The following is a 72,089-nucleotide window of genomic DNA, read 5'->3' on the forward strand; positions in this document are numbered from 1 at the left end:
ACCATTCACAGATCATTGTCTCATCACTCAGACGAAGAAATCTGAAGCTTTGTAAAGAATAATAAGGAAAGGGAAAAACCTAAACTCACGCAGTTATGTGAAAATAAAGAAAAGGAAAACTAATTTGCTAACAAACGGCATTCATCTTCGCTTAAAAAAAAATGCAGAGGCTCAAAGCAGCAGCTCTTCCCTGTGGTTATATATAAAAGCAGAGTTGCTTAAAAATTTTCAGAGATTAGGTTTCATAGAGAAATATATTTATAGAGAAAATAGAGATGCCAAAATGGAGCCAGAGAGCTCTAGTCTGGAATCTCTGCTTCTTTTGTCAGGTAACTGCTCCATCAATTAACACACGATGTCAGGAGTCGGCAAACTGGCTCATGGGCAAAATCCGACCCCACCACCTGTTTTTGTACCACCACTCAAGGGCTAAGAATGGTTTTGACATTCGTAGATGGTTGCAAAATGTTTTTTAAAAGAATGGTATTTAGTGGCATGTGAAAATTACATAAAATTCCAAATTCAGTGTCCATAAATAAGGTTTTATTGGAACATAGCCACGCCCATGAAAACCAGATTGTCTGTGGCTGGCTTCCCCTGCTACAATGGCAGAGTTGAGTAGTTGTGAGAGACCATGTGGTCTGTAAAGCCTAAAATGTTTATTATCTGGCTTTTTATGGAAAAAGTTTAGGAACCCCTATATTATATGATTAATGACATATTTATACCCAGAAAGAAGACATGATGAAATATGTTTAGAAACAGGCTGGGACTTCATGCAACTTCATATCTGAAGAAAAAAAAAATTATCCTATGCAAATATGCCGACATGTTTACCTCCAAACACATACATATGAGGCACCTACAGATGACCTATAATGGCAGTTAGTACATTTTATGAATGCTTTTGATGGAAGGGTGAGTTCACATATCACCTGGAGGGCTACTCATGAGAGGAGATTAGCATTTGAAACAGATCCCTAGTGGCTTTTCTCTGTCCTCTTTATGACTGTGGAATAGATGGGCTGTATTTGACTGAGCTTATTTCATAACATTCTAGAACCATGCAGTAGGAAGGAAGACCAAGGTTAGGTCTTTTCAAATTTAAATATATTGAAAGTCACCAATACCAGTGAAAACCAAATTATTCTTAGAAACTTGGAGCATTAAAAAACAATTGCAGCTTCCTTGGCATCACCTCACTCCTATACCCTAGAATGCATGTTAGTTACAATAGGTTGTATGTTTTCTGAATGCTTGAGAACTTGACCAGAGAGAAAATAGGGCACGCACAACAAAATATATTCTTAAATTTCCTGGTTATGGCTTTCTTATTTTAGACAGCTCAAGTATAAATGCAATCCTGACCTTTAAACATCCACACAGTGATGTGTGAAAGATATGCAACACGAAGGCCCGGAACTAGGCAGGGACAAGGACAGCTCCTGGAACTTCCCCATCAGTTGAGAGTTCTTTGTGCTCCACAGCCTCTAGGGTCCTCTGACATTTACATTACACATACCCGGCCAAGCATTATATTTCTAATTTAGTCTGCTACTGTCTTATAGCATGCTGATTTGCTAAACATAATTTGTAGCGTGCTATTGGGCTGAAAGTCACGGCCCACAATCAGGCTGAGTAAAACTTTCTTCTAAAATGTTTTTAATAGAGAAACAAATACATTTTTAAAAATTCTACTTGTTGTATGCATGAATGATCCTGAGAATAAAAACAACTAGGACATGGATGCAACATATCAATCAGTGGATACTGTGGAAAACTAGCTATTTTGATTGGAATGTAACCTGTTGGAATATTGCAACAGCTCTGTGGGAGCCAATAACTTAAGAGGCAGAGCAAGTGAATGTGGGAAACAAGGAAGAGAAGCCTTACATCTTGTTCACGGACTGAGGAAGGAAGTTGATGCCTGCAGGGCTCTGGACAAAGTGCTCCTAGAGAGCATTTCTTCTGTCACAGACAGTGTAGTTAATTGCAAAAAAGGCCTCAAATTCCTTCCGTCTCTGTATGTGTGCCCTCTGCAATGGAACTCTGCTGCTCCGCCCATCAAGAGGTAGAAATGTCTCTCTCCCAACTGACCTCCTTGCAACAGCAGGCGAGGACTTCAACCCATGGGTTTACTTAACTTGTTTTCCTCTGTGAATTCTGTTATCTTAACAAAAGTTTGGTTTCTATACTGCATTAATACACGAATTACTCTCAGTTAATATGTATGGGTTATGTATGGGTTTGATTTTTTTTTTTGGATGGGGTAAAGCAATAAAGGAGTAAAGAAAACAACTATTTAAAATGTCACAATTGCCAGGCGCGGTGGTTCATGCCAGCACTTTGGGAGGCCAATCCCAGCACATTGGAAGTGCCAATCCCAGCACTTTGGGAGGCTGAGGCAGGCAGATCACTTGAGATCAGGAGTTCGAGACCAGCCTGGCCAACATGGTGAAACCCCGTCTCTACTGAAAATACAAAAATTAGTCAGGCATGGTGTTGCATGCCTGTAATCCCAGCTACTTGGTAGGCTGAGGTGGGAGGATTGCTTGAACCTGGGAGGTGGAAGTTGCAGTGAGCCCAGATCACACCACTACACTCCAGCCTGGATGACTGAGTGACTCCATCTTAAAGAAAAAATAAAGTCACAATTTAGCTCATGGCTGAAGGATTGTTTTAAACTGAATGCTTCCAAACTAATCCCTGTTCAAAACCCACTGATGACTTCCCATCAAATAAAATCCTCCCTCATTTCAATGACCTGAAAGTTGTGCTAGAACTGCCTTTCTCATTGGCCTCAACTCCTACCACTCTCTCCATTATTCACTCTGTTGCAGACACACTAGCTTTTCTTGCTGTTCCTGGAATATACCAAGATTGTTCTCACTTCCTGGTCTTTGCCCTGACAATTCCCTATGCTTGGAATGCTCCAGCTCTAAGTCTTCCTTTCCTTCCCCTTCCCCTTCCCTTCCCCCTTCCTTCCTTCCTTCCTTCCTTCCTTCCTTCCTTCCTTCCTTCCTTCCTTCCCTCCCTCCCTCCCTCCCTCCCTCTCTCCCTTTCTTTCTTTTTGATTGACAAGTCATAACTATGATGTTTGGACCTACGTATACATTACAGAAAGATTTAATCCAGCTAATTAACATATTCATCACCTGGCCAACTTAACATTTTTTTGTGTGGTGAGGACATTAAAAATATATTCTTTTAACAAATTTGATATATATAATACATTATTATTAACTATCGTCACCACGCAGTGCAATCAAAAACTAAAACTTATTCCTGCAGTGTAACTTTAACTTTTTTTTTTTTTTTTTTTTGAGACAGAGTTTCACTCTTGTTGCCCAGGCTGAGTGCAGTGGCACGATCTTGGCTCACTGCAACCTCCGCCTCCCAGGTTCAAGCGATTCTCCTGCCTCAGCCTCCCTAGTAGCTGGAATTATAGGCATGTGCCATCAAGCCCGGCTAATTTTGTACTTTTAGTAGAGACAGGGTTTCTCCATGTTGGTCAGGCTGGTCTCGAACTCCTGACCTCAGGTGATCCGCCCGCCTCGGCCTCCCAAATGCTGGGATTATAGGCGTGAGCCACCGCGCCTGGTCTAACTTTAACTTTGTATCAGGTCTTCTTGTGATTTACTCCTTCATTGGGAATTAGGATTTTTTCCAAATTCTCCAGGATGTTCTAACATGTGGCCAGGGTTGAAAATAACTGAACTAGAATGTCATTTAAGCTCAGATTTCTTCGAATTTTAACATGCAGATAAACTACCTGGGAATCTTATTCCAGCACAAATTTTGACTCAGGAGTGGAGTGCAGTGGCGCAACTGTAGTTCACTGCAACCTCAAACTCCTGGACTCAAGTGATCCTCCTGAGTCGCTGGGACTACAGGATCATGCCACTGTGCCTGGCTAATATTTTTTATTTTTTTGTAGAGACAGGGTCTCACTCTGTTGCCCAGGCTGCCCTCAAACTCCTGGCCTCAAGTGATCCTCCCGCCTTGGCCTCCCAAAATGCTGAGATTACAGGCGTGAGCCACCGTACCCAGCCAGATTCTTTATTATAACAAACTCCCAGATGATACTCATCTCCCATCCCAAATGTGAGTTTCTTAAGGCCAGAAAATAGACCTCAATTGGTGGTGCCAACTTCAAAAAAAGTTCCCTGTGAATGTTTGCTGACTGAAAGCTTTGCAGTTGCCACGGCTTACTTTTATGGCCTCACGCCACCACTGGTAGCTTCTGATGACCTAAAATAAAATGGTATATGTTACTTAATCAATAAGTCAGTTTCCATAACATACATATGGATGTTACAAAAGGATTTTACGTTGGGTAAATGTTTAGTATTAAATCCTTACATTTTAGAGCCATAACAATTTTATGCTGGACCAAGAATGAAGCTTTCATCTCTACTATGATAAACTGTGCTCTGGTTCTTCAAATCCCTCCCCATGGCTATTATTATCACCTGAGTCTTTCTGGGTTTGACATGGAATGAGGTAGACTTCAGCCAAGAGATTTTCTAAGGGAAAAAATGGGAAAGTAAAGATGCTGCTCTCTTTTTGGTAACCAATCTCTTCTGTATGGTCATAAATAGCACTGATTCCTGGCATCCATACCACATAACTAGATTTCCAGGTTTCAGTTCTGTCAATAACGTCATCAATTGCCTTTATAGCATTTTCTTCTGAAGTCTTCTTTGTGCCACTTTATATATCTTCTCTGCCTAGAACATCCTCACCCAAAAGATATCCCTCAGGCACCGCATTTAGTCCCTGGATAAATCCAAAATGAAGTCGCCTCTGCTCTTGCCCCACCTTACACTGGCAGAGAAGATAATCTAATTTCAAGGGATGCGTCTTCTCTCTTCCCCAGAGTACAAGAGAATAGGATTTCTTCTTAACGAGGTTAACAGGGATATTGTTGTTTTAGGGTTTGCTGACAGGCTGAAGATTTATCCTCCCCACTCTTTTTCCTGACTGAGAAGAGAATTGCAGACCTGGAATCTGCAGTACCTCTGGGTCACTTGGTAACTTAAAATTGATGACTTGGAAAGAAAATGGTGATAAAGATGCTATCCGGGGATGTGTCCTTTTATAGAGAGGTATTGTAATTTTGGGGGGCAATGTTTTCATGCACCTCTTTTGAAAAGAAATCACAATGGTTTAGGGTTGTGCCTTGATCAATCACTTAATCAGCCAAGGTCTCATGGTCACTCTTTTCTGAGCATAGAGATAAAGTTGTACAATTTACTGATTAAAAAAGGGGAGCACAAGGATGCTAATTAAACACATGCGGATACAATAGTGTCTAGTTCCATTCTGTAATGCTCAAAGTCAGAAAAAACTAATCTATGCTGTTGGCAGTCAAAGTAGAGGTTACTTTGGGGTGGGGGTTAGTGACTGGAAGGGATCATAAGGGATACTTCAAGGGTGCTGAAAATTTCCTATTTCTGGATTCTTTTACTTGGATGTGTTCACTTTGTGAAATTTCATCGACTATACATTTATGATGTGTGCACTTTTCTTTGTATTCCACACTTCATTAAAAGTTTGCCAATAAATATCCAACAAATATAAACACTCTTTTAAATCAAGTTTTCTACTTATAAATAAATCACCAGATCAAGAAATCAGTGTCTGAAAGTGTATTTGAAAATTGGCTGTGCAACTGAAGACTAGATTCCTCCCTTCTCTGAAATTAACATTTTCTAATCGGACTTTAGTGCCATGTATGTTTTAACCCTCTTCCTGATCCTAATAGCTTTGCCTTGATTGTGTTTAATGCTGGAAAAGTCATCACTTGGAAGAAGCTGCAACTTTAATAGGCTTCTTTATCTTGTTGACAAATTATATCTTGGATACATGCTTGCATTGAAATATGCAGACTTCCATTGGTTATTAGTCACTGTAACCACCACAGATCTCAGTGGCAGTGCTCACTATCAACACCTGCAGGATAAGATGGGGGACCTGTGTGATCAAGCCTAGTGTTTCCTGGATACTAATTAGGTCTCCGCACAATGAGACTGGCTTTGCTTACCAAGTGAAGGAATGAATTAAAATGTTGAGGCAGATTGTACCAGTGCCTGTTTTATTCCCTAGGAACAAAACAGATATAATAAATGAATTCTTGGGGTCTTTAAAATCTCTGTTTTAAATTTACTTTTTAATTTCTGGAATGGCTTCACATGGCTCATGAATCAAGAAGTATGAATAGAATATAGGAAATCATCTTTTTCCCACCTCTGTCTTCCATCAGCCACCCCACCAGCACTGCTGGTAGTGTCTTTGTATCTTTCCAGAGACTATTAATGTATATTCAAATAAAATGTGAAAATAACAATAATAAAGTTCTATCAGCCTCCTGTGATCACTAACAAATCCCTGTTTAAGAGCCTTGGCACTCACAGTGTGGTCCAAAGACCAGCAGCATTAGCATTACTTGGAAGTTTCTTAGAGATGCACAATCCCAGGCCTTGCCCTACATCCATGAGTCAGAATCTATGTCTTTGTTCATTTTGTGCTGCTGTAACAGAATAATAGTCTGTTTATAATGAACAGAAATTTATTGCTTCACAGTTCTGGAGGCTGAGAACTTCAATATCAAGGTGCTGGCATCTTGCAAGGGACTTCTTGCTGCATCATCACATGGCAGAAGATGAGAGGACAAGAGAGAGAGAAGGGGGCCAAACTTGCTCTTTTATAATAGTATTAATTCCACCTATGAGGGCAGAGTCCTCATGGCTTAATCACTTTATAAAGGTCCCATCTCTTAATACTGTTAAAATGGCAATAAAATTTCAACATGAGTTTTGGAGAGGATGAGCATCCAAACCATAGCATTCTGCCCCTGACCCCCCACAAACTCATGTCCTTCTCACATCCAAAATATATTTATTCCATCCCAGTAGCTCCAAAAGTCTTAACTCATTACAGCACCAACTCAAACATCTAAAGTCTAAACTCAAAAGTCTGAAGTCTAGAGTCTCATCTAAATCTGATATGGGTGAGACTCAGAACATAATTCATCCTGAGACAAATTTCCTTCCAGCTGTGAATCTGTGAAATCAAAACACATTACAGGCATAGGATAGGCAATGTCATTCCAAAAAGGAGCAACAGGAAAGAAGAAAGTGGAAACAAGTCCCAAATAAGTCCAAAACACAACAGGGAAAACAACACTAAATCTTAAAGCTAGGGAATAATCTTGACTTCATGTCCCACCATCTGCATATACTAGGCAGGGGTTGGGCCCCCAAAACCTCCAAAACCCTGGGGTGGGGGCACTCTCATGGCTTTGCTGGTTGCAGCCCATGCAGGTTCTCTCATGGGTTGAAGTTGGATGCCTGCAGCCTTCCTACACTGGCATTGCATGCTGGTGGCTCTATAGTTATGGGATCTCTAGGGTGGCCTTGCTCCCACAGCTCCACTAGGTATTGCCCTAGTGGAGACTTTCTGTGGTGGCTCTGCCCCTCTGGCAAATCTCTGCTTGGATTCCAAGGCTGTCTGTGACAACCTTTGAAATATAGATAGAGAAAACTGTGCCTCCACAGCCCTTGCATTCTGCAAGCCTGCAGAATTAGCACCACTTGGATGCCACCAAGGTTTACCGCTTGCATCCTTCGGCAGTGCGTCGAGCTTCGTTCTATCCATACTAATCTCATTAAACTGTTGGTTGGTCACACCACTGGTTTTACTGGTTTTCTTTTCCAAATATGCTTTTTTATTCTTTATGTATGAATATGCTTTTTTATTCTTTATGTGATTAGGTTGGGGATTTAAAAAAATCTTTAGCCAGGTGCGGTGGCTCACGCCTGTGATCCCAGCACTTTGGGAGGCTGAGGCAGGTGCATCACGAGGTCAGAAGATCAAGACCAGCCTGGCCAACATGGTGAAACCCCGTCTCTACTAAAAATACAAAAATTAGTTGGGTATGATGGTGCACGCCTGTAGTCCCAGATACTCAGAAGTCTGAAGCAGGAGAATTGCTTGAACCCAGGAGGTGGAGGTTGCAGTGAGCCGAGATAGCACCACTGCACTCCAGCCTGGCGACAGAGTGAGACTCTGTCTCAAAAACAAAACAAAACAAAACAAAAAACAAAACAAAACAAAACTTAACATTCTGCTTCCCTTTTAATTATAAATTTCATGTTTAAATTCTTTCTCTCTTCTCGCATTTTACTACATGAAGTTAAAAGAAGCCATACAGCACGCTGAATGCTTTTCTGCATAAAATTTACTCTGCCAGATATCTTAGCTTACTGCTCTTAAGTTTTGCCTTCCATAAAGTCCTGGAACATGGACACAATGCCACCAAATTCTTTGTAACCTTATAATGAAGATAGTCTTTTCTCCAGTTTTCAATACCTTGATCCTCATTTTCATTGAAAACATCATCAGAATGGCCTCTACTGTCCATATTTCTAACCACTAATCTCTAAGAAAATTTAGACTTTCCTTACAGCTATTCTTATCTCCTAAGCCCTATCAGAATCATCCTTAATGTTCCATTCATAGCAATGTGAGCTTTTTTCGGCATTCACTTCAAAACTATTCCTGCCTCTACTCATTACCCAGTTCCAAAGCTACTTCCACATTTTCAGGTATTTGTTATAGCAACATTCCACTTCTCTGGTACCAATTTCTTAGTCTGTTTTGTGCTGCTATGAGAGAATGCCACAGAATGAGTAATTTATAAAGAACGGAAATGCAATGGCTTACAGTTCTGGAGGGTAGGAAGTCCAATATCAAGGTGCTGACATCTGTCAAGGGCTTTCTTTCTACATTATCACATGGCAAAAGAGAGAGAAGGGGGCTGAACTTGCCCTTTTATAAAGTATTAATCCCACCTATGAGGGCAGAGTCCTCATGGCCTAATCACCTCTTAAAAGTTCCACATCTTAATACTGTTACAATGGCATTAAAATTTCTTTTTTTTTTTTTTTTTGAGGCGGAGTCTTGCTCTGTCACCCAGGCTGGAGTGCAGTGGCATGATCTCGGCTCACTGCAAGCTCTGCCTCCCGGGTTCAAGCAATTCTGCCTCAGCCTCCCAAGTAGCTGGGATTACAGGCGCACACCACCATGCCCAGCTAATTTTTGTAATTTTTTTTTTTTTTTTTTTGAGACAGAGTCTCACTCTTTTGCCCAGGCCAGACTGCAGTGGTGCTATCTGGGCTCACTGCAAGCTCCGCCTCCCGGGTTCACGCCATTCTCCTGCCTCAGCCTCCCGAGTAGCTGGGATTACAGGTGCCCGCCACTGCGCCCGGCTAATTATTTTTTTTGTATTTTTTTTTAGTAGAGACGGGGTTTCACCGTGTTAGCCAGGATGGTCTCAATCTCCTGACCTCATGATCCACCCACCTCGGCCTCCCAAAGTGCTGGGATTACAGGCGTGAGCCACCGCGCCCGGCCAATTTTTGTAATTTTTTAGTAGAGACGGGGTTTCACCATGTTGGCCAGGTAAAATTTCAACATGAGTTTTTGAGGAGACAAACATTCAAACCATAGCAATCTGCACTTTAACAAGATCCCCAAGGGATTTGTAATGCCTTAAAGTGTGAGAAACCGTTGTTTAGGGGAAAGGGACCATAGGGGTGTCAAGATCTATAGGCTATAGGGTACCCAAAGTATCCTCAAAGAGTTCTTTATTCTTTTCGGGAAAAATTAAAACTCAGTATATTTGCATTATCCTTGTCACAACGTTTCCAGATAATCTTCTGTTGTGCTTGTATGCAATGATGTGCAAGTGTCCTAGACAGACATTTATGGCCCTCTGAATGCTTGTCCCTGTCTCCTTTATCACTAGTATTTGAGGACTTGTTCCTGTGTATGTGTAGACCAGAATGTTGGGTGTCTTGGTGTTGGCTCTATTGCCTACCTAACAAACAGGAGAATATGATACATTCCTGGCTTTTGCATCATCTTTCCCCAAATATCTTCCATCTTGCTGTCCTACCCTTCCTCCTTTGCTGATCTCTACTTGCCTTCCTTTATGTCTTGGCCCAGTGCCCTCAGTTGGAGGCAGCAGCAGATTTCTTCACCATCACCAGCCACCATCCTCGTCAACTTTTGTTGATGCTCTGGGTGGTTCCTCTTAGGTTCAGTGATCCTACCCACAGCCTTCAAACACATCATCTTGTTTCAGTCTGAGGATTTGTAGTCGGAGTAATCAGCATGAGAAACAAGAGAGAGAAAAGTCATTTTAAAATTCTCAGTGGTTCTTAGAATGAAACATAATATTGTTTATGGCTTTTAGTGGAGGGAAGAAATGCCATGAGTTGGTTGTCTCTTGTGTTGCCATATGATCTTTTTGCTAGTTATGTCTATTGGAGTGAGACCTTTTTTTTTTTTTTGCATTTTTATATCCTGGTTCCTCTAAGAAAGGACACACTGAAACTTCACATATTTTCTCACTCCCTTTCCTCTATTTTTCCAAGTTCTTTCCTCAACGGATATTAGCCAGAGAACACACCTTTACACCACTTAACCATTCACCTAGATTTACTCTATTCTAGATTTCTTTCACTGCAATTTACAATTTACAAGCATTAGGCATCTATTGAAGTCTGATGCTGAGGGTTTTAAAAAAATTACTTTTATTGAATTATAATATACATACTAAAATGTGCACATGTCATAAATGTATAATTGAGTGAGGTTTCAGTAACTGATTACATCCATGAAATCAGCATCCAGATTAAAAAACAGACCACGTTTAACAACTCAGAAGCCTCTACCTCCTGTATAGTCACCACATGCCTCCATCAGTAGCCACTATCTTGACTCCTAATAGCATATTAAACTTCTGTTTTTATGCTTTATGTAAATGGCATCAAACAATATGTACTCTCTTGCATCTGGCTTCTTTCACTCAATATTATGCTCGGCAGATCCAACCATATTGTGTATAAAGTCGAAGGTCATTAATTCTCATTGCTGTATTATTTATTCATTCTACCATTGATGATTGTTTGTGTGGTTTCCAATTTGGGGCTATTATGAATAGCATTGCTATGAAAATTCTTGCACATGTCTCTTTATGAAAGTACATAAGTATTTCTACTGGGTATATACCAAAGATAAAACTTGCTGGGCGATGCTGAGTTTTAATGTATCAAGACTGATTAGTTTGTGCACATCAGTGCCAAGGAAGTAACGTATGTGATTAGGCAAGTACACATGCATTCAGACACCCAAGCATGAGACTAAGAGCCAAAATCTTTTTTCCTCCATGTGAAAAAGGAACTCTTTGCCTCCCAGCAATTTCTGAGCTCCTAGCTTATTCCAGCTTTCCAAGGATGCAGTGTTGATTGCTTTAGTTTATTTTATGATTTTAATGAGATCACCCCGCTGCTGCAATAGCTTTTCCAAGCATGACACGTCCTGGCTCCATAGTGAGAACCAAGTCAATTCTCAGCTGTGTGCCAGCAGCAGCTGAAAAATTGCTACTCATGATTTTCTGCTTTGGAATCTCCATCCTTAAGGGTAAATAGCAGAGGCAGGACAAGCCATAAGCCAAGCAGGTGGTCGTCTGCATGCTGTCATTGGAAGCTCCGACTGGCCCTTAAATAGCTCTGTCATAAATACCCCCTTTCTGGAGGGCCTAGAACCCCCACCTTTTTAGGTATCATTTTAGAGTAGAACACTAAGGCAGGAGAGATGCCTCTGGAAGGCTACTGCTGAAATTTGCTGGTTTCTTGCAGGAAGAAGGAGAGCCTTTAATTGTCTCCTAGGGGGCTAATAAGTCATAAACTCGGAAGTCAAAGAGAAGTCAGTGCTCAGGGCACAGGAACTATAAGTTTCAATGGAGGTGGCAAGGCTAGGAGACTGCAGCAGCAGAGGCTAAAGGGGTAAGAAAAGAACCTTAGGGCCAGTGATAAGAAGATCCTAGGCCTGGAGAAGACTCATTTTGAGGTCCCTTGACCACCTAGAAGGCAAGTCTGGGGTTAGGAGAACACCCAAGAGCAAAATCTTTGCTGGGAAGCCACTCGAATCTTAATGATCTGCATCTCAGATTATCTGATTTCATCTGATGAATAAAAAAATTCTGATCTTTATATTTTAAAAAAATCTCTGCTGTTTGTACTTTTCTTATTATGCTAATCTTATTTGGGTGTATTTTAACCATTTTTTGTGGGGGAGAGTAATGAGGCCATAATTTGATGCTTTATTCTCAAAGTCCAGGCTGTTTAAGACTTTTTTTGTTAAATTTATGATATTTTTCTCTGTATTCATACATATGTGTATATATATATATATATATATATATATAGTGTTTGATATCATTACTTTCTTTCATCATAGTGATTTTGAGGGAGGAAGACACATTCACCAACATTAAACAGGCTTAAAAATCTTTGTTTCTACAAAATAATGCTTCAGAAGCTCAAGTTTTATGGAAATGAAGAAAGTAGAAACTGTATAGTACTCTGTATCTGACTGTATGTTAAAGATATTGTAGGAGTTAGGGATGTCTGTTGCTTATAGTTTTTGATAATAAAGGGCAGATTTTTGGAAACAGTATTCTGATTATTTCTTATCAAATAACATTTAACACATGTATTAAATACATTCCTGGCCAGGTGAGGTGGCTCATGCCTGTAATCCCAACACTTTGGGAGGCCAAGGCAGGAGGATCGCTTGAGCAAAGGAGTTCAAGACCAGCCTGGGCAACATAGTGAGACTTTAGTTTATTTAGTCTCTACAGATAATAAAAAAATAACTGGGTGTGGTGGTGTGAGCCTGTAGTCCTAGCTACTCAGGAGGCTGAGGTGGGAGGATTGCTTCAGCCCAGGAGGGTGAGGCTGCAGTGAGCTGTGATCATACCACTGCACTCCAGTCTGGGTGACAGGGCAAGACGTCATCTCAAAAAAAAAAAAAAAAAATCCCTATAGCAAAATGTAGTGCTTGGCCATGGGATGCGGCTGGCCTTTGGAGAAATGGATCAGAACCTGATTTTCTCCCTGGCTCCTCTCTCTACCTTCAACCAAGACTTCTGAAGCAAAGAAAGAGACTGTATAATGAGACAACACTACATATGCAAAGAAACTTTAAAAAATAAGAAAATTATAATAATATTCACAAAAATACTTATATAAGAATGTTCATAAGCTTTTCTCATAGTAGCCAAAAACTGGCAATGACTCAAATTTCCATCAATAGGAGAATGGATAAACAAATTTTGGTGCATTCATACAATGGAAAATCTCTCACCAATGAAAAGTGATAGACAGGAGATAGCAACGGGACCCCATCGAAACCCACCTTCAAGCCTAAAACCGCCTGGAGGCTGAAAGACTGGACTGCTGGTTCTGGATGAAACCCGCGATCAAGAGGGAAAAATGCACTTGTTTGCCCACCCTTTCCCAACTGATTCTTTCTGAATAATGCCTACATGTGCACTGGGGAAATGGGGTAGAGTGAGCAGTAATTCACACCTTATGCAGTGAGAGGAGCCTGGCCTCTTCAGCTCTTGCGTGATGAACGGGTATTCAATCTATGAGGTGGGAGCCCATTGGCAGGACTCCCTCTTGCTTTGCTGAGTGTTTTTCTTTTTTCCTTTTTGCCCAATAAGTTCCACTGTCGTCACCCTTCAATGTGTCCACGTGCCTAATTTTTCTTGGTCATGACGCAGGAACCTGAATTTAGCTGAACTAGGAAGCCAAAATCAAAAGGAACAAGCTACTGATCATGCAACTTTATGGGTAAATCTCAAGGATGTTTTGTCAAAAGAAGCCAAAATCAAGAGTACATACTGTGTGATTCCATTTATATGAAGTTCTAAAACAGTCTAACTTAATCTGTGGTGATAGCAATTAGAACAGTGGTTGACTAGGGTGGGAATGGGGGTGGAGTTTCAGCGGAGATTGGCTGCAAGGAGAACAAGAAACTTTCTGAGATAATGGAACTGTTTCAGATCTCAAATGAGGTGCTGTTTTCATTTGTCAAAACTTGTCAATGTCCTCTTATGATCTGTGCCTTTTACTGCATATAAATCATATTTCAGGAACAATAATTTTAAAAGAATACCATAGTATGTGAGAGGTGGCATGTAGTGGATGCCTCTGTTGTCCAGGTTATGCTTTTCTATTACAGCTGCAGCTGTGGGAGACAGTACTGACTAAAGTCAGTAGTCAGGACCTTCTCCAATTCCAGGAACACAAAAAACCCATGCTAAAGCACAGCCCACAGTTCAGTGTTCCTGGGGGCCACTCTCAAGCCTTGGGGAAAAAGAGACAATGGATAAATACTCCAGCCTGTCCAACAGACAATTCTGAAAAGTCTTTTGTGGACTTTCAGTGGTCTTTGTGGAATTGAGTCCCTGTAAGTAGAATAAAGCACCCTCACACTAGCCAGTTCTCATTACCCATCTCACTTTTTCTTCTCCTTCACTCCTACATCCTGGTGTCACCAGTGGAGGGTGTCCAGATTCTTGGCATCTTGAACAAAGAATTGGACAAAACACACAAACAAAGCAAGGAAATAATGAAGCAACAAAAGCAGAGATTTTTAAAAATATACTTTAAGTTCTGGGGTACATGTGCAGAACGTGCAGGTTTGTTACATAGGTATACACGTGCCATGGTGGTTTGCTGCACCCATCAACCCGTCATCTACATTAGGTATTTCTCCTGATGCTATCCCTCCCCCAGCCCCCCACCCCGCAAAAGCAGAGATTTATTGAAAATGAAAGTACACTCCACAGAGTAGGAGCGGGCCCGGGCATAGGGGCTCGAGAGCCCAGTTACAGAATTTTCTGGGGTTTAAATACCTTCTAGAGGTTTCCATGGTTATTTGGTGTATGCCCTATGTAAATGAAGAGGATGAAGTAAAGTTACAAAGTCATTTACTCGGTGTATGCCCTGTGTAAATGGAGAGGATATTTCCTGTATAGCTGAAGTGTTTCCATTTGATTTAGTTCTAGGAAGTCCACAGGTTCCCTGCCTCACTGGGATTCCTTCCCAAATAAACAACCCGCACCACTATCTCAAGCTTTGCTTTTGGAAGAACCCAAACTACGAAAGCACCACAGTGGGCAGGAGAGGAAGTCGGTCCCTGCGCCAGCATTTTCCTGCTTCCTTATTCGTCTCTGTCTCCCCTCTCCTTTCATTTAGACATTTTCTATGACTACATTTTAGGAAAAATAGAGGGGAAGGAAGGTGCATAAGTGGAAAGTTAGTAAGAGAAATCTAGGACAGGAGAAGAAGTAAAGGAGAGATTATTATATTTATATATGTATGTGTATCCACACACACACACACACACACACACACGCGCGTGCGTATATTCCCCAAAAAAGTTGAGGGAAATGTTGAGGGAAGAATAGATTAAGAAAAGGCAATATATGAATTGGGATGTTTATCTATTACTGATGAGAATGTAAGATGATGTAGTCCCTATGGAAAACAGTTTGGCAGTTTCTCAAAAAGCTAAACACAAAATTGCCATACAACCCAGCAATTTCACACCTCTGTAAATACCTAAAAGAACTAAAAACAGGTGTTATGTTCATACAGTATTATTCACAATAGCCAAAAAGTGGAAATGACCGCAATGTCCATCAACAGATTAATGGATAAATAATATGTGGTATATTCATACAATGGAATATTATTCAGCCATAAAGGAATGAAGTTCTGATACATGCTACAACATAAATGAACCTTGAAAATAATATGCTTAGTGAAAGAAGCCCGTCATAAAATATTATATAGTGTATAATTCCATTTATATAAAATGTCCAGGATAAGCAAATCCATAGAGACAGTGAGTGGGTCAGTGATTGCCAGAGGTTGGGCAGGAGAAGGAGGCAGGGACAAGTTGTGGGGAGGGGCAGTGGCTACTAATGGGTACAAAGTTTCCTTTTGCAGTGATTAAAATGTTCTAAAATTAGATTATGGTGATTGTTGCACCACTGAATTCGTATTCTTTAAATGGGTGAACTTTATATTAAGTAAATTATCAATCAATAAAGCTGTTAAGAAAAATTAGTCCTGGCCCAGGAAAGGAAGTCAGCACTAATTTTAGGAAACAGTTCTCCCCCATTTTAAATTTGGTTGGTAAAATTCCAAGAATCTTAAACAGTAGGGAGAGAATTATATGCCTATACTCACATGATATTTTCCCCACATGTCCTATTTGCAGGATTAATGCATTAGTTCAATTATTTAACAAATATTTATGCATTAATTAGCCCTGTGTGCATTTAGAGATGCAAGGGTGAATAAGACAATCATTGTTCCTGCTTCACGGATATTCTAGTGGAAGAAACCAAAAAAGGGGTAAGAAATTACAAAAATATGTTGAAAAATGCCATAATAGTGTAAGTCTAGTTCCTAGTTAAGAAAAATAAAGCAGATTTCTTTTAAAAAAATGTGTAACAGGGCACTTTGACTTGAGAGCTGTTTTTGATGGGCAGAATTGGAGTGCCCCCACTATTCCACTATTGAGGTTCAGGAATGTAGAAACTTGTCTAATGCATGAGGGTGGTCCTTAATCAAGGCTTGTGTACTAACTATACTGTCTTCCGTTCTCTGTGCTTGATTCTCTGGCACCTGGGGCCTCATCACTGATCAGAGGGACTGCCCCTTCCAGGGTTAGCTAATTCCTATCTCAGCAAACAACCAGCCCGGGAGTGTGCCTTTTGTATGCAAACTGACCAGTCCATACTCCCCACCCCCACCCTCCACCACTTCTATCTGGCTCTTACATCCAAGCCAATATTCCCCTGCCCTAAATACCCCAGGGCCAGGTACCAGCCAACTCAGGACAGCCCCTTCATGCCAGAGCCTCAATTATTTAAACTAGCCAATCCCAAACTTGATTATCCTGTCTTGCTCATTCCTTCCTGTGGGAACCACAATAAAGAATAAGGACTCCTGGCCGGCGCGGTGGCTCACGCCTGTAATCCCAGCATTTTGGGAGGCCGAGGTAGGAAGATCACAAGGTCAGGAGTTCGAGACCAGCCTGGCCAACATGGTGAAACCCCGTCTCTACTAAAAATACAAAAAAAATTAGCTGGGCGTGGTGGCAGGCGCCTGTGGTTCCAGCTACTGGGGAGGCTGAGGCAGGAGAATGGCGTGAACCCGGGAGGCGGAGCTTGCAGTGAGCCGAGATCGTGCCACTGCACTCCAGCTTGGGTGACAGAGCGAGACTCTGTCTCAAAAAAAAAAAAAAAAAAAATTACAAAAATTTGCCAGGCATGGTGGTGTGCACTTGTAATCCCAGCTACTCGGGAGGCTGAGGCAGGAGAATTGCTTGAATCTGGGTAGCAGAGGTTGCAGTGAGCCGAGATCACGCCACTGCACTCCAGCCTGGGCGACAGAGCAAGACTCCATCTCAATTAAAAAAAATAAATAAATAAAAATAAAAAGAATAAGGACTGCTGCATCCCTCCCACCCCATCCTTACTCTACCCTCCTCTCGGTGACCCTGGTGCTTCCTGCTGGTGTGGCATGCTCCCTCCTTTTGGGAACTATGAGTAACAGTCTTTTCAATGGCAACTGTCTCCTGATCTGTTGGCTTCACCACACCTAAATAATAATAAAAATTAAATTTTAAAACAGGTCATTGTAGTTAGGACAATTCTTCACAGAGAGAATAGAGGAAGGGAACCAGGAGTCTACATAGGTGGATGCATTCTGTCCAGGGCCTAAAGCATCAGATGAGATTTGTTCTGTGTATAAAATGCAGGGACAATCAAAATGGATTCAATCATGCTGATGAGCATCCCTACAGATTCTCAGAAATATTTAGTAAAAAAACCAAAAAAACAAAAAAACAAAAAACAACTTGGACTTCTTTCTAGTTAGGTAGGTGGGGACTCCAACATCAGCTTAACATGTGATGAATTACAAGGAACTTGATAAAGAACCTTACATTTGCAAAGTTAAATAAGCGTGCATGTTTAAATACTGAGACACCACTGAGGGGATCTTTTTAAAAAGCCCTCACATTTTTCTCATTTGATTTATTGTTTTCTAGTTATAAATATAGATTTCTAGAGTAAAAAAATCCAAAAATCTACACAAAACATTCGGAGAAAGAGAGAGGGTAACACTTGAAATTTCCCTATCAAATGATTACAGTTATCATTTTAGATCCTGGCAAAAGTTGTCTCCTCCAATATTCAGTGTAACACACAGTTGCTTCTGATGAGGAGATGGGTAAATATCCACTGGGACCAAAGAATCTCCTGGCCAAAAAAGAGACTGTGATCTCTATCTCACTTCTTTTATGGTTTGAAATGGTCCAAATGATACGGCTGTGATGAGTGGAGGAACACCAGGGCTCTTGTCTTACGTCGAATTAGAAAAAATGACACGGACACACGTGGAGCAGTTTTGAGGAGCAGAGGGTTTCACAGGCAAGAAGGAAGGGAGAAGACAAAAAGAAGAAGTTCCCCCATACAGCTGGAGACGGAACCCCAAGTGCGGTGGACACCAGCCAGTTATATATGCAGAGGCTGGAGGAGGTGGTGTCTGATTTGCATAGGGCTCAGGGGATTGGTTTGACTAGGCATGTCATTTACGTAGCCCACGGAGAAAGCTGGCCCTCCCACCCTAGCCTTTTAATATGCAAATGCTGGGCTCCAGGATCTTCTACACACGTGGGGATATGTGGGGGCGGCCCTGTTGCCAGGAACCTGTCGGGCAAGGGCAAGAAGCCTGCAGGAATCCCATGTTGGGTGGACCCAGTTTCTAATGGTCTGCATTTGCATATCAAAGGTTGCCGGCCTGGCTTAAGAGCCGGGGCTTTACTGGAAATTTTCTGGAGAGGCTTTAAAAAACGAAAACTTCCAAGGACCCGTTTTCCTCTCTATTTGCTAAAATAATTTCTTAATAACTCCTACAACACTAATAGAGGTTTGTTGGAGAGAAGGACATCAAAGACCCCGAAGGGACTCACCACAAGAGAAGGGGAAGTCTTGACGGGTGATTGGAGTCTAATACCAAGCCCTATGTTGCGGATGGATGAAATTTCTGAAACAGTGCATGTGGTCCAGGCTGGAGATCTTTTCTAATTGAAGGTACTTTGGGGATGATAACTGAGTATAACTGAGTGTGTGAATGTAAACCTGGTTAGAGTTAAGTAATTGGCTAGAATGGTTTTGTCCTTCCATGAGGGATAGCTGTGGCCTGCAGAGATCTGGACTAAGGTAAGGGTCACAGTTTCCAAATAACATCTTTTGGGTGCCTTAAGGCAATACCAGCAAGAAATAGAGACCTATTAGGGATAAGACAAAAATCCTATCCCTAAAATAGGACAAAAATATCTAATAATTTCTTTCAAGTCTGAGTACATCACACGCATTTGTTTATTAACTCTTTTTACTTATTTAAGCCTCACAAAATCTAATGAAATGGTTACAATAAAGAAAAAAAATCCTCCCACTTCCAGATGAGCTGATGAGGCACAGAGTGTTAAAGTAATTCACAGAGTCACTAAAAGATTGTGCTAAATTGTACTATTCAAAAATATTCACTTTTCTCTCCACACATCTCCATAAGATAAGTGTGTTTTGCTCCGTTGATTTGGGGCTTGACCAATGGATTTCACTTATCTATTGTTACAAAACTAGCTACCCCAAAAGTTAGTGGCTTAAAACAACAATGAACCATTTATTATGATTCTGTAGGTTTTCTGGGGCACAGGCAGAGGTTCTTCTATTCGTCTTAATTGGGTTCTCTTCATCTGCATTCAACTAGGGCCTAGCTGAGGCTAAAATCTCCAGGATGTTTCATCCTTCAGGAGTTCTCTTTACATGGCTTCGAATCATTCTGTAGTCCAATCTGGAATTCCTACCAGCGTGCCAGCTGTGTCCTAAGACAGAGGAAGTGGAAGCTATCAGCTTTTAAGACTTGGGCTTGAAAGTTGCAAGATGCCACTTCTTGCCACATTCTGTTGGTCAAGGCAAATTCACGTGGCTGGCTCAGATTCACTGGGATGGGAAATAGCTCCACTTTTTGATGATCGGAGAAGCACATACATACAGGGAAAGGAGGACTTGATGGTAGTCATATATGGAGATAGAAACCATACCATGTAACTTGCTTAGTCAAAGGAATGTCAAGTCAATGGACTTGACATCCAAGGACAGGCTATAAGTGTAACCACCCAATGGGTTCACCTGGCTTGCTGCCTAGACAGAGCCAATTTATCATGACAGGGGAATTACAATAGAGAAAGAGTAACTCACGCAGAGCCAGCTTTGCAGGAGACTGGAGTTTTATTATTACTCAGATCAGTCTCCATGAAGGGGGAGCAGAGTTTTTAAGGACATTTATTGGGGGGGGGGAAGCCAGTGAGCCAGGAGTGCTGATTGGTCAGGGATGAAATCATAGGGAATTGAAGCTGTCCTCTTGTGTTGAGTCAGTTCTGGGTGGGGGCCACAAGATCAGATGAGTCAGTTTATCCATCTGGGTGGCACCAGCTGATCCATCAAGTGCAGGGTCTGCAAAATATCTCAAGTACTGATCTTAGGAGCAGTTTAGGGTGGGTCAGAGTCTTGTAGCCTCCAGCTGCATGACTTCTAAACCTTGATTTCTAATCTTGTGGCTAATTCGTTAGTCCTACAGAGGCAATCCAGTCCCCAGGCAAGAACTATGTTTGTTTTGGGAAAGGACTGTTCTCTTTTAAACTATAAACCGTAAACTAAGTTCATCCTAAAGCTAGTTCAGCCTACACCCAGGAAAGAACCAGGACAGCTTAAAGGTTAGAAGCAACATGGAGTTGGTTAGGTCAGATCTCTTTCACTGTCTCAGTCATAATTTTGCAAAGGCGGTTTCATAAGTGTGTTTGCATAGTATGGCTGAATCTCTCTTGTCTTCCACTGAAACAAACATTTCCCAGATTGAGATTGCCCCTTCAGTCAAGGAGCTATGGCACAGGCTCTACCATAACCCACAGCCAGAAGCATAGTCAAAGCAGCTTAGTTGTAGCCACTCACATATCAAATGAAGAATAAATGAATTTTTGTTGTTGTAATTTAACATTTGTTTATTAGGCAGTATAACCTAGTGCTAGCTGATGAATACAGAGGTAGAGCTAGGATTTGAACTTAGGAAATGCAGTTTGAGAATCCAGGCTCTTAGCCACTACACTATATATTTCACCTGGAAGCAGTATGTCATCTTTGGATTCAGAAGGCCTTGAGGGTTCTGAGACAAATTGGGAGTATCAGGGAGAATCAAGGAGAGACATTCTGCAGATTTGAAGAGGTAGGGCTACAGCAAAAAGTTTACCTATTACAAGATGTGATCCAATTTACATCAGAAGCTAGACAAGTGGGCTATTCAGCTTATCCAACTAATCTATGCAACACATTCCTCACCGCTACTACATCTTAACCTCCACCCCGATTAAAGAAGGCTTTAATTCCTACTTTCATTATTTACCACTTTTAAAAGTTTGAAAAAAGTATTAAAAGTAGATTATTCTGTAAGGAAGAAATATTCCTCATTTCAAGTCAACATTAAATTTTTTTTTTTTTACTAATATTAAAGATTGAGAGAGAGATCTGCTAAACATTTAATTTTAAATATCGAGAGTTTTTTGTACAACAATCCAATGGGTAAGGCTCAGTTCTTGTGTTACCCAGTCTGTCAGCATTATGAGACAGAGTTGAGTACTCTTTATGCATTAATTACACTTCTTTCCTGTGGCTTCTGAGACGCAGTACTCTTGGGTTTCCTCCTACCTCCCTGGTTGTCTCTTCTCAGTCTCTTCACCAGTACCTCTTTTTAATCCTGCTCTCCATAATGGAGTGCCCTGGAGCCCTATTGTCATTCATCTTCTCTCCTCTGTCTACACTCACTCAATTGGTGAACTCATTTGGTTTTTAAATACCTTAAATAATGTCTATATATTGATGACTCCAAATTTATCTGCATTCCAGATCTCTGTCCTTAACTTCAACTGTTTATTTGACATCCATTTAGATGTTACATAGACATCTCAAAATTACCGTTCCAAACCGAACTCCTGTTTCCCTCCCATTCCTGTCTCCAAAATTTGCTTTACTCATGGCTTTTTTTCATCCCAGTTGATGGCAACCCTATTCTTTTTTTTTTTTTTTTTTGAGATGGAGTTTCGCTGTTGTTGCCCAGGCTGGAGTGCAATGCCGCAATCGTGGCTGGCTGCAACCTCCGCCTCCCGGGTTCAAGTGATTCTCCTGCCTCAGCCTCCCGAGTAGCTGGGATTACAGGCATGCGCCACCATGCCCAGCTAATTTTGTATTTTTAGTAGAGATGGGGTTTTACCATGTTGGACAGGCTGGTCTTGAACTCCTGACCTCAGGTGATCCAATGGCAACCCTATTCTTTGGTGAGTTGCTTAGGCCCAACACCTTGGAGTCATCCATATTTCTCTCTTCAATATTCCATATTAAATCCATCAGGAAATTCTGTTGACACTACCTTTCAGATAGAGTCATGCACCACATAATGATGTTTCAGTGACGATTCACGTGTACAACAGTGGTCCCATATGATTATTAATGCCGTATTTTTACCGTACTTTTTCTACGTTTAGATACACAAATACTGACCATTGTGTCACAGTTGCCTATAGTATTCAGTACAGTCACATGCTATACAGGTTTGTAGCCTAGGAGGAACAGGCTATAGCATAGAGTCTGGGTATGTAGCAGGCTATACCATCTAGGTTTGTGTAAGTATACTCTATGATGTTTGCATAGTGACAAAAGTGCCGAATGATGAATTTTTCAGAATGTATTCCTGCCATTAAGTAATGCATGACTGTATATCCATATTCTTCTCACTTTCCATCACCTCCCTATGACCCCTGGTCTGAGTCCTTGCCATCTCTCACCTGCTTATTGCAATTGCCTCCCATGGGTGTTTTTGATTCTATCTTTGCACCCTTTTAGTCTACATGGTAAACAGACTGATCCTTTAAAATGTAAGATCACAGCACTTCTCTGCTCCAGTGATTTTCCATCTTACAGTAAAAGCCAAAGTCCTTACTTTGATTTATAAGACTGCTAGAGACTGAATGTGTGCCTTCAAAATGCATATGTTGAAATCTAAACCCTCAATGTGATAGTATTAGGAGGTGGAACCTTTGGGAGATAATTAGGTCATGAGGGTGGAACCCTCATGGATGGGATTAGTGATGCTATAAAAGAGACCCCAGAGAGCTCCCTCACCTTCTGCAGTATTAGGACAGAATGAGAAGATGGTCGTCCATGGATAGGGAAGCAGACAACAAATCTGCCAGCATCTTGATCTTGAACTACCTAGCCTCTAGAACTTCAAGAAATAAACTTCAATTGTTATCCAGTCTATGGTAGTTTACTATAGCAGTTTGAACTAAGACAGAAAACTGGTACTGAGAAATGAGGATGCCGCTGTAACAAATACTTTAGAATGTAGAAGTGGCTTAGAAACTAGGTAAGGAGAAGGGGCTGAGAGAGTTTTGAGGTGTATGCTAGAAAAAAACAGATTTTCATGAACAGACTTTTAAAGGTGATTCTAGTAAGGGATCAAGGAAAAAAAGAGAGCTGTAGAGAACGCCCCAAATTTCTTCGAGAATACATAAATGATCATGAACAAAAAGTTGGTAAAAATATGAATGGTTAAGATTGTTCTGATGAGGTCTCAGATGGAAATAAGGAGCCCATTATTGGAAACTGGAGGAAAGGACGTTTTTGCTATAAAGTGGCAAAGAGTGCAGGGGAATTGTGTTCATGTTCTACTGCTTTGTTGAAGGTAGAACTCACGAGTAATGAAATTAGGTATTTAGCTGAAGCTATTTCTAAGCAAAGTGTTGAAGGTGTGGACTGGCTTTTCCTGACTGCTTATAGTAAAATGCAAGAAGAGAGAAATGAGTTGAAGATAGAATTGTTAAGCAAAAATGAGGCAGAGTGTAAAGATTTGGAAATTTCTTGACCTATCCATATTGTAAAAAATGAAAATACTAAGGGTCTAGCCAAGTGACCATTTGATAACAGATGTGAATCACAAACGTAATCAGCAACCCCAGAAAGAAAACTGCCACGTTGAACTGAAGAGGAGGAATAAGGAGGGAAGGAAAGAAGAAAGGCTGTTGGACTTCTTGGATTTGACAGGGCAGGACCACAGAGCCATTCGGCTTTCAATGTGCTCTATTCTTCAAGACAAGGAAGAATGAGTCCAAAAGCGATTTAGAGATCATCAGGGATGCCTCTCCATTTCAAAGGTGAGTAACATGACCTTGCTTTCAGCAGGCCAGACAATCTCCTCACAGAGGTGTTGCCGGTGGGCCTGTAGCCCCAGTGAATCCAGAAGGCAGAACCTTCACCCCAGTGTGATTGGATGGCAGAGCATCAAGCCAAAGAGGATTATTCTTGAGGTTTAAGATCTCATGGAGGTTTCCTTGTTAGGTTTTGGACTTGCTTGGGATCCATCACCCCTTCCTTTTTTCCTCTTTCTCCCTTTTGGAATGAAAATGTCTATCCTATACTTGCCCCAACAATTGTATTTTGGGGAAACACGTAGCTTGTTTGGCTTCACGGTTCACAGCTGGAGATAAATTTTATCGCAGGATGAATCATACCTTGAGTCTCACCCATATCGGATTTAGATGATATTTAGATGAAATCTTAAGCTTTAGACTTTAGAGGTGATGCTGGAATGACTTAAGACTCTTGGGGCTGTTGGGAAGGAATGAATGTATGTTACATGTGAGAAGGACATACATTTTGGGGGGCTGTGGCAGAATGCTGTATACTGAATGTTTGTGTGCCTCTACAATTCATATGTTGAAACTCTACCCCCCATGTAATGGTATTAGGAGGTGAAGTCTTTGGGAGATAATTAGAATTAGATACGGTAATGAGGGTGGAGCCCTTATGAATGGAATCAGTGCCCTTATAAGAGTCACAAGCAAGCTTGCTTCCCCTCCCTGTTCTCTGCCATGTGAGGATAGAATAAGGAATCAGCACTCTGCAATCTGGAAGAGGGACCTCACCAGAACCCAGTCATGCTGGCATCCTGATCTTGGACATTTATCTCCCAAAACTGTGAGCAATACATTTCTGCTGCTTATAAGCCACCCGGTATATGGTATTTTGTTGTATCAGCCCTAGCTAACTAAAATAAAGACTCTATATGTGATCTGGTTCTCATCACTGAGGACCCCATCTTGTGTTCTAAGTGCAGACATAGATCCAGACACATTGTAGGTCTTAGGTTGGTGCAAAAGTAATTGCGGTTTTTCCCATTACTTCAATGGCAGGAACTGCAATTACTTTTGCACCAACCTAATACATAGCTATTTGATGAACAGATAAATGAATGAAGCTATAGGGAAGTTCTTTAAACCCCAAGTCCTATATAGGTTAAGAAATATTTCAAAATGGTACTGTTTCTTTTTGTTTTTAGTTGGAAGTCCAGCAAGATGTGTTCATATTTTTTTACAAAAGCTGGTAGGAAGTAAAGATGAAGAGGAATTTGGCCTACCTCACCAAATTCTTTATATTCTTCTGTTCCCAGGAATGGGTTGAATGAATTCAGCAGCCCTCAGCTACACTTTAATGGCACGTGGCCACATCTGGCTTCTCTGAGCTCACACAGCTGTTCTGTTAACTCCCCGTGGGTTTATGTCCCCTCCTCTTCTAGGAAATTGCACTGCCTATTGGCAATTAGCCCTAATGAAGCAGCAGGAGTTTCCTGAGGGGAATGCATTGCTGACAAGTATAATTACTATTAGCAGCTGTGGGGCCTCTGGCTCCATGAAAGTAACCCATCCACCTGTCAGAGTGTGCAGCAGGACTGCTAAAGCTGCACCTAGCAGCCGGTCCAGCACTCTAAGCCAGGCCACCATGTGATGAAAACAAGAGACTGGCATTTGGAAGCCAATTGAGAATATTTACTTCAAATGTTCAAATTTCTGCAACCCAGCTGCATGGGTTGTGGAGCCACAGCAAATCAGCAATTAACATTTTTCAGTTGAGTGCGATCATTGTCTTTTTCAAGCATCCATAATGCCTCCCTATACTTAGAAAGGAGTGGGTGTCCTCACAAGGATACAGGAGATTCTAATTATATTTATTTTTTGCCAAAAAATAAAGAAAATTAGTTTCGTTAATATTTAATAACTGCTTGACATTTGTTTCTTTACTGGGTCAGTGTATGAGACCTTCACATCCCACTTCTGAGAGGATTTAAAATTCTGTAGTGAGAAGGGGCTTATAGTGACTCCCATTTGTTGACATATTTCTATGGTAGATTACATATGGCTGCAAATTCTTTTCTACTTTTGAGAGGTAGATTCTAATCACCCTGCCACTTAAAGCTTGGCTGGTTTTAGTGACTTACTTGCCCAATAGAGAATGGTAGAAGTGATACTATGCCAGTTATGGGTTTAGCCTATACAAAGACTAACAGCTTTGGCATTGCCCTTTTAGAACTTTGGGGCAACCATGTTGTGAGGAAGCCCAAGCTAGCCAAATGGATGGGCTGTGTGGAGAGAGAGAGGGATGTCTAGCTAACCCCATTGCTTCATCCCCTAGATAATCAAATCATGCCAGCTGAGGCCCCAAACATTGTGGAGCAGAGATGAATTGTTTCTACTGTGCCCTGTGCAAATTCCTGACCCACAAAATTTTAATATTTAATTAGTGATAAATTATTGCCTTAAGTTCCTACGCTTTGGGATAGTTATATAACAGTAGGTAATAGATGCAATTGCATTTTTTATGAGCCTAATTGAGAAGATTTACAGATTAAGTTTAAATGAACTCTTGAAACACTGATAAAGGCCTCAAGAGATTTCTACAAAGAAACCTTAGATGGATCAAAATACCAAGACTAATACAAATAAATGGAAGAGCTGACACTTCTCCTACACTTAGAACTAAGTCTTCGTCAGTCAGTCATATTCTGAGGGAAAAATAGTGACAATCTTATCAAATGTAACTAGAGGTTATAAAAAATTGAAATTATTAAAGAAGACCATCTGAGATATTAATATACACCCACAATCATTAACAATGTACATCACCCTGAGTATATATTAGCCTTGAGATATTAGCCAATGATAACATGAAGCTATCATGATTAGCAAGGCATTGAATACTAAGTATTCAGGATATGCAGCCAAACTTCTACAATTCAATGGCAGAAGTGGTTTTTTTTTCCTTAATCATGAACAAAAATCAAAAGAATATCTAGTTTATTTTATATCATCCTCTAAAAATGTCAGCTTTTATGTGTTTTACAATTCCTATACATTAGTACAATAGTTATGTATAAAATTTACATATATATAATCATATACACAAGGGTGTGAAATGTACACATGCAAATGAAAGAATGATAAAACACACATTCGTGGACCTACCAACCAGCTTCAGAAATAAAGCATTACCCCTAACTTAGAAGCTCTCTGGAGACCTTTTCCCTGAACCCTAGGTGACCACTGTCCTGGATATTGTGTTGATAATTAGCTTCTTTGCTTCATAGGTTGTTTTTTTTTTTTTTTAAATCACATGTGAATGTATCTCTAAGCATTGTTTAGTTTTCCCTGATTTGAATGGTAGCAAACTGAATTTATACTGTATGTATTCTTCAGTGACTCGGCCCTCTCAGCTAAACTTTTTGTCTTTGACACTTGTTCATGTTAACGCATGTGGCTATAGTTCATTCATGTTCACTGTTGTATAGGATTCCAGTATATGTATATGCCTCAGTCTTATTGTCTTTTTACTGGTAATGATGAGTTGTTTTCAGCATTTTGTTCTCAGGAACAAGGCTGCTGTGAGCATTTTTTCTGTATCTCTTGGTATGTATTCAAGAAGCTCTCTAGGGTATATACCTAGAGATGAAATTAATAGGTCATAGATATGTGTATGTTCAACTTCACTTTTTAAAATCTGATGGGCTTTTGCCAACAGTAGGCGAAAGTACATGTTGTTTTTCCATTTTTGACAATCCTTGATATTATCTGACTTTTAAATTTTGCCAATTCGGTGTGTGGAAAATGGTATCTTATGGTTTTAATTTGCATTTTCCTGAATATCAATAAGGTTCAGCATCTTTTCAAATGTTTATGGTAATTTTTATTTCCTCTTTGGTGAAATGTATGTATCCCTTTGTCAATAGCATAGTCTTAAATATTGTAGCCATTAAATAAGCCTTGATATTTCATAGGGCAAGTCTCCCTACCTTATCTTTCTTCTTCAGGAGTGTTTTTGCTGTTCTTGATCCAATTCTCTTCTATATAAATTGGGAATCAGCTTCTCAAATTCCACACTTAACCCTATTGAGTCTTTGATTGAAAGAACATTGATTGTATGGATCTAACTGGGAAGAACTGACATCTTTACAAAGCTGAGTTTTCTAAACCAAGAATTTGCCATATTCCGCATTTACTTAAGAAGACTTAAATAAATAAATAAATAAATAAATAAATAACGGAGTGTCTCTCTATACAGGATAATTTTTCCATAATAGGTTTACTCATCTTTTGCTAGATTTATTCCTCAAAACATTTATCTCTGTTGTAAATTTAAATGGCACTTTAGAGAATTATATTTTCTAACCAATTTTTTTCTGGAGTATAAAAAGGTATTGATTTTTGTATTTTGACTTTGTGTTCAGCAATCTTGCCAACTGTCTTATTAGTCCTAATAATTTACCTTTATATTCTCTTGATTTTTCTGCATAGGAAATATCACCTACAAATAAAGAGAAATATTTGTTTTTCTTTATCAATCCAAAGACTTTTTTTGTGGTCTTACTGTACTGGCCAGAACCTCCAAAACAATGCTGACTTGAAGCTGTGTCAGCTAAGTTATGATATAGTAACAAGGAACCTGAAATTCTTAGAGGCTTATTTTTAAACTTATTTCTTGTTTGTGCTACTTTTCCATATTGAGTTGGCTAGAGCCTCCAGATCATTTTAATTCCAGAACAAAGGCTGAAGGGGAATCCCCTAGCTGGGACATTGCCAGAAAGTTAAATATGGTAGAATCTCATTATGGCTCTTAAACCTTTCCTCAGAAGTGGGGCATGTCACTGCCAATCAATTTCATTAGCCAAAACAAGTCTATTGGCTAAGGCTAACATCAACAGAGTGGATACATGTAATCCTAAACAGGGAGTAGCAGCGAATATGTTAAACAGTAATACAGTCTATTACAGAGGGTTGCCCCTAATATTTTACTCATAGAAATATATCTTCAAGAATGTTTGAAGACCATCAGCTTAGAAGGGCAAGCTCAGCTTTCTCTGTTGTATATTCCATCCTTCTCCTTCTATCAGCTCTGCCTTCTCTTAGCTGACTGTATCTCTTCTTGCAGCCAAACATGGACCACTTTTTCCCCATCAGCGATCCTCATATTTCCCCAGATTTTCTCATCTTGCTCCTCTGGTAATGTCCAAACCCCTACTCTCTTTCAAATAGGATCCCTCTCTTCCTTCAAAGCGTGGTAGAGAACGACTTCTCCATGAGTCCTTCACTGCATAAGCCCAGCTCTCCTTACTGTAATCTCTAGAACATGGCAGTCCACCCCACCAAACCATTGATTGAGTATATATTGCTTTGTACTATTCTCAAATTGTTGAGTGCATATAACATATCTTTTTGCTTCATCAAAATAAAATATAAGAATTAAATGAAAAGATATGTGAACATATAGTACCTGAAATGTGGTTTTTTTTTTTTACTTAAGAATATTCAATTCTACTGTATTGAGAACAAGAAAAATAAAGACAATAGGTGAACGTAGAGAACCAATCAATTTTTTTTTTTTTTTTTTTTGAGACAGAGTCTCTGTCTGTTGCCCAGGCTGGAGTGCAGTTGCGCGATCTCGGCTCACTGCAAGCTCCGCCTCCCGGGTTCACGCCATTCTCCTGCCTCAGCCTCCCGAGTAGCTGGGACTACAGGCGCCCGCTACGACGCCCGGCTAATTTTTGTATTTTTAGTAGAGACGGAGTTTCACTGTGTTAGCCAGGAAGGTCTCGATCTCCTGACCTTGTGATCCACCCGCCTCGGCCTCCCAAAGTGCTGGGATTACAGGTGTCAGCCACCGCGCCAGGCCGAGAACCAATAGATTTTAAGATATCTTATACATGGCAAGGTAAGTGAAGCATATATGCTGAACATAGACAGGAAAGACTAAGTCAGACCAAACATTCATAAGAATTATAGATTTCATAAATCGGCCACCCATTAGGGCCACCTGTTCTGGCCCCACATGTCTTCTGTTCTAGACACATAGACAAAAGCTGTAGATTATCTGCAAATTATAGCTGTGGCCAGGCACACTTATCCCTGTGTCTCTCTGATAGAGCAAGTGTGTATTGTATTCAGGTACCTGCCATTTGTTGAGTCTCATTGTTCACCTTAAACTCTGGTCTTGGTAACCACATCACCAGCAGGTGATGTGACAGGGAAAGACAGGATGTATAAACTTGGTATAACCCATGATTCAGGCAGTGTGATTCCACCATCCCATTTGCACCTTATCCCAGACATGTTAACCCAAATCATCCCTTTCACTTTGCTTCTCATCATGTATTTTAAATAAACTAAAATTATGTGATTTGAGCATCATAATTTGGTCCTTTCTTTGACCTTTTCTTTTTTATCCCCTGGGATAGCTTGTCTGATAGTGTACTTGGAGTCTGCCTTTTGATCAGGATAATTTCCCACCACAATAGTAAGTGTTTGATCAATATTAATTTTGTCTATTTTCTCCCACTAAGCTCTTTGAACGCAGCAACAATTTTTTTCTACTTTTTAAATGTCCTCACTAGCAACCAGAATTGAGTATGTGATACTTACATATTTATTGATGAACTTTTCCCCCAGTATCAAGTAGGCAAGATGTGAGAATAATGACATTACTGATTGTGTTGAGATATATCAAGTTTTATAGGTATGCTTCCAGCTCTAAATGGATGTGATTTTGAAACAAAAGTGTTTTATCTCATGTACACTATTCCAAACAATTGTTGACTGGTGTGTGTGTGTGTGTGTGTGTGCACGCACACATGCACGCATGCTTGTATAGGTGTGTGTGTGGGGTAAAGCATGTGTGGGAAGTTTGGGGGAGTGAGGAGTGGCAGAGGAAGAAACAAATACTTATTTTACAGTCACTCTGTAATATGGCTACCTGGCACTGTGCCTGGGTATTTACCTACATTGTATCATTTAATTCATTATAAGAGTGGTTCTCGAACTTTAGCATGTATAAAATCACCGGAAACGCTTGTTAAAGATTTTTAGGCTCTACCCTCAGAGCTTTCTCATTCTGTAGGTCTTGGGGTAGACCAGAGAATTTGCATCTTAAACAGGTAGTGCTGCTGCTAATGTATGACTATACTTTGAAAACTGCTTTATTATAAGAACTCTGGGAAGTAGTTATTATTTTACAGATAAGAAAATAAACTTAGGTAAATGTCTCAAGATCACACAATCAGTTGTGAAATTGGAATTTGAACACTGGCCCTTCTGGTTTCAAATGCTAATTGGAATAGAAAGAAAGTGAGCCACATGATTGACTTCCTTGAGTTTCAGTGAAAAAAATCTTTGGAGTCTTGTGGAGATTGATGTGTAGTCTGCAAGTTCACTGCAAAGCTCTTAACAAATTATTGTCTATAAAACCTTTACTGAATCTAGTTCAAGTATTATTGACTCACTACTGTCATCCTCCCTATTCCATACATAGCCTTGATGATCATATGCTCAAATCCAAAATTTTCATCTTTAGCTTTGCCTTGATGTTTGACAATTCCATAGTGTCAAATAGTTTTGCTATGCTTTCCCCCTACCCTCATATGCTCACACCCTGTTTTCCATGAGGGTTGGTTCAGTGGGATACAGCATAACTTTAGTTCAACATAAAAATCATGTACATCCGTCTATTTTTTAAAAAAGTAGTCTTTGTCATCCATATTAAAGGTTTTTGGTCACTTGCTTCTCAAGTTCAATATGACTAATAAGAATTTCACTGAATGGCCCTGACACACAATATCACTATCAAGAACATAAGCATCAACTTGCATTTATAGACTTTCCTAGTTTTGAAACTGCCTAAATATCTCTATTCTTCTTATCTAATCTTCTCAACAACTGTTTGAAAATATTATCAATAACCCCAATTTACAGATAAAATCATAAGCTTGGAGATGAAAGAAGAAACGTGACTAAGATTTCTAGACACAGTGTAGGTTCTCAGTAAATATTTGCTAAATAAATAAAAAAGACACAAGTCATACATGATTAAAATAGGCCTCAAATCTATAACGTTATCTTCATTTCCAATGGTTCCCTTTTATACACTTTTTAAAACCTGAAATCCTTCCATAGAGAAGCATCTTGCAAAGTCCACTTTTTTCTTTTTTCCTTGTTACCCTAATATCCATTTTTATTGAGCTCTTGTCACATGCTAGGCATATCACAAATGCTGTCTTATTTATTCTTTCAATTAAGATTAGGATTTAATCTTATTTAATCCTACGAGGTGAATGTTATTATTCCCATTCTAAAAATAAGAAAGGGACATTCTATAAAATAATTGGCATGTTCTCAATGTCACAAAGACCAAAAAAAAAAAATGGAGACTAAAGGCAGATGAAAACCAAATGCAGTATGTGATCTTGGACTGGATCCTAGAATGAAAGTTTTCTTGTTCTTCCTCCTCTCCTCCTCCTCGTCCTCCTGCTCTTCCTCCTCCTCCTCCTCCTCTTCGTCCTCCTCCTCCTCCTTCTTCTCTAGAAAATACATTATTGGAACAATTCATTTATTTGAAATATGGATTGTTGATTAAATAAAAATATTGCATCAATGTTAAGTTTCCTAAATTTGATTACTATCTTGTAGTCATATAAGAGAATATCCATTTTCTTAGGATATACACACTGGATGCTATAGTTTGAATGTGTCCCCGAAGTTCATGTGTTGGAAACTTAATCCCCAATACAACAGTTTTAAGAGGTGATTATGCCCTGAGGGCTTTGCCTTCACGCATGGATTAATACCATTATCACAGGAGTGGGTTTCTGATAAAAGGAGGAGTTTATCCCCCTCTCTCTTGCCCTTTTGTGCCCTTCTGCCTTCCACCATGGGATGACACAGCAAAAAGGCCCTCTCCACATGCCAGCCCTTGATCTTGGACTTCACATCTCTTAAATTATGGCAGTAGCAGTGACGATGGAGAGAAGGAGAAGTGGAGATTGGAAGAAGAGTTGGCAGAGCTTACTAATGGGTTGGATATAAAGAGTGAAAGCAAAAAAGAATCAACAATAATTCATAGTTTTGACTTGAGTGGCTCTTTGGAAGGTAATGCTGTTTACTGAGTTGGGGAAGGTAGGCAGGGATAGGGAAGCAGACTGAGAGGCAGAGAATCAAGAGCAATGCTTTGGTCATGTCAAATGTGAGATGTCTGTCAGATAGCCATGTGGCTATCTAGTCAAGTAGACCATAGGCAATATGAGTGTGGCGTTCTAGAGGGAGGTCAGGGCTGGATATTTAGAGCTGGAAGTCATGAGTATGTGGAGAACCTCAGCATATGCTTGGAACTGAAATAGGTGACCTATGCTTGCTGCCTGGATTTAGAGTCTGGGCACAGGAGTAAGAGACAGCAACAGAGATCTAGAGAAGTAAGAGAACCAGAAGCCAAGTGAAGAAGCTCTTTTATTAAGGAGGTGCACTCCACTCCACTTTGTCTATGGGAAGAGGAACACGCACATTGTCTTATATTTACATTAACACATACTAATCCTTTAAATTTAAGTAGCGCTTGGTTGATCAAAGGTTTTGCACAAGTTTTCTCATTTCACCTGTACAACAGTCCCATGAGATGTGTATGATTGTCCTCATTTTGCATGGGAGGGAACTGCTGACATATTAAGTGAGTGTCCAGGGTCACAGTGCTTCAGGCTCCCCTAGAAGCAGAGCCTGAAGTGGAGATCCTTAAGTGGCTTATTCAGCAAGTGCCCTCAGGAGAAGGGGAAGGAGGAAAGCAGGACAGGACCAGGGAAGAGAGTTAAGCAAGGATGTGGTCTAGGTTTGAGGCTGACTTTAAGTTGATGGAGGGTGGGGCCAAGGCGGCATGGAGCATAAATAGGAGCACAGAATGAGCCCCTCCTTGAGATGGTTGGCCTTTTGTACCCCTATGTCAATCAGTCATTGGCCAGTGGCTGCCCCTGGGAGGCTAGGGGGGTTTAATCTCTTTGAAGAATTGGCTTTTGTCTGAGGGCAATTTCCTGGAAAAGGGGTCAGCTGTGAGTGAGTGGTTAGCTGCCTACACCTACAGTAGCTAGGAGATGAGTTCACCCTCCAGGGAAAGGGTGTTTGGGCAGGGCACCAACAGTATCTTCTACATAGTACTAATGGGCATTGGGATTTGAACCTAAGTCTTCTGGTGCAATATTCCATGGAGTTTCCCCATCTTCACACTGTGCTTTCCATTGCCCTGAGATCAATATAGAGTCCTTAATGCAGTGCATATTGTTACCATGGCTGGTGGAGGGATCAGACCTGAAGGGGAGGAAGGGAGCAGAGTAGTAACTGAGAGGTTCTAGTGAAGTGGGGGGAAGGAAAGACACTGGAAATAGAAGAGAAATATGATCTATCTATTACCATTACTTATATTGGTTAAAATGAAAAGGTCCTATATTCCAAATCTGCAAGTAGATATTTTCATCCTTATATTAAGCTCTATTACCCATGTCTTCCAGATTAGAAATTTCATTTGCAAAACTGGTAACATGAAAAAATAATTGTTCAAATTTGGGACAATCATCTTACTGGAAATGAGAGACAGCATTGGTTGGTAAGATTGTTCCTGTAAATATTTAAAACATCTTCCTTTCTCTGTATAAAACGCCTAACTTGATTTCAAATGTTTTCATTGTCTTCCTTTCACGAGCCACTTTTGAGAAAATGCTGAAATTAGTTATACTTTGCTATAAAACTCCCGACAACTTTTCATGTCCATTTTTCCCTTCTTTTGTGACCTCAGGATAATTAAGTGTCTTTTTCTCCTGAGAAGAAATGTGAAGCATGTGGTGAGCCTGCTGGCCTATTTGCTGATTTATGGGTCAAGTCTCCAGTTATTATAGACAAAATTTGAAAGTCTCTGATTAAGAAGCCCTGCTGATTTAAGGATCTCACTAGAAATATGTGCATAATGAATTATCTACAGATAATAATTCAAATTGTCCCTGGGTGATTCATATCACCCGCTTTTATTAAATTATCCATTTTCTAGGGGATATTCAGGTCCGCACAAACTAAGATGTAGGGATGGACGTAATATTGTTAAGAAGTTTAACAGAAAACAGTTTTACTTTGGAAAGCATTTACTCCAAATTTTAAGCTAATTTTCACAAGGCAGTGAGTAGAGATGTGTGACTTAGATTTTTTTTTAAACCTGCTGTCTTGTATATGCTTGAACACTTGGCTTATTTAAACATTGTTTTTGCGAGAAGACAACCATTTTCTTGTGAGTGGTGATAGAGAGAAGCAGGATAAAAATAATCAAATTATTTCTTAGAAAAAAATGGAAACAGAAGCCATCAAGGTCCATTTTTAGCAAGGCACATGGGCCTGACAAGGCATTAGTTAAGAGAATGTGTCACCCTTAAATATGTAGGTTTATTTAACAATGGAACAAGTAGATATATAAAGAACAGAGCTCCAGGACTGGGAATTCAGAAAGGCCTATTTTTTTTCTTTCTTTTTTTTTTTTCCAGGAATGAAGATTATTTTTTAAAAATCTCTCTCTCTCTCTTTCTCTCTAGAACAAAAGGAGAGAGAGAAAACCTGCATAAAACAGATGCATCAGTATTCCAGAAGGCAGGTGCCAGATTCAGGGAAGAGGAAGAGGTTTCTCCCAGAGTCTGTGCTCTCTTCTGATGAACCCAGGGGCAGGCATGGACTAGGGGTGGCAGTTTTAACCAGGGGCCAGATCTATTTTCATCTGAAAACCTGACTGAGGTTTACCCTTAAGAAACCTGGCTGGAAAAGTTGAGGGGGAGGAATTTAAAGCAAGCACACAAACCTTCTGGAAGCTAGTCAATGCCTTCTGCTTCTCTTCCACATTTTGATTTTTCAGGTTATTTTAAGGTTTTCATACCTCAGGCAAGGTGATTTATTATTATTGGGACTTTATATAACTCTTTATTTTTGCAAAGTGCTTCACAGTTATTTTTCTCTCCTCATTGTGCACCATGCCTTTCCTCTCCTGCCACTGAAATTGGTTTTGGGGGAGGCGGCACTTCCTTTCCTAGGGAAAAGATGTTGTTTCTGATATGAGGTACTTTCTGAGCTTTTACCTTTGTTTCTTCTTTGCTTTCCTTCTTTTGATCTCATTCCCTGTGGCCTCCTGTCACCTTCTGTTTCTTTCCTCCTATTCAGACCCGCAGTCTTTTTTTTTTTTTTTTTAACCTCTGTCCTCAAATCCCACATTCCCAGCTGCATTATTCTCTTACCTCTGGGCTCCAGTCATCAAGAAACAGTTGGATATCCATCCCTGGGAAGCAGGCATCTCCTCTCATGCACTCCTGCTGCTAACCACCCTGGATACCAGAACATATGACGTTGGAGATGAGTGCTCCCTGCTTTGGTAACTTAAGAGGCCAGAGTTACTGCCTCCACTGTTAGCTCCATATAGCAAAGTCTTAAATTAGCAGAAATCAGCAGCCCATCAATCCCAGACCACTGATAAAAAATAAACATTCTCTTTAGTATGCAGATACTCTTAGGTTGAACCATATAACATTGTAATTTTTGTCAGTCAAAAATAGTAAACAGTAGTATTTCATGTGCTTCAAACAAAATGCTATTCACAAATGTATTAGTCTGTTTTCACGCTGCTGATAAAGACATACACAAGATTGGGTAATTTATAAAGAAAAGGGGGTTTAATGGACTCACAGTTCCACGTGGCTGGGGAGGCCTCACAATAATGGCAGAAGGTGAAAGGCACATCTTACATGGCAGCAGACAAGAGAGAATGAGAATGAAGTGAAAGGGATTTCCCCTTATAAAACCATCAGATCTACTGAGACTTATTCAATACCAGGAGAACAGTACAGGAGGAACTGCCTCCATGATTCAATTATCTCCCACCGGGTCCCTCCCACCACACGTGGGAATTATGGGAGCTACAATTCAAGATGAGATTTGGGTGGGGACACAGCCAAACCATATCAACAAGTAAACTTAAAGCTCACCTGCAGGGTACCTAGACACCTGAAGAGCCAGCCCTAACACTTCTCTCCAGCTACCAGGAGAAAGATGGAGTAAGTTATGTTGAAAACATTTTAGCCAGCCAAAGCATCCATGCCACACATCTCAGTTTTCTTTGGTCCTGATTTGCTGTGATCTGTGAATCCTTCCAGGTATTTTTCCACTCCTCTCCACTCACACTGTACCACTTTTACCAGACCATTTGCAACTCCTCTCCCACAGTAAAGCTTCCTACATCCGTGCTCACTCTCCTCCCAGACCTAGCTATAACCCCGTTGCTGTGGTCTCTCAAGTGGAGGTGTTCCGTCTCCCACTAGCAGGGTGTGAGGTTGGGAGGTGAGGCATGCAGGCCCTCACCTGCCTCTTCATTCTTCTTCCAGACTGTCCCCCACCCTCTGGGTTTTTGAGACTCCCACAGTGCAACTATGCCACTCTCTGCATCTCCTCATCTTTGTCATCTTCCAGCTTCCTTGCCACTTCCTCTCAGTCAGTGATGACCCGTTGTTTTCTGTCCACCCCAATCCTGCCATCATCCCATGAAGGTTGCCCCCCATGTAGAGAACAAACCACCCTTATCATTTCAAGCTGTGGATCTTCTCTTCTTCCATGACCTGTGCCTACACTCCCCTTCAGTCATTCACCCCATGGCCCTGTTCTGGATCTCGTCACTCTTAGAACTGTATCACCTCTGGCATCTTATGTTTACATAGCCCATTCTGACAACAATCTCAGTGTCTCCCCTCCCCCAGTTACTCCCACCACACCTGTTGGTTAACTTCAAGTGACCTCTCCTCACTTGACCTGCTAATTTCCCCTATATAATATCAGCTCCCTCCTATCTTCCCTTCTCCATCTAGCTTAAATTCTGTGGTCCATCACTGTAACCTCTCTTTCGCCAGGATTCTGAACAACGTTGTTCCATTGCCTGTCTAACAAATCAGTGTTTCTCTCTTGGATGAATTCTACTCTTGGGTAAATCCAACTTCCTGCTTTTTGCTTATATGTAGACAGCTGAGCACTGCTGGAGAAAATCACACCACTGGTGTCGCCATAAATCCATGACATCTAACTTCACCTGAGGCCACCTTCCATGCATCCAGGAATCCCTTCATGTTTCCTAGTCAACTAGCTCCTTCTTAGTCTCCACTTTTTCTACCCTCATCATACCTCTGGTCTCCCTTCTCCCCCTTAATCTCTGCAGAAGTATCTTGGTTCCTACTTCACTGAGAAAAAAGTCATCAGGTGGGAGTGCACAAAATTTTTGGCTGCCAGACCTATAAATATCTCTGCAACTATACCCTTCTCTCTTTTTCCCTCCTGTAAGGATGGAAGAGGTGTCCCTCCTCCTATCTGAGAGTAATTCTACCTCTGTGTTCTGGCCCCTCTTCTACCATCTCCAGATTATCATCCATTTTCTCTTCTGTCTCTCTCTCGAACACCTGTCTCCAGCCTCTCTGACTACTGGTGCCTTCCTGTCAACATTTAGAAACACTTAAGCCTTTCCCACTCTTAGCATGGCTTCCCAATCCTATGTTCTCTTCTAGTTACTTCTTCTGTTTCTTCCATTTTCTCCCACATGTTTTATGGCTAAACTTCTTAAAACAATTGTCTACTCTTGCTTTCTTCATTTTCTACCTACTATGGACTCCTCGACCCACTACAGTCTCATCTCTGAGCTTACCATACCACAAAAACAGCTCTGCTCAAAGTCACTAATAATTTTTCTTGTTAAATTCAATAGACTTCCTTCCTCTAATTCCTTACTTGCTCTCTTGGCATCTTCTTTGTGTTGAAACATTCTCTGCCTTTGGTTTGGTGATACAGGGCACCCAGGTTTTCCTCCTACCTGTCTGGCCACTTGTCTCTCATACTGAGTATATTCCTCCTATACTTTTAGTAGAGATGCTCCTTGGAGTGCTGTCCTTAGCAATATTCTATTGTCACTCTATAAATGTTCGGGGGAGAGTTCACCATGCTCATGGCTTCAAATATCATCTGCTTGCCTCTCTCTCCTCTGGTTGTGCCCACATGATGGTTTTCTCTATTTCTTTATTCTCTACTGGTTATTCATTTCCTTCTGGTGGGGATTCATTATTTGTTGCCTGGACCACTTGCAACCACAGGACTGTATCCAGCACCTAAATATTTCTACCACAACTTCAGTTGGTTTTTATTATCTACTTTTCAAATAAAAGCTTATTGTTAACTAACCATGGTTCAGTGGCAGTTGATCTGATATGAGCAAATTTTCAGTAAGATCCTGGTTCTAGAACTCACATTAATTGACTTAATGGTGATTTTTTATTTAGACTAATTTTGATTTTTTTTGAATGAAGCTTAAAATTCCAAATTATATCCAGAAAATCTGTTAGGCTTTAAAAAAGGCATTTGAGATTCTACAGTGTAAGTGAACATATTCAATCCTGTGCATAATAAGCAGAAGGAGCCTGAGACTTATTTTGGATTACCCAGTGGCATTCTGAGATATCAACCTGATTCAACACAGCTTACAGATAGATTTAAGAAAATGGGTTATGTGGTTATTCTCAAACAACAATAGCCACCAAACCATCTAATAAAGTGTGTGGGGTGCAGAATGAGTATGTGATTGGAATATGGTGCATCAGCCTTGCAAATAGCCACTTACTTCCAGAGTGGGTTGCAATTTGCTCTACGTCAAATGAATGGTGAAACGGCTGTATTGATTCATTGCACGATTTCTAAATCTATTGAGAGAAAGAAAGGTTTAAAAATTCTTGATTTTATACTTACTTTTCAGGTTGTAGAAAATGGATTTGACAGAAAACACTTGCACCTTGTTCCACTGAATGAGATCCCTCAGATACTGTTTCCAGATGACGGTGTTCTCTCGCCAAACATACTTAGCAAGAGGAACAACACACTTTGAAAATGCCTATCAAAGGCATTTAATCATAGTATAAAGCCTCCCGGGGCGAGGCGGCGTAGGACAATCCTGCCCTGTTCACCATTACAGGTTTATTTAATGTATTCTGCACAGTGAGGCTTCACATGGCAGTGAGGATGCTTGATATAGGCATCAGGATGTTTCTGATCCCCTAGGAAGCTTTTCTGCCTCAACAGGTTGCAAGGCTCCATGGCTGCCTTTGATGAAGCCATTTATCTTGGTGCCAGCAGGAGGATGTTGAAAGTGTGTGCACGGGAAGGTATGCAGCAGATTATGCATGCTTTTGTGGAGTTAGATTATTATTGACAGTCAGCTTGGAGAAAAGTTAGGTTATTTGTCCTTCTGTATAAGGCTGCTGAACTTCTTTTATGAAAACAATGAGTTAGGATAATAGGGAGAGGTTCTTTCATTCCACCTCCCTGCTACTTATAGGATGCTTCGCTCAGGAGATATTGTAAAACAATTTCTGGTAGGCGTTGTGCCCATAGAATGAAATAACTTGACTGAAAATTTGTGCATTCATGTCTGCTCATCTGTAGTCTGCACTTCTGGGCAATGTCTGCGAAAACCGCAGAACCCATGCTCAAAATACTAGATAACTTAAATAGTAGCATGTGCTTGAACCTACGTCTGTTAGCTTTTGCTGTGTAACGAGCTTTCCCAAAACATGGTGGCTTTAAGCAACAATCATTTAGCTCATAATTTGGCAGGCTTCCTGGGAAGTTCTTCTGGTCTAGTCTGGCTCTACTGATTTCTGCTGGTTTCCTTCATCAGTCTGCAGTTAGCTGGAAGTTCCAGCAGGTGGCCAGATGATCCAGAATAGCCTCACTTAATGTGTCTGGCAGTTGGCTGGATATTGGCTGTTAGCTGGCTGACTGTGGTTCTTTTTGAAGTGGCCTTTTATCCTCCAGAAACCTAACTGAGACTCAGTCACATGATGGCCTCAGGATCTCAAGCACAGGAAGAGGGCAAACCCCAAAATGCAAGAGTCTTCAAGCCTCTGCTTGAGTCATGTTGCTTGGCTGTTGTTCCACTGGTCAAAGCAAATCACTTAGTCCAGATTCAGAAAATAGAGGCAAGTGCCCCACGTCTTGATGGGAAGAGCTGTGACATCAGTCTTGCAAGGGTATGGATGTAGGGGGCAGGAGAATTTTTTATCATATTTTACAATTTACCACAGAGCTATTTAGAATTTATAAAGTGTTTTCACATGCATTAAACCTCACTATAGCTATGTGAGACAAAAACTATGATTCCCGTTCCACAGATGAGTAAACTGGCTCAGAGAATCTGAGTAGTTTAACCAGGTAACAAGCAATAATGTTTGTGCCCCATGGCACAGCAGCCTGAACTGTAAAAATAGAGAAAGCCTCTGCCATGCCATTAATTCTAAAACCACATCTTTGGTATCCCAGCATGGATTTTCTGTTTGTTCATTTATCTCATATCAGATGGTTCCCAAATGTAATGAGAATCTCTGACACTTGTTTAATGTGTCATCTCCTGGCACTTGTTAAAATGCAGATTCCAGGGCTCCACCAGAGATTCAGATTCAGCCAGTTTGCTGAGGATTAGGGGTCTGCATTTTTGACAAGGAACTCCAGGAGTCCTGATGCACATGGCCTGAGCTCTACAAGTTGAGAAATACTGGCTTCTATTATGATACTGAGTGTTCCCAGCATGGCGTATTTTCATGCTAGAAAGTCCACACGTGATATTTCCTTTGGTCAGCTTTCCAGATCTATGAGTTAATAGCATTTGGGCAATTCTTTAATTTCTCTGAGCCTTTGTCTTGACAGCTTCAAAATAAGGACAATTGGAAAGACTCCCATAAGACTGGTGTGAAGATTAAATGACTAGCCTATGAAGCACTGAGCCCGGTGCCTAGTAGACCCTAAGTGTTCCTTTTTCTGCTTTCTTTATCCTGAGAAGCTACAAGACCAATTGATAAGGCAAGTCTATGAGATGTGAAAAAAGTTGTTTGTAGAATACACTGCAGACTTGCAGTGTCAATGCCTGTAAGTGAGAAGTGATGGTCAAATATTCATCAGCATGTCAAAAAGCGCATAGCTCTGTTTGAGAAAAAAAAGTATCAGATTCTTTAGACGCCTAAGAATCATGATTGGAAAGAGTGACGGGCTTGGTAGGCAACAGCTGTTGTCATTAGAGACCCAACTATATGCACAAGAGGCACAGAAGGGCTGGTCATGCCTCAACCCCTCCAGTCTTTTCCAAATTGCTGCGAACTTTCAGTGTCAGCACTATTGTCTGTACATCCCCAGACAATGACAAAATGTATAATGATTCTATATTAAGACTTGGCCTTACTCAAGTGAATTGTGTCAATGTGGATAGAATCCCTACAAAATATTTTCTTATAATAATATAAATGAAGCATCTACAACATGGCATGTGGCATATTATTTCCAGATCCTGTGGGGGTTTTTAAAAAAGCTTCTGTGTTAAAGTGATGAGCAAATAGCTTGTTTCCTGCAGTTTTGCTATTTCAGCACTTTCTTGCCTATTTTTTATGCTTCTTCTCCCACTGTATCTCTGTCCAGTCTGTTTCCCCTTTTCCTTCATAGCTTCTGTCTTTGTAAATGTCATGATTTTAATTCTTTGTTTCTTCTTTCTTGTGTGTGTGTGTGTGTGTGTGTGTTTTAAAGAAAAGGTGCCCTTTTTATCTAAACAATCAGAATCCAATTTAAAATGAGTGTCTTTATTCTGTTTTATGGTATTTGCCTCTCTGCCTGTGGTCATCGTCTCTACCAGCAGATGGAGCACATCTCCTATGTTAAACACCACTGTAGGTTGTAGGGTGGGGTGTTTTTCCCTCATCTGTCATTTTTGCTGCAGTGAAATAGTAGTTGGAAGCTGGTGTAATACAAAGCAAACCCCCTAATCTCAGCTAGACTACAGCATATACTTTTCTGACTCATGTCAGCAATGCAGGGCTTAACAGCAGCTGATCTAGATAGGCGGTAGCTGAAAAATAATGAGGGTTTTGTGCATGTGTGCATGCTTGTGTGGTCTACCCTTTTTTTCCAAGAGTTGGCAGCTTTGCGTCAAAGGTACCCTTTCTTCTCCTCTCTCCTTTCCTCTTCTTCCTTTTGAATATCTTGACTTTACCTCTCTGCTCTTTCTCCTTAGTGTCAAGGCTCCCGGTTCACAGTGATATGCACTTGTCTTTAAACCTCAAAGTAAAATTATAGGTTGTTAGAGCGTGAAGGAAACTTAAACATCATCTAATATTGAAAGCAATAGGGCCCAGGTTAACAAAAGATTCATAATGAGATTTGGCACAGCCCATGTCATTGGATCAGACTGTTATTATGGTCATCATTATCATTGTTATTGAGCTGTCATTCCTTAATGTTAGAATGATGGCATACAGAATTTTCTTTTTCTTTTCCTTTCTTTTTTTTTTTTTGAGACAGGGTTTCACTTCTGTCACCCAGGCTGGAGTGCAGTGGTGCAATCTCGGCTCACTGCAACCTCCGCCTCCAAGCAATTCTTGTGCCTCAGCCTCCCAAATACCTGGGACTACAGGCATGCGCCACCATGCCCGGCTAATTTTTGTATTTTTTGTAGAGACAGGATTTTACTATTTTGCCCGGGGCTGGTCTCAAACTCCTGGCCTCACGCGATCCATCCACCTCAGCCTCCCAAAGTGCTCATATTACAGGCATGAGCCACTGCGCCCGGCCATATAGAGAATTTTCTGACTTGCCTGTTTTAACTAAAGTTACCGAACAATACTGTCAAAAGCTGATTTGATCATTTTAATCAAATCAACCAGCTGTTTTAACTTTGCTGTATGTTGGGGAAGACACAAGCCTGAGCTTTCGAATCAGTTTGTTCCATATGTTGCTGCTGCAGTATCATGTGCATTTGGAAACTTAGATACTTAGAATTTCTCAAAGGTCTGTCAGAATCAACTGGGACACTTGGAAAAACACAAATTCCTGGGCCCCATTCCTGTTCTGCAGCACTAGAATCTTTACGCTAAGAGCTTGGGAATTTGCATTTTTAACCATTTCCCACAAGTGAGTCTCATAGACCTGAAGTTTGAGAACCTAAAACTTAAGATATGATGATCACTGATTCTTGCTGCATCTCATCTGTTTTGGCTGGGCCTCCCTCACTAACCACTTCCATTTTTGGGAAAGCAAAGCAAAGGGGCAGAACTTAGGATTGGGAATCTTTTTTCCTAATTCATCATTGAATACAGCGTACTTTGGAGTTAGACATACCTGAGTTTGAAACCAGACTTGACTAAATGCTTACTATGTGAGCTTCAGCAAGTGACTGACCTTGCTAAGATTCAGCCACCACATTTGTAAAAATGCGGGTCATCATGTGGACTTCATAGAGCTGAGGTAAAGATGAAATTAGATGATGCTTATAAAGGGCTTAGCACAATTCCCAGATGCTGGTAAGTGTGTAATACATGGAATCTATTATCATTAATGGCAGCATTTCCATCCACTGAAGAAAAATTCAGCCCATATGACACCAAAAGCATGATTCACAAAAGAAAAACTGGACACACTGGACTTCATCAAATTAAAAACTTTCGCTTAGAAAAAGACCCTGTTAAAAGGATAAAAGACAAGTCACCAACTGGGAGAAAATATTTGCAAATCACATGTCCAACAAAGACTCCTATCCAGAATATACAAAGAACTCTCTAAATTTAACAGTAAGAAAATAAACAGTCCAATTAAAAAGTGGACAAAAGACTTGTACAGAAACTTCAGCTAAGAGGATATATAGATGGAAAATAAACACATGAAAAATTTTTCACCATCGCTAACCATTAGGGAAATGTAAATTAAAACCACAATGAGATACCACTACATTCCGATGGCTAAAATAACAACAATTGCTGGCAACACCTGACATTAACATTTGCTGAAGAATGCAGAGATACTGAATCTTTCACACATTGTTGGTAAGAATGTAAAATGGTACAGCCACTTTAGAAAGCAGCATGGCAGTTCCTTAAAAATTAATCATATGCTTACTACATGACTAGCAAGCATTACACATCTGGACATTTAGAGAAATGAAAACTTATGTTCACACCAAAACCTGTGTGTGAGTAGTTATAGCAGCTTTACAGGTCGTAGTCCAAAACTAGAAATGACACAAATGTCTTTCATCAAGTGAATGGTTGAACAAATTGTGGTATATCCATACCATGGAATACTATTCAGCAATAAAAAGGAATGAACTATTGATACACACAACTAGGATGAATTTTAAGGTCATTATATTGGATGAAAAAACCAATCTGAAAAGTTGACATAGCAAATGATTCCATGTATATAACATTCTTGAAATGACAAAATTATAGAGATGTAGAACAGGTAAGGGGTTGCCAGGGGTTAGGGAAGGGGAGGAAGGGAAGGAGGCATAACTGAAATTAAGGCCGCATGAAGGAGTTCCTTTGTAGTGATGGAACAATTCTGTATTTTGATTGTGGTGGTGGTTTCACAAATCCATATATGTGATACAATACTGCAGAATTATATACACATACAAAAAAATGAGTGCATGCAAAAACTGGTGAAATCAGAGTAAGATCTGCAGTATAGTAAATTGTATAGTATTGTGCCAATTAATTTCTTGGTTTTGATAATGCATGATAGTTATGTAAGAGGTCACCATCGGTGGGAGATGAGTGATGGGTACATTGGCTAGCATTACTTTTATAGCTTCTTGTGAATCTGTAATTATTTTACAATTAAAAGTTTAAAAATTTAACAACCAAATTGCAGCCCCAGTCTCAGAATATCAACAGCTAATTGAATCAGTAAATGAGTGGGAAAAAAAACCCTTGGTAATACTGGTTTTCATATGAATTTGCAGGCCAAAAACTAGATTTCGAAGAGGCATATGATGCAAAAAAATTTTGAGGAGACCTATGTCAATGAAAAGAGTCAACCTCTAAAATATTTAAGAGATTTATTCTGAGCCAAATATGAGGGCCATGATCCATGACACAGCTCCAGGAGATCCTAAAAATATGTGCCCAAGGTGGTCAGGCTACAGCTTGGTTTTATACATTTTAGGGAGACATAAGTCATCAATCAATACATGTAAGATGTATATTGGTTCAATCCAGAAAGGCGAGACAACTTGAAGCAGAGGGGCTTGCAAGTCATAGGTGGATTCAAATACATTTATGATTGGCAAGTGGTTGAAAGAGTTATTAGCTAAAGACCTGGAATCCATAGAAAGGAATGTTTTGGTTAAAGTAAGGGGTTGGCCAGGCATGGTGGCTCACGCCTGTAATCCCAGCACTTTAGGAGGCCAAGGTGGGCAAATCACGAGGTCAGGAGTTCGAGACCAGCCTGGCCAACATGGTGAAACCCCGTCTCTACTAAAAATACAAAATATTAGGTGGGCGTGGTGGTGGGCGCCTGTAATCCCAGCTGCTTGGGAGGCTGAGGCAGAAGAATCGCTTGAACCCGGGAGATGGAGGTTGCAGCAAGCCAAGATTGCACCACTGCACTCCAGCCTGGGCGACAGTGCAAGACTCTGTCTCAAAAAAGTAAATAATAAATAATAAATAATAAATAATAAATAAATTATGGGGTTGTGGAGACCAAGGTTTTACCATGCAGATGAAGTCTCCAAGTAGTAGGCTTCAGAGCTCTTATCAGATCTTGAAAGGTGCATGACTCTTAGTTAATTCTCTCCTATATCACGGAAAAGACCTGGAAAGGGAAAGGGACTCTCTACAGAATGTAGATTTTCCCAAGGGACAGCCTTGCAGGGCCATTTCAAAATATGTCAAAGAAATATATTTCAGGGTAAAATACTTTGATTTATTCCAGATCCTGCTATCTGTCATGTGATGTATCTTATTGCTACAAAAAGTCTGTTTGGTCAGTCTTAAGATCTCTGCTTTAATGTTAGTGCTGGTCAGTTGTCCCTGAATTCCAAAGGGAGTAGGGTATAATAGAGCATGTCTGACCCCCTCTTCCCATCGTGTCCTGAACTAGATTTTCAGGTTTACTTTGGAATGCCCTTGACTGTGAGGGGGGCTCATCAGTTGGTTGGGGAGCTTAGAATTTTATTTTTGGTTTACACATATGATTGATACTGAAATTTTCTTAAGACGATTACTAGGCTGTGTTTCTTTCTTTCTTGGGCTGGCTATATGCCACGCTATCACCAGAGCTCTAACATCTTCCAGAATATTGGCTGGGAAAATTTTTTAAAAAATAGGCCAGGCATGGTGGCTCACGCCTGTTATCCTAGCACTTTGAAGGCTGGGGCAGGAAGATTGCTTCAGCCCAGGAGTTCAAGACCAGGCTGGGCAACATAGTGAGACCCTGTTTCTATATTATAATTTTTTGAAAAGAAAAAGAAATGTAGTGTTGAAATTATTCTTTGATCACAATTTACTCTTTTCTCCATTATACAAATGCCTAGTTTTCTGGCCATTTAAAAATTCTAAAGAGCAATGATAAGGTGACTTTTGTAGCACCTTTTCTAAGCACAAAAAGTTAAAAGTGGTTGGTGGCGTCAAAAAGCGTTAAAAAGTCACCCAGAGTTGTATTCAGAGAAAGGACAGCTTAAAAGAGCAACAGAGCAATTCAGCCCTTAGGCAGAGACCTTATTTATATGCCACATTTCAGCTGGGAAGAGATTTTATGACCAAATCTTAGAGCTTTAAAGATGAAGTCTATAATATAAACATCCTGGCAGCATTAACTCTAACAGCACAAGGAGAACTTGATGCATACCCCAATTTATTATTTTGGTTCTCTTCTGCATGAAAGGTATTTCAATAGTCAGTGTAACACTTTCATTTATATTATTCTCATCTCTGGACTTTCAGATGCGATACAAAGCTATGTGTAAAATTGAGTTACAAACTTTAATGCATATTTGAAACCACAGAATAGATTTAGATTTGGGGTTCTAGGATGAACTTCATCACTTCATTCCCCTTGACAAGATAGAGTTATGGATTTAGGATGAAGAAACAAGGATTCCATTATGATTTGCTATGGCTTTTCATTCAGGAAGGGGTAAATGGGAGCTATTTATTCCTTCTTGGGTTACCAGTTAGGTCAATATAGTGAAATTAAAATAAGGCAACAGGGCCGGATGCAGTGGCTCACACCTGTAATCCCAACACTTTGGGAGGCCGAGGCAGGCAGATCACTTGAGGTTGGGAGTTCGAGACCATCCTGGCTGATATGGTGAAACTCCATCTCTACTAAAAATATGACTGGGAGTGGTGGCGAGTGCCTGTAATCCCAGCTACTCGGGAGGACGAGGCAGGAGAATTGCTTGAACCTGGGAGGCAGAGGTTGCAGTGGGCAGAGATTGTGCCACTGCACTCCAGCCTGGGTAACAGAGTGAGACACCATCTCAAAAAAAAAAAAAAAAAAAAAAAAGCAACAGGTAGAGAAAGTAACAAACGTCCTATCAATTCTATGCTTTCTGTAAACCCAGCCTCCGAGCCTTCTTATATACTGTTCCCTCTATTAGGAGTGCTCTTCTGTCTTCCTCTCTCACCTCGAACTACCCCTGCCCCACCCTTTCTAGTGAATTTCTACTCATCCTTAAAAACTTAGAGCAAAAGCTACTTCCTAAAGGAAGTCCTAGATTGGATCAGGTCCCCCACTGTACCCTCTCCTATTATCCTGGACTTCTCATTCATAGCCTTTATCAGAGGTACAAATTAAAAAATTATTAGTTACATTTTCATATTATGTCTTTTCTACTGCACCATAAAGTCTACCAGGGCAGAGAGATGCCTAACCTACACAGATCCATATCCCCAGCACAGTCTCTGGTATATAGCAGATATTCAACAAACATTTGTTGAATAAAGTAAAGAATGAATGAAGGTAAAAGTAGCATCAGAGAAATTGTAATAGTTGTGATATCCAACATTTATTGATCACTTACTATACATCATGCTAGGCACTGCATTGAATGCTTTTCATATGCTATGCCATTCAATTCTTACCACAATCCTAAGAGAGAAGTGCTATTGTTATCCCCATTTAACAGATAAGAGAACTGAGGCTTTAGAGGGTTTGAGGAAGTTTCTCAAGTTTACATAGCTGGTAACATTTTTTAGTCATGTAACAGCTTTTTTTTTTTTTTGAGACCGAGTCTCACTCTGTCACGCAGGCTGGAGTGCAGAGGCACGATCTCAGCTCACTGCAAGCTCTGCCTCCCGGGTTCATGCCATTCTCCTGCCTCAGTCTCCCGAGTAGCTGGGACTACAGGCGCCCGCCATCATGCCTAGCTAATTTTTTGTATTTTTAGTGGAGACGGGATTTCACCGTGTTAGCCAGGATGGTCTCTATCTCCTGACCTCGTGATCTGCCTGCCTTGGCCTCCCAAAGTACTGGGATTACAGGCGTGAGCCACCGCGCCCCACCAACAGCTTTTTTTCCTATTCCTTTTCACTGTCTACTCCCTTCTCTATCCGTTCTATATCTACATCCACCCTTTCTCTGTGGATAAAATTCCTGATGTAAATGTCAGAGAGCAGTCACTTTGTTCTAGGCATGCTTTGAGGACATTGCTCCCTAGGGAGAAGCTGCTTCTAGAGCAAGTATTTGATGCAGCAAACAAGGGAAGATCAAGTTGCCTGATTCGGGGCTTCAATATAGCTCGGTAGCAGTCTGTGTATGTTTGGATGATACACTGGGGCAGGTTCAAAACAACTGTTCTGCTTACTCTAATATATATGATAATATCGTACTTTAGTTATGGGGGTAATTTTTAATCTAAGGGTCTGAAAGTTCTTTTTCAATGTATCAATTTCAAAAAAATACAATATAAATTTAAATATGGACTCATAATACTATTGAATATCAAATATGTGAGCAGCAAACTGCCAATATTTAATTTTTTTCAAATCTGACTTCATGGTTGCTCCACCGATGCTAGCTAGTGCTATCATCATGACTATCATGGTTTACTAGTTTTAAAATATATGTTACATACCAAGTAGGCTGTGGTAGCTTTCTCTGTGGCATTTGGGAACACATTAAAAATAAGCAGCTTGACTTTTCATCCCCTTCACACCCTCTGCATTTCCCTTTTGGAGAGCTCAGAGGGAGGTGAAGTGGGAAGAAAATCAACACAAAGAAAGGAGAATAGAATTTTACCCCTGTAGAAAACAATGTGTAAAACCAAATCTATTGTTCTTAATTCAGGTTCGGCTTCCATGCTTGCCTTTTTGTGTCTATCATTTTATTTTGGTTTAATAGTGATTTTCCATTCAGAAGTGTTCTTGTACTTATCTCTCTTTCTGCCTGTCTTTATAGTCCTGCTGTGCCATTTGATGTTGCAGCTTCAGTTTATTTTGGTATTGTTCTTGATGATTCTCACTTCCTTCGCTATGGTCATTCATTTTTATCTACATCCTTTTGTAATTCTCCATTCCCTCTTCATTTCTCAGATCCTTAACATATCTATTTTTTCAACTCCCATATATTGTTTCTCAACCTTGACCCTTTTTGTTAACAAGTTTTATTCTCTTAATTTATCCCTACGTGTTTTATTTTGTAAAATTTCTCTGTAATTTCTCTAATTGAATTTCCAGCCACATATTTCTTTTTGAGATTTACTTTTGGCAGTGTTCACTTGGTTACTTTCTTCTTTCATTCCGCCTTTTCATCCCCACTTTTTTGGTCTTCAGTTGTATGTGGACCAAGCAGTATGAAGCTGTGAGTGAGGGCAAGTAGAAGAAACACTGGAGTTAGAGTGAGAAGGGCTGAGCTCAAGTCTAAACTCTGCCACTTAATCCTCAGAACCTCATCTGTAAAACAAAAATAATGATATTACCAGCTCTGCTAAGGGATCAAATGAGATAAAATACTTAAAAACAGACTACAAATGTCTCCTACTTGAGGAACCTTTGGTCTTCATGGAACTTTTATTCCATAAAATGGTACCTCTTTTCCAGTTAATACAAAGCCAAAATAAAATGATGAAAAGTGTTAATCATCAAATGCTTAAAACTGTCTCGAATTCTCCAAGAGGGTCAAATTAACCTCTTGGTAAAGGTATTTCAGTAATGGCACAGAGAATGCAGATTGTATCTACATCTCTCAGGTATAGAACATACCCCAAGAAGCTATGCATTTGTGTCAGAGGAGATTGTGGAGGAAGGAATGGCATATGAAAACTTACTTGAAATACTAAAATTAAATTAGAATTAAAGGAGATCTTAGGCTCTAGGATTCAGAAATTTTTACTCAAATTTCCCATACAAAGGACTCCCATCTTAATCATTCACTTAAGTAGGTTGTACAAATTTTGCATAAATACTTTCAGTAACGAGTGTTTGCTACTTCAAGAAGCAACCCATTTCATTGTCAGTTGTCCTGTTTCGAGCAAAATCACATATAACATTCACCTACCAATTCCAGCAACTTCCTGAACAAGTCCAATTCTTCTTACCTGGGGCAGCTCTTTGATATTTCTGAACAGCTTCTGGGTTATCTTTTCTAAAGCTCAAATTCTTGCCCCTTTGACTGTTTCTTGTATAATGTGGTTTTCCAATACTCTTCAATGTTCCAGACTACTCCACTGGTCAGTGGCCTCTACAAACCTGATCATCCTGAGCTGGACATAGTACTCTGGACCTGTTCCTACCATAGAGATCTGGACAAAGTGATGTCACATAGGAAGTTTACTTGCCTTGGAAACATGGGAGCTATCACTGATTTTACAGAATTGCATTATAGTCCATCAACTTTTCAGCAGGAGTCAACAAGTTTTCCTATGTATGTGTGTCAAGAACTTCCATAAACTAATTTATTTTCAGTAAGATGGTGAGAGTTTTGAGTTAAACTATAGGTAATTTCTTATTGCTATGTAGAAACCAGAGGTGTGTGTTCAATATAATTGGAACTGTGGAATTCTTTAAGGTGGCAATGTTCAATATGTCATGTTTATGCAAAAGATAAAATACTGGATGTCAAGCTCTTATCATTATTTTTAAACTGTTACTGAGTTTTTACTCTGTGCTCTGCATGTAAAGTGCTTTATATATGGAACAGCCCTGTGAGGTAGGATAATTATCATTCCCATTTTACAGATCAGGATAATGAGGCACAGAGAAGTTTATTAATGTGTCCAAGGTTGTCTAGCTAGCAAGAATCTGAACCCAGGAAGTCTGAATCCTGACCCTATACTGCCTCACCTCCCTAGGCAGTGCATAATTGGAAAATATTATGTCAGTTAATTGGTTACGTTTCCCTAAAAGAAAAATATGAACAAGACATTATCCCAAAGATTCTTTTTCCCAAGTTTCCAAGGTCCATTTTATGTACTATTGGTATCTCAAGGTGATCTGAAGGGAGAAAAATAGTTCCCGTGTTTAAGGTTACATTGTTAGTAGCCATTTTTTCTCAACTTTGCCACTTTGCCCATGAAATGGAAATGACAGATTTTCATGACATATTGTACATGAGACGACTTTGTAGACAGTGAATACATTGTACATGCTTATAGCTTCTCAGATTATTCATAAATTTCACATGCCTAAAAATGCAATTTAAAACAGTTTCTTCTCCAATTGTTTACATTTTTCAAAGGTTTTAAAACTTGTTTCATTGACAGTTCTAAGCAGTTAAAACACGCATAATAATAATGAATTAAGAAGTTTAAGAATGTTTTTACAAGTGGACTAAATGTGTAGGGAATGGTAGAGGACAAGAAATGGAAACAATCTTGTAATAGTACATCATAATTGTCCAAAGCACAAATTCAGTTAGCTTCAACTATCTATGATGCTCAAAGAAGCATGGGGGAGAAATTTACATTCGTTATGTTGGGTCTGTCCTGTATATCCTTGTAATAACAACCATAACAGCAACAATAAAGCCCCAATGACACAAAGAAATTCTCAAAATTAATATTGTGTTTTAATGGGACAATATGAATGTCTTACATCCATCTCTATTTTAACATCTGAGTCCTATTTATTAGCGAACTTCCTTTTATCCATCTTTGTTCCTCACACACTATGAGTAATTCTTTCAGTTGTTCATACTATCTCCCTTCATGTGATATATTTACCGAATTATCATGGCCCACTTATAAGCATCGCTTTGGAAGACGAAACAAAGTAAGTCCATTCAATCTCTGTGCAAATGACATTTTCAAAAACAAATTGAAAAAAAATCCATTCAATATAAGATGCAATAAAAATGCCGTAAAAACTGGGTACAAAGTCAAACCAAGCAAGTTTGTACTTTTTAATTATTGTCTTTCCCAAATGGGAAGGAAAATAAAAAATACAAGAACTTTAATTTTTGAGACCAGACTGGGAAACTGTAATTACATTAGCAACATCCAACAGTGTTATCAACACTGAGCAATTCCTCTCATCTCAACACAGCAGCCGACTCAGAAAATCACACCTTCTAGCTCATGGGATTTGTGACACTTGGTAATGCATGTGTAATTGGGTAAAAATAGTCATTACTGCAAACTTTATTTTTTTTATTTGCTTCTGTATTTCTCTAAAGGAAAAAATACTCATGGATCTCCTGCTGCTGCTTCAAGAAGGCTATGGGCAGATTCTGTTTGAAGGAGTATATAGCATGACTTTTTTCAGTCCCAGTCATGTAAGTGCTGCCATATTCCTGACAGGAAAGAAGAGGTCCCAGCAGAATCATTGGGTGTTCTCCTTCTTACAAAGCAGCAGGAGCTGCCTGGAAGGTTCCCAATCACTTTCTCTTGACCAGATCTCCTTGTCTCCATTTATGCTAATTTCTCACATTCTTGGATGCTGCTTCCAGACCATATTCCTAAAATATGAATCAATAATATTCCTCCTCTGCTCAAAAACCTACCATGGCCTCTTATTGCTGATTGCTTAAAGTCTATCCTTCCAGCATGCAACCAGAGAATAAATTCATTAGGAAATGTAGCCCCATTCTCTTGGTAATACTTATTTTCCTCTTTTCTATACCTTGAACCCTCTGCTTTTGTCTTGTTTGGTACCAGTGTTCTACTTTTGTTGGTGGCGTGTTCTCTCCTTGAACTGCCTTTTCTTCTCCCTTTTGCCTACTCAAATCTCTGCCTTTCCTCCAGCCCTCATCCATCCCTGAGACCTTCTCTATCTTCCTATCATTCAGATAAAAAGGCCTTTTCTGCAAGAAAGGAACAAAGCCATACAAAGGCAGAAGGGGATTTAGGGGTGGGAAAGTTTACCCCTCACCTTTAATTCCATGTCGTCTAAATATATAATTGCCACATTTCATTCCATTTTAACTCCACCTAGTAGATGTTCCGTGGCATCTTATTTTTAATTCTTTCATTTATTTTTTGAAACAGAAAGTTACCACTTTCTTCCAAAGTTGTCAGTCCTCCTCTGTGTTCTGTCTCTTTGATGCTACCTTATACTCAGGATGCACAAACCTGAAATTCCAAACATCGTCCTTCAGAATTCTTTTCTCTCCTTTGCTGCACATCTGGTCTTCAAGAACTATAGTTTCTAATGTTAACATCTTCTCCTCCTCTTCACTGTTGCTCCCTTAGTTGAACCTTCACCATTTCCCTGAAGATTTTCTGTAGCAGTCTCCCAATAGATCCCAGATGCTTAATTCATTTTCCACGTTTGTCTTTGTTCTGAAGGGAAAATATGATCATTTAAGGAAAAAATTCCGGAGTGGCACTCCATTGCTTTTAGTGTACAATTGAAATTTTGTAGTTGAACTGCCACGTTTTCTCTGATCTGTCTTGCTTCTTTCCTCGCATCCTTTCTTCCTCTTACTGTCAGTCTTATCCTTCCCCACCACTTGACCCTGAACATGACAAGGTCCTTTATGACCCACATCACTCTCTCTACCTGCAATGTGTTACCCCATCTTTTCTCCTCATCCCCTATTCAATCATCAAAATTCCTTAAAAGGATCATCACACCTGAGGAAGTTTCCAGAACATCCAGATCTAGGTAACATTCTATTTCTCTGTGTGTACTTAATCCTATCACAGCACTTAAACGTCACTTTTAATGTTGGTCTGCCCAAATAAAGGCTGAACATTGTGAAGGCAGAGCACCTAGCATCTAGCACAAGACCTGGCGAAAATGAAGTCCTCGTAAATAATTATGAATGCATGAATAAATAGCATGTAATCCAAAGTTTCTCCATATGGCTTTTTATTTTTAGAACTGTTCATTGGTCTACATACATATGTTTTTCTAAGATTACAAAGACTTTGACAATCAAGGACTCGGTGTCTCTAAAACTGCACTGGAATAGCCTTACGCAGGAGGGAGTTTGAAAAATACACTAGGGATCATGACTATTAGAGTAAGAGGTCTAATATGTGGACTGATCAAGAGGCTACATTTACACCTTTATTCCTCCTTTCTGCTCAGCCTTTAACAGATACATCTTTGGGTTATCGAGCAGAAGAGTAATCATTTCTCAGGACATCATTTTCAGGTCTAGCCAAGGGCACCCATCAACAGAGCCCATCATCAGCTGCGGTTGACCAGAGCTCTAATTTGGCCGTTATCACTGAACTCTTTTGTAAGAAAGGTTGACTAAGCAGTGACCTTGTCTGTTTCACAAGATATAGAGAGCTCTCCCTCTAAACTCCCTTAAATTTCAAGACCTTTCTTTCTTGTTAATGTCTGGGAACCATAGATGAAGTATAAATAACCACTGAGGGAGTGGTGCGATAGAGACATAATGGCAGATCAACAATCCAGCAGGCTAGAATCCTGCTCTCGATGAAACTATTAATATCACAACCAGAAAATCTATTGGCACAGTGGTTTCAATATCTTAAACTTATACAGAATTTAGAATGAAAAAGACAGTGTATGTATTCAGTAAATGGAGTAAATACAGGAACCAAAATGCATACCAAATGCTCATCATATTGTCAAACTTGTCCAGTTCCATGTATTTTCTTTTTTTGACATTTGGTTGACCTGGGGCTCGATCATGTTTTTGGAATAATTTGAAACATGGTCTTCCCATGTATTTTTCCATAGCCTGCTATATTGTACTGTATCATATAGCTCTTCCATACCAGCCAAATTGCTCCACAACTTGTTCCTAAAATAGTCTTGGCTGGCGCGGTGGCTCACGCCTATAATCTCAGCACTTTGGGAGGCCAAAGCAGGCGGATCACCTGAGGTCAAGAGTTCGAGACCAGCCTGGCCAACATTGTGAAACCCCCGTCTCTACTAAAAATATAAAAATTAGCCAGATGTGGTGGCAGGCACCTGTAATCCCAGCTACAAGGGAGGGTGAAGCAGGAGAATTGCTTGAACCCGGGAGGTGGAGGTTGCAGTGAGCCGAGATCATGCCACTGCACTCCAGCCTGAGCAACAAGAGCAAGACTTCGTCTCAAAAAAAAAAAAAAAAATTACATAAACCTCACGTTCTGACTTTTGCCTAGAATCCCTTCCACCCCTCATATCACCTTTTTCGGAATTATGTCCTTTCTTCAAGACCTAGCTAACTTGATAAAAAGTGTATGGTACTAGAAAGGCAAAATGAGTACTAACTTTGAAGGAGTTTATCTTGCAGGCAGAAAAGATCCCAAGAGGGTTGAATCGAGGTATGTGCAACGTGATCAGAGCTTTGTTTAGGAATAGAACTCTCCTCCAAGATATTACCATCCCAAAATAGGTACTAGTAGTGCCTTGGTTCATTTGGAGAGTTAATATGATAATTTGTGACTGTTACTTTTTGAGTAAGTTATAGACTCACTTAAGTCATGAAACTTATGTAAGGTATGAAAATCTAAGCAATAGTAACTTCATTCTTAAATTTTTTATTTTCAAAGTGCTTCATGAACATTATTCCAAAATAATACTGTCAGTGTTATACCAAGAAGGATAACTGATGGACTCTAGATCTAAATGTCAGTAGTACTATCATGGCAAGCAGGAACTGCTCCTGCTTCAAATTCTAAATAGCATTAGGTCGTTAATTAACTTATTCATTCAAAACATTTTTTGGTTTCCTATTCCAAGTAGTGTTAGAGGCACTTAAGACAAAACAGCAGAAAGAACAGACAAAAATCCTTGCCCTCATGGAGTTTATATTCCAGAAGGAGAAGATAATGAACAAAATAAATAGTAAAAAATATGATAGGATACAAAGTGATGGATGTTACCAAGGGAAATGAAGCAGGAAAGGGGGATAGGATGCAGAGAGAGGAGATCTCATTAAGGAAGGCTCACTGATAAAGTGATAGTTGGGCATAGAATTGAAGGAGGTGAGGCAACACGTCAGAAAATAAGAATATTTATGGTAGATTGTTTGCAAAAATGAACACAAAAATTGCCATTCCTATATCCATGTCCTTGGGTAGCCCCTTTCACACTGAGTCTAGATTTAGTCATGTGACCTACTTTGACAACAGTAATTATGACCCAAGCAGAGACTTGAAATGTATTATGCGCTGTGGTGCTTTCTCTCTCTCTCTCCCTCCCTCCTCCTCCCTCCCTCTCTCTCCTCAGAAACTTGTGACCACTATTATGTGAACAAGCCTGTGTTATACTGTTAGATGACGAGAAGCACATGGCCAATTCATTCCCATTGCCCTATCAACATCAAACCACTGCTATCCTAATATAAAAGCATTCGTAGATAATAAATAAACAAATGGACATAGATGTGTTCTAATAAAACTTTACTTGTAAAAAGAGTTAGCAGACCAGATTTGGCTAGTAGCCTGTAGTTTGCTGACTGCAGCCCTGGACCTTCCACCCTCAGCCGAACTGGTTGATGAGAACTGTCCAGTCAACCCAGAGAATCCTGAGAAGTAATAATTGATTGTTGTTTTACTCCATTATGTTTTAGATTGCTTTGCTATACAACAAAACTTAACTGCTACCATGTTCCAGACAGAGGAAACCAGATACAAAAATCCTAAGAAGTTAGTAGTCTTGAGGTACTTTACTAATTATAAATAGAGAAATGTTGCTGGAGTCAAGTGAACAAGGAGGGCAGTAGAAGGAAATAAGGGCAGAAGAAACAGGATGGGGTAGGGAAGGGGATAGGCCTAACGTATGAGCTGTGAGGACCATTGTAACAGAGGAGTGACATGATTTGGCTTCTATTTTTAAAGCTCAGTCTGGCTGCTGTATTGAAAATAGTCTGTATAGTACCAGGGAAAAAGCAGGGAGATCAGAGTCCGTTGTGACAGCCTGGGTGGGAAGTGGTGGTAGATTGAATATGGGTGGTAGCAATGGAGGTTGTGACAAGGGGTCAGAATCTGTGTATATTTTGCCGAAGATTCATTGATAATTTGGATATCAGGTACATGAGAAAGAGAGGAATTAAAGATGACTTTATGGCTTTTGTTCTGAAAAATTGGAAATTGCCATAAATTTGAGATGGAGAAGGTATGGGGAAAAATATGAGGAGTTCTATGTGGTACACTTACCTCCCATGATTTGATATAACGTCTTTGGGAAAATATAGTCAATTACATAAATTTTTAATCAAAAAACCATGTAGTTTATTTAAAAGCCATAATACCCTAGAGGCATAGTATGTGTGTGTATATATATGTATATACTTTATATGTATGTATGTATATATTTACGTATTATTAAAAACGACAAACTTTGCCCCCACTTGTACTTCTCTTCTAATCATGATTCCCAAAGAAAACCTCTTTAAGATGTTTCTTCTGGAAGTTACCTTCATAACTCTATATAATGTGCTCGTTCTGTTATACACTGATTTGTCTGTTTTAGACATTATCTTTTTCCTTCCTGGCTTTTTTCATTCTTTTTGTTTTGTTTTTTTTTATTTTAAAATAAGTCCTTGATAAATAAGAATTGTATATATTCAAGGCGTATGATGTTATGAATTGATATACATATACATAATGATGACCAAAATCAAATTAATTTACACATCCATCACTACCCATGCTACACATTAGATTCCCAGAATTTGTTCATCATAAAACTGAAAGTGTGTACCCTTTGATCAATATCTATGTGGCAGATTAAGATGTCTAGTAGTAGATATTCAAGTAGGTATTATATACATGGGTCTGGAGTTCAGGGGAGAGAATTAGACCAGAGGTGTAAATTTGGAATAATCAACACATAGAGTGCATTTTCAATCCGTGAGTTTGATAAGATCACCAAAGGAGTGCATTATACAGTTGATAGAAAAGTCTAAATACCCATCAATGGATCAATAGATAAAGAAAATGTGGTACGTATACACAATGGAATACTATTCAGCCATAAAAAAGAATGAAATCCTGCCATTTTTGACAACATGGATGAGTTTGGAGGATGTTATGGTAAGTGAAATAAGCCATGCACAGAAAGATAAATATCCATGATGTCACTCATATGTGGAATCTTAAAAAAAACTTGGTCTTACAGAAATAGAGAGTGTAATGATGGTTACCAGAGGCTGAAGTTGTTAGGGAGTAAAGGAGTCAGGGAGATGTTGGTCCATAATTACATTTAGATAGAAAAAATAAATTTCAAGAGATCTATTGTATAGCAAAATGACTGTAGTTAATGCTGATATATTGTACTCTTGAAAAATGTAGAGTGGATGTTATGTGCTATCACCACAAAAATGATAACTAGTCTAACAACGATAGACTGGATCAAGAAAATGTGGCACATATACACCATGGAATACTATGCAGCCATAAAAAATGAAGAGTTTATGTCCTTTGTAGGGACATGGATGAAATTGGAAACCATCATTCTCAGCAAACTATCACAAGGACAAAAAACCAAACACCACATGTTCTCACTCATAGGTGGGAATTGAACAATGAGAACACATGGATACAGGAAGGGGAACATCACACACTGGGGCCTGTTGTGGGGTGGGGGGAGTGGGGAGGGATAGCATTAGGAGATATACCTAATGTTAAATGATGAGTTAATGGGTGCAGCACACCAACATGGCACATGTATACATATGTAACAAACCTGCACATTGTGCACATGTACCCTAAAACTTAAAGTATATTAAAAAAAAAAGAAAAACAATGATAACTATGTGAAGTAATATATTTGTTAATTAGCTAGATTTAACCATTCTACAATGTATATATACTTCAAAACATCAAGTTGTGCATGATAAAAGCATATAATATCATCTGTTAATTAAAAACTATATGTATATAAGGCCAGGCGTGGTGGCTCACACCTGTAATCCCAGCACTTTGGGATGATGAGGTGGGCAGGTCACTTGAGGTCAGGAGTTTGAGACCAGCCTGGACAATATGGTGAAACCCCGCCTCTACCAAAAATATAAAAATTAGCCGGGCATGGTGGTGCATGCCTATAGTCCCAGCTACTCTGGAGGCTGAGCCAGGAGGATTGCTTGAATCCAAGAGGCGGAGGTTGCAGTGCACCAAGATTGCACCACTGCACTCCAGGCTGGGCAACAGGTGAGACCCTGTCTCAAAAAAAAAAAAAAGTATATAAATAACTGAGCCTTGGGACATTCCAATACTAAGATGTCAGGAAGATGAAGAGGCATTGAGGAACATTAGGCAGAACTGAGAAAGAGAGGTCAGAGGGATAGAAAGAAAACTGGGAGAGTGAAATATCCTGAAGATCACCTCAGTAAAGTGTTCAAGTAAGGCTGGGCACAGTGGCTCACACTTGTAGTCACAGCACATTGGGAGGCTGAGGTGGGAGGATCTCTTGAGCCTGGGAGGTTGAGGCTGCAGTGAGCTGAGATTGCACCACTGCACTCCAGCCTGGGCAACAGAGTGAGACCCTGTCTCAAAAACAAAACAAAAACAAACGAACAAAAAAAGGTGTTCAAGCAAGATGAGAACTAAGAATTAACCCTTGTATTTACCAGTGTGGAGGAAATTGGAGTCTATGACAAAATGAACTTTTATGGAGTTATGGACATGAATGCCTGATAGGCACGGGTTTAAGAGGAGTTGGAAGGAGAGAAAATGGGCACTACGAATACGGAGAGCACTTTAAGGAGTTTAGCATGAAGGAGATTAGTCAGAGGGTTATTAGAGTGATATTTTAGGGTAGGGTAAAAAAAATCCTGTGGGTTTTTTTTTTTTTTTCCTGAAGAGAATGATCCAATGAGGAGAGAGAAAATGATGATGCAGAAAAGCGAGTAAGGCCATCTTAGAGCAAGCAAACCATTCAAGCCACCAGATGGCTGCATCAGCAAGAGTGACTTCAGATGAGAAATACAAGCAACGTCCTTGGGTAGACAAGAGGAGCTGTAGGGCAAAAATTGAGAGGTTAGACTTAGATAGGGGCCTGGAGGTTTCATCCAGTAACAGGAGAGGAGGTAGAGTAAATGCATCCAGATGCTGGTGGGTGGGAAGGTGTCGTGGTAGGCAGAAGTCTGTGGAAATTTGTATATTTCCAACTTCTTTTCAATGAAATAGAATGCAAGGTTACCAGTTGAGAGTGAGGAGGGTTTGGGAGAAGGTGCGAGTGGTTAGAGGTTGGGAGAAGTAGTAGATTGTTCCAGTAATAACTCATAGTGCATCAAGCCCTTGTTATACCTCTCCCACACTAATTCTCGGCTTGACTATGTGATTTGCTTTAGCTAAGAGGATGTTAGCAAATATGATGTAAGCAGAGGAATACAAAACGCTCATTTCTAGGAACTCTCCCACCAGCATTTGAGGAAACCCAAGTTAGCAAGCTGGAGACATGTGGCCTAGCCAACAGCAATCACCCACTGCCATCTTAGACCAGCCAGCCCCACTTGAGTCATCAGATAACCACGGCCACATGGTTGATACTAGGTAGATACAAGTCTAGTAGAACAACGACCCAACATTCAAACCCAAATTATTGACCCACAAAATCATGAGCAAATAAAATGATTATTGCTTTGAACTACAGGACAAGTATCTCTTATCCAAAATGCTTGGGACAAGCAATGTTTCACATTTCAGATTCTGGAATATTTGTATTACACTTACCAGTAGAGTACCCTAAATCCAAAAATCTGAAATCTGAAATGCTCCAATAAGCATTTCCTTTAAGTGTCATGTCAGCACTCAACAAGTTTCAAATTTTGGAGTGTTTCAGATTTTGAATTTTCAGATTTTGGATGCTCAGTCTGTGCTATGTATTGGGATGGCTTGCTGTGTAGCAAAGGCTAACCAATACGGAAGAGAATGTATGAATGATGAACAGGGAGAGTAGGAGAGTAAATGGAATAGGAAAATATGTTTGTCAGCAGCACTAAGGGCCCACTTATGAGTCATACTCATTAAGTTTAAGTGTGTTCAGTCAGAATGGCTGGGTGTTTCTCCAGCCACGTTCAGCTGCGTGGGTGCAGGTGTGCTGTAGGGACAAAATATATTTAATCAGGTTAGGGATTTTGCCAAACAAGTACAACAAAGCAGGTCAGGTAAGGTGGAAATGTATGCAAACGAATGATTATCATCATTTACTATGGGATTTAACTTGAGCAAATAGAGGAGATCAAGCACTTGAGGTACAGTAAAAATGTTGTGGACCAATTGATTGATTTCCCATGGGGATTATAGAATTTTTGAGCATCAGGACTCTAGAGAGAATGAACTAGGACTCCAGAGATAACGAACTAGAAAAAGAGGAGGTGGTGTTCAGAGAGTCTGATGCGTAAGATAGAGATTATGGAAACAGTGCAGTTATCCCAGGTGACAAGGTCTATGATATGACCATAACAATGAGTGGCTGAGTAGACCGGAGGATGAGATCATGAGAAGAGAACGGATCAAGGGACTAAAAGGCCAGGTTGTGAATGGATCATCTATGTGGATATTAAAATGACCAGGAATTAGAACACAGCAGATACTAAAGATTACCATTAGCCAGGAGCTAAGATCATCAACAAATATGGATTTTGAAGTTTCTAGAAAACTATAACAAGAAAGGATGGAGGGGAGCATAATATCATAGCATTAGATTCTAAACTAAGATCTAAGATAATCAACAAATATGGGGTTGGAGTCTCTAGAAAACTATAACAAGAAAGGATGGAGGGGAGAATAATATCATGGCATTAGATTCTAAACTGGGGGTTTTAAGGGAGGAGGAACAGGAGCAAGAATGGCTTGGAAACATCCACAAGGAGAAAGGAGGACTCCAACCTTAACCTTCAGGCCCAGTTGTACTGTGGAGAGGATGATCATCACTGGAGAGGGTGCAAGGGAAGCAGTGTCCTTAGGGGAATTCTAGAGTGAGTTTAAAACAAGAAGGTGAAGGGTTTGTTCAGAAGAGAAGTTGATAAACTCGTAATGGTTCATGAGTTCCAAACAGCACAAGGGAACTTTCAAAAGTTGGGGAGGGATAAGAGAAGGGACAGAAAAGGAGAGGTGCATATTCTTATGGGGATTACAGCATGGAGGGTGAGGTATGTCCTGGGAAGCTTTGGGCAATGGGGAGTGGCTCTTGTGCTGATGGATATAAGCAAAGATAAAAGGCAATTTGAGATTAGGATTTTGGCTGCAAGGGAGACAGTGATGATGAGGCTGAAAATTTGGGGTGGTTGAAGGATTTCTGGGGACCCCTCCTCACATCTACCTATGATTATTTGGAGATTTGGGGAGGGGTTGTCCTATTTTGTTAGTTGAATAGTAAAATGTGTCAATACCATGCTGTATAACTTTGCCATTGTTTCCTAATTCTGTCCTGATACACATGCATCCCCTGGGAAGGATTCACTGGTTAAGGTACATGGGCATTTTTTAAACTTCAGGGGTTGCCAATAAACTTCCTTCTTCCAAACGTCTGACAAAAACAGTGAAGAGTTTTTCAAGGGAGGTAAAAGCTGCCAGAGCTGAGTCTGATGTTCTTTCTCTGAAAGGAAGGGTACAAGCCCTGGATTTCTTTGATGTTGCTCTGAGACACTTGCGCTGGCAACACCAGGGGCTTTGATGATGTTCTTCTAGCACTCTGACATCCTGACATCTGGGCTTGTATTCTTCTGAAGCAGCAAATTGAAACAATAGTCAAACTCCAGTTTAAAAGAAAAAGGACAGTGAGGCCTCATTCAGAACTTTTTGATGCCACTTGCCTGATTAGAGAGAATGCTTTTCCTGCGTCTTCAAGCAGAGTCATTAGTTTCACATTTTCATATTCATCCCAAGTGTCTGTCACTAGGTGCCCTCATTATCCCAGGAGATCCCCAAAAAGGAATTTGACAACCCCCTTCTGAAGCCCTAGTCTAAATGTGCTGCTTTCTCTGAATGGCCTTTTAGTCAAACATAAAAACTATACCTTTAACTTTAATATGAGCCCATCTTCCATACCTCCCTTTTATCATCTCCCCTTGAGTTACACTTCTTCTCTTCATGCTAGATGAACCCTCTCTCTTGCCTTCATCCTCAGTTCTCACAAGCCCTGATGTGGAAGTCTATCTCCTATTGTTTTCACCTCCACATCTGTCCGGCCAGCTCTTCCTCTCACAAGTTTTAGCTATGCTAAGCATCTTTTATAGAATGATCCACACCACTGCTTTTTGATCCACACGCCTTCACTTCCTTACCCTCTGTTTTCCATACACATTCACAGACTTGAAGAGTGAGTGGAGGAAAAAAAGCAAATCATTTTCTCGATATTAAAGTTGCTTTATTCAATGTGGGTTTCTCACATTTTTAATATGGGAAATCCTCCCAGACAGAGCCTACATTTCTGCCAACCTCAATAACATTATGGGTTGGACCATAATGATTATAATTATGTTTGGGCTCTCCATCTTCCTGCCACCTTCAAGTCTCCACTTCTCTCCCTAACATCTTAGATAAGTTTGGCATCAAACTTCTTTTCCCGGAGCTACCACTTACAATGAGATCATTCTCCCTCTGGGGCCAGGAAGAGATCAGATTAGGTAGAGTGGGTTTTCCTGATTTATTCAGGGGAAAAATCCCCTTCCTCTACTTCAGCAAACCCCTTCCTTATAACACCTTCATTTTCAGTGAGATGTAGGTTGACAGATAATAGTGAAACTCGTGTGTGGGGGTTACTGCAAATATCAGAGGGCCCTGACATCCGGTTAGTTTGATGCCTTAGGAGCCCTCACCCAAGGTTCTTGGGTCTGCTGTTAATTGTCTTATCAGGAATCCTGTCCAGTTTTGGCATCATTGAGTTCTATGCAAGCAACTCTTCTGCATCAAAGGACTGCTGCATTTTGGATTGCCTCTAACCAAGGAAGTTTGTCAAGACTCTCCAGAGTAAGAACAGACCCCAAACATCTGAGTCTTCCAGTTTTCTTTTTTACCTTTTCTAGTAGATTTTTCTTCCAGTAGGTCTCTCTTGGGAACCTTTTAATGGAGAAGTGGAGGTTGTCTGTGATCAGAGGAAATTCCGTTTAGGACACTTCCAGAACAAATTGTGAGAGAAAGTAGTTCAGTTGTTCGGTTGTGAAGTCTACAAATTTTCTTCACCAGGGAACACATGTTTGTTCTCCTTTCTGAGAGCAGGAACGAGCTTTTTACTCCTCACTGGTCCCTGGAGTTAGCCCCAAATATGGTCTTGCCCATTAGGAAAGCAGATCAAGGGCCAGTAACTTTTTGTTCTCATAATAGATACGCAACGAATTTCCACAAAGTTTCTTGACACTTCTTGCATCCACGTCTACACCTGCTGTATACATGCCTTCACTTTCCATGTATTCTCAACCTACTGAATTTACCCCATACCCCTACCTCTCTTCCTTCAAGGGCCTCTTGGACTTAATAATCCACTGCACGTATCAGACTCAAAACAAAGGTGAGGCAACTAGTCAGATATGCTCCTTTTTAGGAAGACTGCATTTCTGTCTTTTCCAGATCACAGAGGCAAATGATTTCCTAGGGGAACTAGGAGCTAAAGAATCAAGATTCTTAAAGAAAATGGGGTCAGGACAATTTTTATTGTGAGCTGGATATGTCCCTGAGAGGGCTTCCAGGTGATTTTCAAGATAGCTTACAAAAGTTCTAGACAAGAGAACCATGACAGGAACCACACCAACAATGCCCTGCAAAAGATCCATGGCACCCTCCCAGGCCAGTTTATGTCTGAAGAACAGATTAGAAGATGTTTGCATAGGAAAATGTTTATTTACAATTTATTTAAGAATACTCAATTCTGCAATAGATATGCAAAACAAATAAGGATAGGTGAAACTAAGTGTAGATAATTATTGTGAAACATATTAGACATGGATAAAGCAGGCAGAATATATGTGTGCTGAATAAGAAGGGATGGAAGGCCGGGCATGGTGGCTCATGACTGTAATCCCAGCACTTTGGGAGGCCAAGGCGGGTGGATCACCTGAGGTCAGGAGTTCGAGACCAGCCTGACCAACATGATGAAACCCCATCTCTACTAAAAATACAAAAATTAGCTGGGCGTGGTGGCAGGTGCCTGTAATCCCAGCTACTCGGGAGGCTGAGGCAGGAGAATCACTTGAACCCAGGAGGCGGAGGTTGCAGTGAGCTGAGATCGAGCCATTGCACTCAAGCCTGGGCGACAAGAGTGAAACTCCATCTCAAAAATTAAAAAAAAAAAAAAGAAGGTATGGAAAGAACAAGTAGAAACCAAATATTCATGACAGTTGAAACATCCTTAGATCAGCTGCTCATTGGTAATAGTTATCTGGTCCCATATGTCTTCTCTCTCATACACTAGATTAAAACACCTGCTTAGCAGGTGACCTGTGAGTTATAGTTGTGCCCAGGGGTACTTGCCCCTGGATCTGTCTGTTAGAGCAGGTGTGTGTTGACTTTAGCTATCTTCATTGCTGGTCCTCATAAGCATACAGTCAGTGGGCAAAGCTAAAACAGAAAAGAGAGAGTGAACATTTTCTGACATGCGATTTAGGCTGCATGGTCCTTTCCTCCTGCTAGCATCCTCTCTTCTCTTCACTGCCCTCTTTCCTTGTTTCTCACTTATGCTCCATATCATTCAGTAAACACTGTGAAATGAGTGTCTTTATTTGATCTATGAGCCTCTTGGTTTGTGACTCCCTGTACATCCTGTCTGGCAATGTATTTGAAGGCTACAGAAACATCAAGGTAATTTCCAGTCATGACAAGGAGTGACAAAAAGTTAAAGAAACTGACACTTTGGCCAACAAGGGGATGAGAAACTGACAGAGACACTTGCAGACTGAACTATAACCTGAGCTCTTCTAATTTCTAAGCAGCAAAGGCAAAGAGTCCAAGGACCCAACTATAACCTCCCAAACACCATGAGAGGCCCAGAGACAGAAGGGCACGTCAACCCAAGGGGTCATCCTTTTTCTGGGGCTGAGGTTGTATAACAAGTTACTGATTCCTTCACTCACCATGGTACCTGGGACAGAAAGTCTAAGTACAACAAGACAAAAGTGAGTGACTGCAGGGCCCAGTAGGTAATTTAAATCAATAAAGAGGTACTTTATTGCCATAGTATACTTTGAGGTACCTAAGTTACATTGCTTTAATGGCATGTACTGTGGTGAATTGGAGAATATGTATGCTTTAAGATGGCAGCTGAAACTCCGTTCCATATGAAGGTTCCCATGGGAACAGGGCCCAGTGTAGCCAGATAGTCAGTATTTTCAAAAGGAGCCAGGAATGTATAATTTTATGAGAACTTTCCCAATTAAAAGTTCATTATCCACAAAACAAGTTATACCGAACATAAGAAGATAGAAATTATATCAAGTATCTTTTCTGACAGCAATGATACAAAACTAGAATTAAACAACAAGAAGAACTTTGGAAACTTTACAAGTACACAGAAAGTAAAGTTTCAGTATACAAAAATCAGTAGTGTTTCCATATGCTAGTAGTGAACTATCTTAAAGAGAAATCAAGAAAACAACTCCATTTACAATAGCTAAAAAAAGATAGCTAGGAATAAATTTAATCATGAAATTGAAAGATTACTGCAAACTAAAACATTGATATAAGTAATTGAAGAGGAAACAAATAGAAAGATATTTCATGTTCGTGGATTGGAAGAACTATTATTGCTAAAAATGTTTATATACCCAAAGTGATCTACAGAGTCAATGCAATCTCTATCAAAAAATCAATAACATTCTTCACAGAAGTAGAAAAAAAACCCTAAAATTTGTATGGAACCACAAAAGACCCCTGAATAGCCAAAGCAATTGTGAGCAAAAAGTAATAAAAATAAAAATAAAACCCCCCACAACAACAACAAAAATAAAAACAAACAAAAGAGCCAATCACTAATCAGGAAAATACAAGTCAAAACCACAATGAGATATTAACTCACGCCAGTAAGAATGGCTATTGTCAAAAAGATAAAAGATAACAAGTGTTGGTGAGGATGTGGAGAAAAGGGAACTTTTGTGTATTGTTGGTAGTTATGTAAATTAGTACAGCCATGATGGAAAACAGTATGAAGGTTCTTCAAAAAATTAAAAATAGAACTACCGTATAATCCAGCAATACTACTACTGGGTATATATGGAAAGGAAATGAAACCAGTATGTCAGAGAGGCAGCCGCACTCACATGTTCATTGCAGCATATTCAGAATAGCCAGGATATGGAATTAACCTAAGTATCCTACAACAGATGAATGGATAAAGAAAATGTGGTATATCTACACAATAGGATAATACTCAGCTACAGGAAGAATGAAATCCTGTCATTTGCAACAGCATAGGTGAACCTGGAGGACACAGAAAGGCAAACACTCTACGTTCTCACTAACAGAAAGACAAACACTGTACGTTCTCACTCATATGTGGAATCCTGAAAAGTTGATCTCATAGAAATAGTAAGTAGATAGTAGTTGCCAGAGACTAGAGACTGGGAGAAAAAGGAGGATGGGAAGTTACAGTTAGAAAGGAAGAATTAGTTCTGGTGTCCTGTTGCACAGTAGGGAGACTATAGTCAACAATAAAGTATTGCGTATCTCAAAATAGCTACAAGACAGAATTCTTTCTCATCACAAAGAATTCATAAATGTTTGAGATGATGGATATGTAATTATCCTGATTTGATCATCACACAAAGTACATGCATATCTAAATATCACATTGTACCCCATATACGTGCATGATTATTATGTGTCAATTAAAATAAAAAAGTTATAATTCATTGGCTTCTCAAGATGTTCATTTTTAAATACGATTTATCTAATAAAAGGGACAAGGACTCTGGAAAATGGCTAATTCTATAGCTGGGTCAGGGAAAATGCATCATGAGTCTGGAGCATATCGTAGTGCTAAAAAGTAAGGAAATGCTACATACATACACACAGAGGATGAGACTATGTCAAAGGAAAACAGGAGCCAACTGAAGGATCTCCAACTGGCCAAATGTGGAACAATTTGAGGAACAAAATAAATAATGTAGTTCTGAATTATAACCCAAAGTACTAAATAAATATCCATGAATCCATAGTGAGATAAATAAATGATTGAATAAATAAATGGGAAAGAAGGTACAAATTTTTCTTATAGAAGAATTCCAAATATTGTAGGTAAATACTCTGTCCATCCAGGCGGTGCTCCTCCTCCTAGCCTCTTGAAGGTGAACTGGACTTGATGACTCACTTTAAAGAACAGAGTTCGGAAAGGGGATAGCAACTTTAAGTGGAGAAACCTGTCCAACACCACTCTAACCGAGCAATAAATGTTAAGATCGCCAATGATAAATCATGTTCATGTCATGTAGCCTCAATGATAGGATGTGATGAGATACACACTCCAGAGGTAAAGTGGCCTTTTCCCCCAAAACCCAGAATTTCAGTCTAATCATGAGAGCAGCACCTGACAAATCCAAATTGAGAAACATTCCACAAAATACATGATCAGTAGTCTTAAAAGCTGTGAAGGTTGTGAAAAATAAGGAAAGACTGAGACAGAGGAGACCAAGAAGACATGACAATTAAATGCAATGTAGAAAGCTGGATTAGAACGTGGAACAGGAAAAGAACGTCAGTGGAAAAACTTGTGAAATCTGAATACAGTGTGGGGGTTAGTTAATAGTAATGTGCCAATTTTAATTTCTTGTTTTTGACAAATGTACCATGGTTCTGTAAGATGTTAACATTACAGCAAACTGGGGAAAGGATATGCAGAAACTGTACCATCTTTGCAATTTAAATATAAAATTTAAAATTATTCCAAAATAAAAAGGTTATTAAAAAATCATTAGTCTAAGTAAAACACGTCTGTGGATGAATCTGGCCTGAGGCCTTCTGTTGGATCCTCCGGTTTACAAGGAAAATAAATGTTCCCATGACATTGTTCCCCTGAATCATCAGAGATCACAGTAAGCAACCAGCCCTTAACTTGAAGATCAATCCTCCGTTACACTTAGATGTATAATCTTTTCTTTCCTCCTAATAAATGTCCTGATCTTCCCTCACTTCTATATATATACACACATATACACACATATATGTGTATACACATACACACATATACACACATATATGTGTATACACATACACACATATACACACATATATGTGTATACACATACACACATATACACACATATATGTGTATACACATACACACATATACACACATATATGTGTATACACATACACACATATACACACATATATGTGTATACACATACACACATATACACACATATATGTGTATACACATACACACATATACACACATATATGTGTATACACATACACACATATACACACATATATGTGTATACACATACACACCTATACACACATATGTGTATACACATACACACACACACATATGTGTGTATACACATACACATATACACACATATATGTGTATATACATACACACCTATACACACATATGTGTATATACATACATAAATACACACACATGTGTATATACATACACAATATACACACATATGTGTATATACATACACACACATATGTGTATATACATACACACACATACACACATATGTGTATATACATACACACACATACACACATATATGTGTATATACATACACACACATACACACATATGTGTGTATATACATACACACATATACACACATATGTGTGTATATACATACACACATATACACACATATGTGTATATACATACACACATATACACACATATATGTGTATATACATACATATACACACATATACACACATATATGTGTATATACATACACATATATACACACATACACACATATGTGTGTATACACACATACACACATATGTGTGTATACACATATATACACACATACACACATATATGTGTGTATATATACACATATATACACATATATACACATATATGTGTACATATACACATACACACACATACATGTGTACATATACACATACACACATATGTGTATATATACACACATATGTGTATATATACACACATATACATACACATATGTGTATATATGTACACACATATATATGTATCTGTGTGTATATATACACACACGTGTGTGTACACACATATATACGTATACACATATGTGTATATATACATATACGTATACACATATGTGTACACACATATATACACATATGTATATATGTGTACGCACATATATACACATATGTATATATGTGTATGCACATATATACATATATGTATATGCACATATGTACATATATGTACATATACACATATATGTATATGTGCATATATACATATATGCATATACGTGTATGTACATATATACATATATGTATATACGTATATGCATATATGCATATGTATACATATATGTATATACGTATATGTATATGTGTATATGTACATGTATACATATATGTATATGTACATATGTACATGTATACATACATATATATGTATACATACATATATACATATACGTATATATACGTATATACATATATACGTATATATACACGTGCATACACATACATGTATATACATGTATATATGTATATACGCGTATATATACGTATATATACGCGTATATACATATATGTATATACATGTATATATACGTATATACGTATATACATATGTATATACATGTAT

The sequence above is a fragment of the Pan troglodytes genome, chromosome X (assembly GCF_028858775.2).
Source record: "Pan troglodytes isolate AG18354 chromosome X, NHGRI_mPanTro3-v2.0_pri, whole genome shotgun sequence".
In the NCBI taxonomy this organism is placed as follows: domain Eukaryota; kingdom Metazoa; phylum Chordata; class Mammalia; order Primates; family Hominidae; genus Pan; species Pan troglodytes.